Source organism: Saimiri boliviensis, chromosome 3, assembly GCF_048565385.1.
Source record: "Saimiri boliviensis isolate mSaiBol1 chromosome 3, mSaiBol1.pri, whole genome shotgun sequence".
Classification (NCBI taxonomy): Eukaryota; Metazoa; Chordata; class Mammalia; order Primates; family Cebidae; genus Saimiri; species Saimiri boliviensis.
The window spans coordinates 65,438,292-65,510,380 of record NC_133451.1 but is presented as its reverse complement, the minus strand read 5'-3'; the positions used below and the strand labels follow the sequence as shown (position 1 = coordinate 65,510,380).

The 72,089-nt window shown below is 36.6% G+C and overlaps 1 protein-coding gene across 1 annotated transcript; it reads left to right on the top strand.

Annotated features, from left to right (window-relative positions):
• The first annotated feature begins 16,133 nt into the window (after window positions 1–16,133).
• Window positions 16,134–55,285, top strand: GC (GC vitamin D binding protein). Its single transcript, XM_010342581.3, has 13 exons — window positions 16,134–16,285; window positions 25,342–25,411; window positions 26,317–26,449; window positions 30,006–30,217; window positions 31,681–31,813; window positions 32,114–32,208; window positions 38,580–38,709; window positions 39,809–40,011; window positions 41,872–42,001; window positions 42,463–42,560; window positions 44,340–44,472; window positions 51,077–51,131; window positions 55,106–55,285. The coding sequence occupies exons 1-12, from the start codon at window positions 16,225–16,227 to the stop codon at window positions 51,104–51,106; spliced, it is 1,428 nt and encodes a 475-aa protein (XP_010340883.1). The 5' UTR covers window positions 16,134–16,224; the 3' UTR covers window positions 51,107–51,131; window positions 55,106–55,285.
• Window positions 55,286–72,089: the final 16,804 nt, after the last annotated feature.

The following is a 72,089-nucleotide window of genomic DNA, read 5'->3' as shown; positions in this document are numbered from 1 at the left end:
TCCAAGTATACATATTCTTCTTTGCTATGAAAAAATTTATCATTTTCCTCTCTAATCACTTTTTAACAAAATTCTTTTAATTTTCATTTTATTAATCAGAAGACATTTAAATATAATTTTCACACAGTGGCTTAGAAAACATATTCCATTTATTGTCATTATTTACCTGTTGATAGTAGACTTGTTGGTAGTAGAATACTATCTATCATATTAGGAATGGGCTCTGGATCAAAATGCCCAATTTAAAATTCAGACTACTTACTAGAAAACTTAATAAAACTCAGTTTTCTTATCTGTAAAAAAAAGATGATATATTTTGTTTGCCATAAAGATTAAATTAAAAATTCATGTAAAATTTTTCACATCATGTATAGTATATGTTGAGCTCTCACCATACATTGTTTTTTATTAGTATGCATATGGATCTACTGACCATTTGCAATGACATTGATCCATTTCCCCAAAAAAGGTTGGGAAAAAATCTCTTTAACTAATGAATCTAGCCAGTGCAGGTTACTGAGCAAAGAATATTTAGACCACAATAGTTATAGTGTCAAAATAGAGATATTACTATTAAATTTCTATACAGTCTTAGAAATTATTTGGTTAGTCAATTAAGAAGTTTTTTAAATGCTAGTCAATTTTATTAAAATTTGACAATCTTACAGTCAATTTAAGAATAACTCAAAAGATGAGTTGAAAATTAAAAGAAAAGTCTGGACCAGGCACGGTGGCTCACGCCTGTAATCCCAGCACTTTGGGAGGCTGACGTGGGTCAGTCACCTGAGGTCCGGAGTTTGAGACCAGCCTGGTCAACATGATGAAACCCAGTCTCTACTTAAAAAAAAAAAATAACCAAAAAACATATATATAAATTATCTGGGTGTAGTGGCAGATGCCTGTAATCCCAGCTACCTGGGAGGCTGAGGCAGGAGAATGGCTTGAACCTGGGAGGTGGAGATCACGCCATTGCACTCCAGCCGGGGCGACAGAACAAGAGTTCATCTCAAAAAAAAAAAAGAAAGAAAGAAAGAAAGAAAGAAGGAAAGAAAAGTCTGTTGGAAAAATAATCCTCACCATTTCTCACATTACATTATAAATCATGAATCATCTTAGTAAGAATTATTTGTATATGTAACAACTGTTCTTCTTTAGATAATCATTATTCCTTACAGAAAAGTTTAAATTTTAAACATTGTACACATCCTAGGTAAAACATCATGAAGGCAACATGAGAGATGAAGAAGTAGAGAAAAAAAGTAATAAGGAGAAATGGTCATTGTTATTTTTCCTTTCAGCACACCGCCCTCCAACAAAAAGTTGCCTCATCCAATGTTTATATGGCTTTCCATAGCTATTCTTTGTTTTTCTATAAGTGCTAAATGTAGGATTGGTTTGTTGGTTGTTGCTGTTTGGCTTTTTTGCCCATAGCTGTTCCATTTTTTATTTTTGCAATTAAGTTAGAAATGTTGTTTATTGGCCGGGCGCGGTGGCTCAAGCCTGTAATCCCAGCACTTTGGGAGGCCGAGGCGGGTGGATCACGAGGTCGAGAGATCGAGACCATCCTGGTCAACATGGTGAAACCCCGTCTCTACTAAAAATACAAAAAATTAGCTGGGCATGGTGGCACGTGCCTGTAATCCCAGCTACTCAGGAGGCTGAGGCAGGAGAATTGCCTGAACCCAGGAGGCGGAGGTTGCGGTGAGCCGAGATCGCGCCATTGCACTCCAGCCTGGGTAACAAGAGCGAAACTCCGCCTCAAAAAAAAAAAAAAAAAAAAAGAAATGTTGTTTATTGACTACAAGGGTAAAAATAAATATAGAATAATCACAGATCTAATTCTCTGTGGTACTCAGTGACTTTGTGATAAGAATGGCATAAGACTTTAAAAAACGAATTGTCTTGGTATGGGCTGCTCACTACAAAACAATGTCCTTCAGTCAACAGTGATTCATTTATCCTTAGAATTAAAAAATACTGTATATGTATCTTATAACTTTATGTTGTATGCCTCAAACATATATGATAACATTTATCTTTTTTAAATTTATATGATTATATCTACTAAAAGGATGTGATTACCAGGACAGTTGTGGTACACAAAGTTGAGAGGAAAATAGGCACCTCTGGTTTCTATAGGTGTAATAAAGAGGTTCCACTAAAGCTTTTGAATCAGAAAGCAATAATCAGCTACCTGACACTACTTGTTTATTAAAATATAATTATTACCCATTCTATCCCACTAAAATTGTGCTCCATGAGGTCAAATATTTTTGTCTGTGTCTTCTGTCTTAACCTAAACACTTAGAACAGTGCCTAGATCAATAATAATTTATTTGAATGAATAAATGAATGAATTTGTTATTCATGTTAGTTGTATTACTAGAATTAACAAAATAATAAAGAATATGATATAAGCATTATTACTATGCTTATGCCATATGACTGCAGATTGTAAAGAGTAACATTTGAAAAATAGTGAGGCTTGTTATTTTATCTCTTCCTCTGATTTATGACGTTTGTAGAGTCCAAAGATTTAACTCACTGTTCATAAATCAGTCATGATTGAGGAAACTGATGCATTCAAAAAAATCCACAAGTTATATTATATGTATGTGTTTTGAATTGATTTATTTGTACTTAGCTAGGTGCTTTGAATAAATTAATCATTAATCTGTTATAATTAAATCTATTTTATATATAATTAATGTTATTGGTGGAGCTTGCATACAAATCTTTCCCTAAAACCAAAGTCTCTTTTCACTTTTTTTTCAAAGAGATTGCTTACTCCACCAGGAGAAAGATATCTACCTAATCTCACACTGGTGATGATCTGGATTCGTCCAACTGGTGGGAAATGCTGTGGTCTTGGAGTCAGGTACTATGTTCTAATTCCAAAGAATTTCAAATTACCATTGCTACGGTCTGAGCTTCAGCTTCCTTATAATATGAATTTACAATATTCTGACTATCAATGCATATGATTCCTGTGCAGAGGAAATAAAATAAAAAGTATAGGGAAGTGATTTGTTGATTGTAAAGGAATACTGATGTGTTTGAGAATTGTTGGTGGTATTAGCTCTCATCTATATCCATTCATATTGTCAAATGACAGAGTATGTTGAGAGCAATGACTTTATATCAAATTTTCTGTGGAAATGAAATAGAATCCCAAATCTCTGAAGTAAGATCACAAGAAGTAAATAATACATAGAATAGAAGAAATAGCCAGTATTTTTACTGCGCTATAGCTTTTTATGTTTAGTTTCCCTTTTCTGAGTGCATCATCATATAGAACTAACATGGCAATACCTTGAATAAAAAAGACAAAAGTTTGTAAAGTAATTTATCAACATTGATTATTAACTTTTTGTTTAAAGTTTTCACATTTGAAGTGAAAATCGGGTGTACTTTCTATGAGGGAATCGACAGAGGTTTCACTTTTTAAAGGAAGTAACGGAATTAGAAATAATGAGAATAAAAACAATTTTTCTGTTACTAGAAAACAACTTCCCTTTACTTGTTCTTTTTATGCTCAGCCAAATCAGAATACAGGAATGGCATCACACAGTTTGTTAAATCTTTGGATTCTACAAATGTTGACTGATATAAGTCAGAGGAAAAAGTAAAATAACAAGCCTTGCTCTTTTTGAACATAATTCTCCCTAATCCCAGGCATGTGGTAGAAACATAGCAGCACATTATTCATAACACATTCTTTATTGTCAGACTGTAAGTTCACCAGATCCCTTTCTCTCTATCTCCTTCACACATTTGAATACAGATGGTCCCTGACTTATTATACAATGGTTTGACTTACAATTTTTTTGACTGTAATGATGTGAAAGCTATACATACTCAGTATGCTCTTCAGCATAAGACAGGGTTGTAGCTATATTAAACTCATCATAAATTGAAGATATCATTAAGTCAAAAACACACTTTTGACTTAACAGTGTTTTCAACTTTTGATGGGGTTATTGGGACATAGCCCCATTGTAAGTTAAAGAGCATCTGTGTTTCAGATGATTGTTTGACTGAACAGGGTAGCCATTTGACAGCTATCCAATCAATTCAATTTAAAAAAAGCCTTAATGACACAAATTAAACTCTGAGATATCAAGAATGAGAAAATAAATGAGGAAAAAAAAAAAAACTTGATAGTACCAGTGGTTCCTAACTTGCAATGGTTCGACTTAATGACTTTTGAAGTCTAGGAAGGGCTTATCAGAGTGTTAAATGCATTTTCAACTAATGATGTTTTCAACTTATGATGGGTTTATAGGCATACAACCCTACTGTAAATCTAGCAACATCTGTATTGTATAGTTTAATTTTTTAAAATTCCCTTTTAATGTTGCAAGTGCTAATTAGGCTATCTGAAAGATCTTGTTTTTCTCTAACAGACTGTATTGAACTAATCTATTCAGTTCAGACATTCTCTGTGCAGACTACAAATTTCATTTTGCATGTGAATAATCCTAGAAGGTAAATGTGAATCCAGAAAAAGAAAAGGATACACAAAAATAATATGAAGCTTAAACCCCAAATAAGCCCTAATCGCATTGACTAAAAGCACTAAAAAACCTAAGACTATTAAAATAGTGAAATGTCAACTGAAATAGATAAAAAACTAAATAATTTAAATGATAAACTGATGATGTTATTCACATAATGGTTTATATCTGATGTTCAGAGGCAAGATAAATAAAATCTACTGTCCAAACAAGGCAAGAAATAATGAGATTTTAAAGGCTATTGTAAAGTCAATTACTTCAAATAATTCAATATTTTGTTCATTTCCATAAAATTACAGAACAATTAAGCTGGCATTTTCAAACACCTAATCTTTCCAATACTAATTTGTAATCTAAGCATTGTGATTGACTTCCAGGGCAAAAGAAAAAGAAAAAAAGGAAAAAATAGGAAGAAAGGAAATAAAGAAAAATTACTGTAATGCTTAGGGTTTAGTGGAAATGTTTAAAAATTGGAGTCCAGTTATTTTTAAATTTTAGAATAAAATATGCTTGTTAAATTTATTCTTAGATAATTGCCTCTTCACTATTCTTCATTTTTATAGGCAAACTTTAGACATATTTTAGGCATTTTTTAATTGTGTATATGTAGGGTATTTCCTCTTTTAAGCGTGTGCCATACTGGAGCTTCTTCCACAAGAAACCATTAAGGAGGTACCTGCTTTCATGTTTTGGACAGCAGATGATGTAAGTTTGAAATTTCTGTGCAGAAGGAATTTCATAAAGTGAGCCCTGAAGTTGCCCTGGCTATTTGTCAAAAATGTCTGGACCTCAGTTTACCAAGCTGGAATCCAAGCATAGCACAATGGTCTCACTGAGCTGAGGAGGCAGAGGAGTTTAGGGCAGCTAAAATGAATGGAATTTGCAGGACAGAGTACCAAAGGAGAAGAATCTGCATGGGAGCAGGAAATGTGCTCAGAAGACTTTGGAGGACTTAATACATGACTGTGAGATTGTAGTCATTCTAGCAGGTGTAAAGCAGCACCTCATTTTGGTTTTGCTTTGCATTTCTTTACCTCTGATGAGGACAAAGTCTTCCATGTGCCTATTGGATCTGTGTATCTTCCACAGAAAAATGTCTATTCATTTCCTTTGCCTATTTAAAAAATTTGATTATTTGCCTTTTTTATTGCTGAGTTATAGGAGTTCTCTCTTCTGGATATGAGGCATTTATCATATATACGACTTGCAAATATTTTCTCTTATTCATGGGTTGTCGTTTCACTTTCTTGATAGTATCCATGAAACACAAAGTTTTAATTTTGATGAAGGCCATTATTCTATTTTATTTTGATGTTCATTCTTTTGGTATTATATCTAAAAATCCATTGCCATATTTGAGGTTATGAAGATTACCTCTAATATTCTAGAATTTAGATTTCTTAGTTTGTTCTAAAAAATTTAATCATAAAATAGGAAGTGCAAAGTTTCTGATCATTAGAGAAATGCAAATCAAAACCACAATGAGTTATCATCTCACACCAGTCAGATGGCAATTATTAAATGGTCAAGAAACAACAGATGCTGGCAAGGCTGTGGAGAAATAGGAACACTTTTACACTGACGGTAAAAATGTAAATCAGTTCAAACACTGTGAAAGACAGTGTGGAGATTCCTCAAGAATCTAGAACCAGACATACCATTTGACTCAGCAATTCCATTACTATATACCCAAAGAAATATAAATCATTCTATTATAAACATATATGCCCACATATGTTTATGGCAGCATTATTAACAATAGCAAAGACATGGAACCAACCCAAATACCCATCAGTGATAGACTGGATAAAGAAAAGGTAGTACATTTGCCCATGGAATACTACACAGCCATAAAAAAGAATCAGATCATGTCTTTTGCAGGGTCATGGATAATACTGGAAGCCATCATCCTCAGCAAACTAACACAGGAACAGAAAACCATATACCACATGTTCTCACTCATAAGTGGGATCTGAACAATGAGAACACATGTACACAGGGAGGGGAACAACACACACTGGGGCCTTCCATGGAGGGCAAGGATAAAGAACATCAGGACAAATGGGTAATACATTCAGGGCTTAACACCTAGATGACAGGTTGATAGGTGCAGCAAACCACCATGGCACACGTTTACCTATGTAACAAAACCTGCGTGTTCTGCACATGTATCCTGGAAATTAAAATTAAAAAAAAAAAAATGAAGTGTCAGCTATAAATCTCTACTAATTGTGTGTTGATTGTTCTATTGTTTTCATCAATGTCCTGTGACATAAATTGCTTCACACACTCATATCATCAAATTTGACCTCCTTGGAAGTGATAGCCCTTGAGGTCAGTGTTGGAGATTTGTTCTGACCCCAGGGGGGCTCCTCACAGCTTTATCTATCCCTATTCCTTCCTAGTAATCTAGCCCCACTACAGCTTAGATTGTATCTCCAATGAATCCATCAGCCCCCTTCCCCCATTGCCTTTCACTACACTACTTTTTTGTTGTAAATGAAGTAAGTTTTTTGTGGGAGAGGTTCAGAGCTCTCTATGCTAGAGCATGCTTCTCCTGCCTGGTAAAGTCTTTGAGATGTTGGTGTAGTGCTGTCTGCCGGTGGGCACAATGTCGCTTCTCTCTAGGAGACCCCCTCACTTTAGACATAAGTACTCAGTGGAGGGGGAAAGCATTAGCCCCAGGACCCCTTGGCTTACCTTTCTTGACCTAGAAACCCTGCCCGCAAGCCAATGCAAGAGTAATCAGGATTTAAATATTCTCAGCAGTGCCATGCCCAAGGTTGAACCTACATCCTATTATCCAGGGACGGACAAAATAGGGCACTGACTTCTTGGCCACACTTACCAGGAACTTAGCCTCAGCAAAGGTAGGTGAGGAGGAGAAAGGCTGTCATGCTGCCCATCTTGGGAAGACAGCCCTCTATTGAGAGATGGGGGTGAGCAGAGCCCTGTTCTCTCCATTATATCTGTCTTGCTGAGCTGGGAGGCAAGAAATAAATGAGCAGATCTTGGTTCAAATATCACAGATTTCCTTTTCTTACCAAGTATGGCAGATTTCCTTAAGTAAATGCTTCTTCATTTTCTATATGACCCTAAAACCATTTCCAGAGAATGGAAATGATTCTTTTAAAGATAGTTTTCACCCTTTTCACTAGAGAATAAGTCCATGAAGCTCCTCACACTATCATGCCAAAAGGGGGAACTATGGGATTTCTTTTTGGGGGTAATGAAAATGTTCTAAAATTAACATAGCAATGATTCCCAAATCTGCAAATACACTAAAACTCATTGAATTTTGTACTTTAAACAGGTGAATGTTATCATATTTAAATTATATCTCAATAATTCTGCTTCTTAAAATATATATATTTAAAAATATATTTTATATATATAGTGAGAGAGAGAGAGAGAGAGGTATATGAGGCTTGCCTAAAAGTGGCTACTAAGTTGTTGAGAATAAAAAATAGAGACTAGAAGTCAGATGGTGCTAAAAGATATTGGCACTCCCATCCGTCTAGAGTGGAAAGACCTCATCACGAGCTTTTTTACACCCAAGTATCCAGCTAAGACTCCAGAAATACTACATCTTGGAAGACTACATTTTAATACACTAATAGAGAAAGGCCTTTTGTAGCTTCACCCTTACAGTGTCTAAAATCCAAGTCCTTGCAAGAGCTATAGGAGATTGAGTTTGGAGGTTGACTCCTCCAAAAGTTAGAGGGCCTTAGGAACCACTCTGTGCCTTACACACAATCGCCCTAAGAAAAGACAAATCTAGCTCACACAGGTTCAAGCTGATTAACCAGTAACCGAAGTGTCAATAGAAACAAAAGTAAAATTTTTACAGTAAAATAACAGAATACAGTCTTTGTAATATATCTTTAAAAATGTCTATTGTACAGTAAACAAAATTTCTGCACTTGTAAAGAAACAAAGTCATTCATGGTTCAGAGAATAATCAGTCAACAGAAACCAACTCTGAGATGGGACAAACACAATATGTACTAGACAAAGATTAAAAGCAGCTTTTATTTATAAAGTGAAAAGTTTAAAAGATAATCTGTTGGAAGAATTAAAAGTATAGTCTTAAGTGAATAGACAGGGAACATCAGCAGCAAAATAGAAAATGTAAATTAAAATAAAATGGAAATTCTGAAATGAAAAATGCTAAAGTCACTGAATAAAATTGGAGGTATCAGAAGAGCAATGAACTTGAGACTAACGAATAAGAACTATTCCAACTGAAGAACAGAGACAACAAAGGTTGAAGAAACTGAGCAGGCACCTGTGAGATATCAAGTGGTCTAACACAACATTGGGCATATGTGTAATTAAAGTCTTAAAGAAAAGATAGTAAGAATAGAGAAGGAAAGAAATAATCGCTGGACATTTCACAAATTTGATTTTTTTAAAACTGACTTATGAGAAGCTCAATAAACCCTTATCAAGACAGATATAAAGAGAGTCATACAATGCATGTCCTAGGATAATCACTGAAAACCAAAGACAAACTAATCATCTTAAAAGCAACCAGAGGGAAAAAAAATACTGCATTCAGGACAGCAATGAAAAGATTGACTGCCAACCCCTTAACGGAAGATAATAAAAAAACATGTTTATAGTGCTAAAAAAACTTTAAGCAAAAAGAATCGCTTTGAAAGAAAAGTTTATAAAGCTGGAATAAACACAAAGTATTTTAAAAATAGTACAAAGAATAAGACTGGTAAATGATATTATACTGTTGTAAGCTTTTTAAATGTAGGAAATGTGATATAAAAATATGACATATGAGATGTGAAAATGTGAAGAAAAAACTTTCAGGTATTAAATAGAAAGTGAAACATGTAGGACAAAAAACAAATAAACTCTGGAATACTGAAGATGAATATTATTCGCCCTAGGGAAACTATTACATTTTCACAAAATAGCTTAAAAATCACAAATGCTAAAATAAAACAATAAAAATATTCAACTGGGACAAGAGAGTCAGGAAATGAGCAAAAAAGGAACAAAATACAGAAGAAAAAAGTGGAAAGCAAATATATTAAAAAATAGTAAGAATGTACATCCGAAACCAATCATATCAATAAGAACATTAAACATAAATGAACTAAACACTCCAAGATGATGTCTTGATAAAACCAGCAAGTTTGAATGCTTTTTTCAAGAGATTCACTTTAAACACAAAGACACAACCAGATTGAAAGTAAAAATATGTAAAAAGATGCACCATTACATTAAGTATGAGAAAGTTGTCATGGCTATACTATAAGATTAGTGCAAAAGTTTTTTTGGTTGGTGCAAAATGGTTTTTACCATTAAAAGTAATGACAAAACTAATAAATAAAATGGCAAAAACCACAATTACTTTTGCAATAGACTAATAGCATTAGACAAATAGATTTCTAGAGAAAGTATTATCATAGATAAGGGAGGACATACTGATAAAAGGAATAACTTATCAGAAAGAAATTATTACAAATCTCTATGTGTATAATAACAGAACTTCAAATCTCAAGAAGGAAAAACACAATAGATTAAAAACTATAAGGGAAAATGCTAAAATCCTCAATGGGAGTTGGAGATTTTAACACTCCTTTTCATTTTCAGCTTCTAGGAGGTGCCTGCATTTCTTGGCTCACAGAGCCCTTCCATCTTCAAAGTCAGCAATCCTCTCACTCCAAGCTCTGCCTTCCTTCTCACATCTCTTACTCTCACTCTGACTTTCTGCCCGATTCTTCTGAACTTAAAGGAACTTTGTGTTAACATTGAGACCACCCTAATAAGCCAAGAACATCCCTAAAAGGAAACTGATTAACTTTATCTGCAACCTCAATTCCCCCTTGCTAGGTTACATAACAAGTACAGGTTGCAGGGATTAGGGTGTGGACCTCTTTGGTCAGCCATTATTCTGCATTTTCCTGACTTTCTAGAGGTTCTAAAAAGAAATTCCTGAAAACAGGAAAATTCATTTCCCTTTCAGTAAAGATAATCTCTTAGATCATCTAATATTTTAACTTATTTTGCAATGTGATCCCGAAAACTTTTTAAAACTTGCTCATATAACTCAATTTGTCACCTTTATTTATTCAAATTGTCAGTCCTTCCTCTTTAGAGTCCTGTTCATTAGAGAATGTACAGAAAACAGCATTTTTAGAAGCTCTTAACAAAGATTAGCCAGGCTATGAAAATTAACATTGGTTCTATTTTTGAGGACTCCATTCTATTACTGGAAAACATACATTTAAAATCTAAATGTATATATGTACATTTGGAGACATCTATCAGGGTTGTTCACATATGGATGTTTTAGTATATATTGGCTTATTTTCTCATTCTCTCCGTATTTTATCTTTTATTCTCTTTTTTCTCCATTCTCTCATTTTCTCTTTATCATCTTCTGCTTCTCTTTCCATAAATAATTCAAAAATATACTATTATTGTTAATACTTGTAAAAGTAATTACATAGTGTTAGTATTCAGACCTGTTTCTACGAATGACCTGGCTCCAGTGTTGGAAATAGTTTAGTAAAAAATCACTGTCAAGCAATTTCTTTTCAATTAACTGAACCTAACTATTTTTACTTAAGAATACTAAAAATACTTAGCTGACAGTTTAATAATTATGACTATATATTTAACAGTGAATATTATGGTATTCCTCATACCATTGAATAATAGAGGTAAAAAGAGATGTAGCTTCCTGCCTAAGATTACCAGCCAAGTCTCATATGAACCTTGTTCCTGTACTTTTTTAAATTCTGTTCTTTCTTGTTTTTTCTCTCTCCTTTCTTTCTTTCTTTCTGTCTCTCTCTCTACATCTCTCTCTTTCTGGTTTGGTTTTGTTTTTGTTTTTGTTTTTGTTTTTCAAGCAGAAGATAAAATTATTTGTATCTAGTCTGAACCATCATTTCTCCTAAAGACCTCTGGTTCTCTTCAGTGATGCATATTTCTTTATGAAACTGTTTTGGGAATAGTTATGATTATGTGCCAGTTTGTTATATAAGACCTCATAAACTACTATAGCCTTAGTAAAGAGAGTCACAGCAGAAGTCAATTCATCTCTAATTGTAGCTCAATTTTTTATTTTAAAATAAAGGAATACGTCTTGCTTAATAAATACATTTATATTTGTCAGCATTTTCTGAACTCCTGTACTCTGTTGAATATATTTATATAACAGCTCCTTTTGTTTTAAAATACAAATAATCATCTGCAGATTTGCATGAAAATTCAAGCAAACTTAAAAATGAATTGGCTTGTTCATGAAAACCATGATTACTCAAATTATACCTGGATCTCAATGAGCAGAAACAAATTGCATAATTCTAGCACAGCCTTTCATTTCTAAATCCAGGGTTAACAAATTTCTCTAGACATTTAAATTTCTTCATTAAACTGATTATGACTGAGGATTTACCGCATTCAGTTTCTATCTGTGCTAGCTGTTGGAATACAAAAATCAAGGTGTTTTAGCCATAATAGGAGCACCGTGGGAGAGCAAAACACAGAGGAGGACTCAGCACAACCTGGAAATTGTGGGTGTCCTCCAAGCTCCAGAGCCATGGACCCAGCTGCTTGCTCATAATACCACGTGAACACATCTTCCTTTAAACTGTGTGTCTTTTTTGGTGTCTTCTATTTCAGAGATTGGCATTAACATCCATGCACTTGCACAAGCTAGAAACCTGGGCATAACTTCTCACTCTTCCCCACTCAGCCAAAATCTGCCTCCAAAACCATGTGATGATTCTGTCTCCAAAACTGTCTTGCCCCTCTGCGAGCACCACCAGCCACACTTCTGTCATCCCTTGCTTGGACTTCTAAAGCAGTCTTCAAACTGCTCTCACTGTATCTACTCTTACCCCCTCTATTATCTGCACCCTCACAACTCAGCACACTCGGCATTTTGTCTTCAACATCTATCTTCTTAGCTAGACTAGAAGGTCCGTGAGGAGAAGAACCATGCAGATCTTTTGACACAGTAGTACCAATAGCTTGCATGTTACTTGGTACAAAGTGGTATGAATTAAATATATGTTTAATGAATAAATGAAAGGCTGACAGACAAGGGAAAACAAACACATAAAACAGAGTAAGAGGAAAGAGAAGAATCTCAACAAAGACTGTGGAAAGCTCAATAGTACAATGTGTTCCGTGAACCACAACTAGTTCAGCTGTACTTAATTTTGATATACATACACAGCAAAGAATCCCTTTTAGAGGGAGGTAGCATGGATTCATGAACTTGAAGCACAGGCGTTGGCCTAAATTGTTTTAAATAGGGAAGCAGTAACACAGTCTTATTTGCATTTTTGATAAATAATGACAGCAACAGAGGGGAGAATGTTTAAAGGCAGGTTAGTTAGAATGCTTTTAATTGCAAATTCAGCAAGAAGAAGCTTAAGTAAAAAGAGATTTACTATAAGGATATTGGAATTTCTCATGGAAGTCAATCATAGATAAATGGCTGGGCTATAAGAATATCCTGAAACCTGGATTGTACTCTATTCCTCTCTGTACACCAACTTTAAGGGTATTACTTCAAGCTACTAATATCAATTTCATCAGGTCTTTTATCAGGAAAAGATACTAGCAGTGCATAATAGTATAAAGACAACTTGAATGAAGAGAATATTCTCACAAAATCATTCTGAAAAGGGTCATTTCTGCAGGAGTACTGTAAGAGTTTTTAAGAAATCTATAGCAACATTAAAATGTTAAAGATACGGTTTTGGGTGTGTGCAGTGACTCATGCCTGTAATCCTGATGCTTTGGGAGGCTGAGGTGGGCAGATCACAAGATCAGGAGTTAAAGACCCGTGATCATCATGGTGAAACCCCCATCTCTACTAAAAATGCAAAAATTAGCTGGGCGTGGTGGCGCATGCCTGTAATCACAGCTACTCAGGAGGCTGAGGCAGGAGAACTGCCTGAAGCTGGGAGGTGGAGGTTGTACTGAACCAAGATCACACCACTGCACTCCAGTCTGGGCGACAGAGCGAAACTCTGTCTCAAAAAAAAAAAAAAAAAAAAAGATACTGTTTTGAGAAAGAGCAGTTATCAGTGTTACCTTTTAGTAACTAAGCCTTGCTAAAAGAAGAGACATGGGACAGAGAAAAGAACTAAAGGTAGGCTGGGTCTGTCTCACAATTTTGCCTGGAACTAACCCTAGTCAGGGAGAAATATGCGTTTCCTCTGAAGCCAATGGCAAGATAGAAAAGAGGAAAGAGGCGACTTCAAATCAGTGTCATACAGGAAAAACAGCTCCTGCAAAATTCTGCTTGCATATTTGATAAATAATTATTGTTAAATACATACTTCAGTGATAAATTTCTGAGTTACTGTAACTGCTGCTGTCATAGGCAATGTCAGAAGGTTTGATCTGGTCTTTTTCACCCATTTTTCCCCCATCTGACTTACTAGAGTAATCATTGTCACATGAGGCCTCTCACTTGGGCCAAATATGATTATTTCTTCCCAGTTTTAGAATCACAGTAAGCAATCAAATTTGAAAGATTAAGGAAATCTACATAAATGAGACTGAAAAAAAGCTTATATATTTAGCTACTAGCCTGTTTTGCTGATTTTCAGTTAGAAAAATGTTGGCTGTTTGTGTAGAGATTTCTCAAGAGGACACATAAATGAGATGTTGCAATTCTTGCTACATGTAGTTTATCATTAAACGAACGTGGCAAATGTTATTGCAAAAGCAGAGATAAAGTTTAATCTTTAAAACAATGAAAGAATGAGTTGGTCTTAAACTCTGTATTAAAATTTGTGGGAAATAATCTGAGTGTGTCTTTTTGAATGAACTAATCATCAGAAGATAACTGAAATATGGTTAAATATAAGAGATACAGGAGTATAAATACATTATATTATTTTAAATAAAAATGAAAACTGTAGCAATACACTAATGTGTTAGTTATTTCTCTGAGTTCTGGGGGTCTGAGTACTTTTTAAATTTTTCCACACTCATTTGGAGTTTCATTTCCAAATAATTTGCCATAGAACTAAAATACATTTTTTTAATTAACTTGCACAGTAAACTAAGAATTGGGCCAAAGGGAACAGAAAATTTAGATTTATATTAGTCAGGAAGTGGATCATTGAACAGGAAAGGGTTAGCTCTTGGACAGAAAAGCTATCTCCTTGACCATATGGATTTCCACTGGCCTTACAGAATACTTGTCCTTTGATCTGACATAGGTATATTTGTCCAACTAGCTGGACTTCTTTTCTGAAACTAACACCCAGGAATTTTCAACATAGATAAGAATCTGACTAAACATGTAACTGCTTAAATTGGTTTACTGAGATTTTGATGGACTCTGCTCTTGTAGATAATCCTTGGCTACTGAATTAATAATGAAGTTTTAAATCATGTATCTGTGAGACACTGGACACAGGGCTGGCTTTAACATCTTCTGCTGAGTTTCAATGGCCTCATTAGTTCCATCAACCTTCCCAGATCTTATAAATTTGGAAAGCCAGTGGGAGAAAGTGGCAATAATTAGAATAATAGTAATAGATGACATTAATCCATGTTACTATGTGATGGATGTTACCATGAGCCCTGCACCTGGATTATCTTAACCTCATAGCCATGCTGTGTCCAATGTACCGAGTCATCACCACGTTCCATATGAGGAAAATGAAACTTAGAGGGATAAATTTCCCAAGGTTACACAGCTACGAAAGCTGAGTAAGGATTTGATTTTAGAGTCTGTTTAACAACTTGTAACTGACCATTTCCTGAAAAGAGGACTACTGAAAAAACCAGGAGTGGAACTCATCTAATTCCAATGAATGATCTACCTGTGACTCTCCGGATAAGTCACAGAATTTACGCACTGCTAAGTTCCCTCTTCGGTAAAATGAAGATGTTGGATTCCATGTCCTGCAAGACCTCTCTGAGCTCTCAAATTACATGTCCATAAAATATAGTAGATGTGAACTATTAGTAGAAGGAGCTTTAAAATTGCTGTAGGAAGTCCAAGATTTGCCACTAACTTTTTATCATTGGCAGTGAGTGAGCCATTTAACCTCTCTGGTTATTTGTCTCTCTTCAAAGTTTATTTTTAATATATATGTCAGTGCTTCACAAAGTGTAACATAGCACGCAAATACAGAGTCCTATGCTATCACCGCAAAGAAAATTATAGTATCAGGATTATGGATTCTAGAAACTGTGCTGAATGGGCTTCTCCCCTTATTACTTAGAACATCTGGTTTGCAATGTTTTAAGGTAATGCTTATTTGTAGTAGATTTAAACAAAGAGAGGAAGAGAGGTAAAGAGATAGTTTCCAATTTTCCACTTGCATATGAGAAAGGTGGAGTCCAAACAAGACACATAGCCCTATACAGGGGGAGAAGGTGTCCCTTTCAAATGTATTAAATAAACTTTAGTGAGGAACAGCAGTGATAAATAACCTAATACCTTGGCTCTTTTGCAGTTTGACAAAGTTAATGATTAAAATCTCCTAGATTTTCCACTACAGTATCCCTGGGGTGTCTATTTACCTTGATTTTATCTCTTTGGGGCCAAGGATAATAGCCTCTTGCTTCTGTGTAGAGATTAATAATTGATTAATTCATAGTCAGGAATCTTCGTAAAAGGAAACTAGTTACTTTTGGCTACCACCTTTTACATGATCACCTGCAGGAGCCAGGAGGTGCCGCAAGACTCCCTGGTAGAAAAATGAAGAAGGTCCTGGTACTACTCCTGCTTGCTGTGGCATTCGGACATGCTTTAGAGAGAGGTAAGATTTATTTGTTGTCACCATTTACAGGAACTCTTACTAGTTTAATTCTATATTACCACTTAAAAATGAAATAAAAGGTAAGAAACAGAAGAATTGGTGAATATGTTGGGGAGAGGGGTAAGGACTAGAGAGGCATTAATCAGAGCTCCACTATGCCATTTTATGTTGAATTGGTATAGACAAAAAAATCAAGACAAGCATCTTGTTAAAGAAAGAAAACGGAATTATACAATTTGTCAATTATCCCTCCCCTCTTTTTTGATAAGCAAGACCTAAAGAGAATGATTTAAAATTAGACATTTGCTAATTGTGACAAGATGATGCAAATAAAGACCACGATCCATCATTAAGCATTCATTCAGACTTCAAATATTCATTGCCATCAAGAGTATAAGATGCCATGTGAATGATGCATGATGTCAACTTACAGATTTCTCTGACTCCTTTAGAGGAATCCTATACATGCAATATTTGAAAATGTACTGTTTTTAAAAAACCTCTCACATAAAATTTTTCTATAGCTAGGAAACACAACCACAAATAAGATAATTGAGTTATATTTTTTATTAAAATTATTCTTCAGAGGGTGTCTTCATCTTTGGGCAATGTTTCAAAACTTTTTTATATGATACAAACTGAGCTAATGTGAAGTATACAACTTTATGAATTCTACAGCTGGGAAACTTTTCATCATTAGTTTCAATTTATTTTTCTGACTGATTATTTAATGTTCACAAGGAAATCTGCATTTACCCTGCTTTGAAAAATTAAGGTTTTCATTTAGTGCTATCAGTTAACAGCCTCACCTAACTCATACACTATTATTCATATTAGTAATATATTTAACCAGTGGAATAAAATGTATGTTCCCAGAAATTATCAGTTATTTACTGTGACATGAATAACCTTACTCCAGACTTTTTATTCTTCTTCTTACATTTACTTTTCCTTGATCTTACTTTCATCATTCAAATTATTTTAAATCTTGTCTTACCCATCAATTCTTAAGTAAGCCGTGTGTCCTTAGATAAGACTAAAAAGTCTTTCCAAGATAGTTGTAGGGTATAAAAAAGCAACATAAATTGTATCCCTTATAAGACCTCTGAATAGGCCATGTTCCAAGAAATCCCCAAGTCTTATTCTTTTGGCCAAGGCTTTGCTGGGGCAGATATGATCCTGAAAAATCCTACTGAAGCAGGTTCAGATCAGGATCTTTAAACATAGATGGTCCAATAATGGTTAGGAATTTGAATTATATGTAGAGGTCATAACCAGGAGCATGAATCACCATTTTAGACTGCTGACTGAATAGGTGTGCAGTGGCTTCACCTCAAAGAATGACAGTGTCCTTTGGAGAGTAACAGAGCTTTCTGCATTCTCTATTTCAACATTCTCAGTAGATAGTCTATGTGTCTGTGTCTGTGTGTGTTTGTAGATAGATATGTACACATATGTATTCATATGTATAACACTGGTCACGAACTAACTGGATTTAGCTAATAATAATAACTGCCAGGTAGATTCTGCTTCCTAAGGATATAATCGTCTTCACTTTGCAAATGAGAAAACTGAGGAAGAACAGAGAGGATAAGCAACTTCCCAGGGCAGCAGGGATTCAAATCCAGGTGGTCTGCATCCAAAGCCTCTCTCTTAAATCATGATAAAATACAGCCTCCTATGGATGTTTTATTTGGTCCTCATGGTTTGGGCCAACAAAATTTCTTTAAGGTTGTCTTTAAAGTCTCATTTCACTTGTCAACATTTTAAAACCTGGACGTGCCACATAAAAATCAGATTTCCAGCTTCTCTGGAAGCACAGGAAGGTGTGGTAATAAGGGCCAAATTTTCACATGGCAATGATGAACTGGAGCTGAATTGTGACTCCTCCTTTTGGACTCAAACCCCAGTTCTCACCATTGGACATTTAATCGTTTCTTCCCTTGGATCAAATGTAAGTTGTGTGGTTCCTAGATCCTATGAGCATTTGTGTTTTCTAACCTGGGTGTCATGGTAAAATAGTAACTTGAGGTTTAACACTAACTAAAGAAAAGAATATTAACCAACCGAGTGTGGTGGCTCATGCCTGTAATCCCGGTGCTTTGGGAGGCTGAGGCAGGTGGGTCACAAGGTCAGGAGTTCGAGACCAGCCTCACCAACATGGTGAAACCCTGTCTCTAATAAAAATACAAAAAATAGCCAGGTGTTGTGGTGTGCACCTATAATCCCAGCTACTTGGGAGGCTGAGGCAGGAGAATCATTTGAACCCAGGAGCCGAGATCACATCACTGCACTCCAGCCTGGGTGACAGAGGCAAACTCTGTCTAAAAACAGAAAAGAATATTAATCAGGGATTTTATCTTTGCATTTAAAATAGGCAAAATAATTAGTTACCAGCCATACCTTTCAATGAAATTACATGTGAATTATTTAAATATGTTTACATTTTACAAATTGTATTTTTATCCTACAGAAGAAAAACTTAAGTAACATTTTTAAATGTAAATAACTGTGATTTTGTTATCTGTTTAAAAATATAATAGCAAGAGCACAGTCATAGAATAACACATTTCAGTCTTCAAATTTTACCACATATCAAAGTAAATTTGTTATTTTGATATTTATCAGTTCTGCTCCAAACGTTAGGTAACAATTGGTTTTAAAATGAAATGTATTCATTTGACAAATACATACTAGATTTTTAAAAATATAAATAACAAAATACATGGTTGGATTGTTAACTAGGCTAACATTGAAGTGGGTGTTCCTTAATAGTTTTCTTAGAAAATATGTGTCTAGGGACTCCATGTTGGGGTCCCCTTCCATGAACACTCTCATGGAAGCCATCTTTCTCTTTCCCGTATTTCCCCTCTGGGGTCCCCTTCCGCAGTCTCTCATGGAAGCTTGCCTTCCCCTCCTAAATTCCATCTCTCTCTATTCCCTTCCACTCAGTGTGGAAACTGCTTTCCTCTCCTGGATTCCATCTTCCTGGATTCTCTTACTCAGCGTGAGACTTAGCTGTTCTCTCTCTCTCTCCAACAATTATTGAATCATTTTGACCTCATTAAAAAAAAAAGAAAAAGAAAATATGTGTTAAGGAATTATAACCTGGTGACAATTGGGATGTCACATCCTTTAGAAAATAATGGCATTCTATTTTCTTTCCTTCTTTCTTTTTCTTTTTTTCTTTTTTCTTTTTTTTTTTTTTTTTTTTTTTTTTCTTTTTTGAGATGGAGTCTCACTGCTCTGTCACCAGGCTGGAGTGCAGTAGTGCAATCTCTGCTCACTGCAACCTCTGCTTCCTGGTTCAACTGATTCTTCCGCCTCAGCCTCCCAAGTAGCTGGGACTACAAGTGCACCATCACGCCCGGCTAGTTTTTTGTATTTTTTAGTAGAGACGGAGTTTCACCATGTTGATTGGGATGGTCTCAATCTCTTGACCTCATGATCCACCCACCTTGGCCTCCCAAAGTGCTGGGATTACAGGAGTGAGCCAATGCGCCAGGCCTCTGTTTTCCATCTACATGGCAGTGCAAAGTTCATTATTATTTGTTTAAAAGGCTCTCTTTAGCCTTACTAAGACAAATGAAGTGCTATAAAAGCACTTAAAGCAATATATATCATGATGGTTAACACAAAATAGCATTGAGTACTTGACAGTAAAATTTCCCATTTAAATCACAGTTCTCACAAGTGTCCAATAATAAGCCTTCAGTTTCTCACTGAGATTTAAAAAGAAAAATTAGAAAATTACATTTCATTTATGAAAAATATATTGCTGATATATCACTATAGGAGATAAGCACTATGAAACTGTTTTGGCCATACTAAAAATTAATATACACAAATCTACTCTTTATCATTTTTAAAAGATAAATTACTAATCTTTGAAATGAAATTTTTCCTATCAAGATACTGAAATCTGTTGGACTTAAAATGCATTTAAATGGCTCAGGAGAGCTGTTTGACAAAACCACATGTGATGACAGAAACATAAATAATGATACATGTACAATATATTTTTGCCATTAGATTGCACAGTTTTTTTTTTTCAGTTTATACAGTAATAAAACTTCAGTAGTCATTGAGATGTGTATATTGATAGGAAACAGTGAAAGGAAATCACCCATGTTCAGTGTTTTCTGGTTTAAAAGGTATTGTTTTTTAATTGGCAAATCATAATGATATACATTTATGGGACACAATGGAGTAGTTTGATATCTGTATATAATGGGGAATGATAGAATCATCAGTGAACTCCTCTACCATCTCACGACTTATCATGCCAAAGGAATGAAATTGTGAAAATACAAAATACCCAACAGAGCTGTTAAAGCCCATGACTCTCCAGAATACAACAGGAAAATAGCAACTTGAGATAATTCCTAGCATCCTGTATGAACATTTATTTACATCAATGTTATTTAGCATCCATTAATGCTCCTGGTATACAAATAACAGTTCTAAGGAACCAAATTAGATTTGAGTGAAAGACTAATAATAGTGAAAGTATCCAAATACTTACTTGAATAAACTTGGTAACAAGATAGTATCTTATGACTTATTATGAAAATTCCACGAGGGCAAGGATGAGTCTATTTTGGGCTCCACTGTATGTTCAAATTCGATATTAAACCCAATGCCTGGCACAGAGTAGGTCTCAAAAAATATTTGTTGCATGTATGAATGAATATTTTCAACTTTGTAGGCAAAGGTAAGGTGCCTGAAGCAGCAAAGATGTCCTGAAAATAAATTAAACCGGCTTTCAAAAGTTCAAAATTAAACAATACTTACCAGAATGTTTCACAATATAGATAAAAAAATGGAACATGCTGTTCCAAAAAGCAAAAATTCTGTTAATAAAATTTGTAAACACTTAGTACTGTGGGGGGTCACTTGATGTGAAAATGATTTCACCAGAGTCACTAAGATTATGCCAATATTTACTAGGGATATATCAAAGTCCATTTCTTTATCACTAAATGGTACATTTAAAAACAGAGCATATCATTTACAATTCATTTGAGACAGGTTTCAACTATATGAATTGTAGTGAGCTCAACTGGTGCAAGAAAAAAAAGCACACTTATTAGCAGTGTTCCATGGAATGGGGAATCAATTCGTAATAATCACATTGCAAATTAACTTTAGTATTTATTTGCTGTATTTGCAAATTGAGACAATGATTACCATACATTGGCTTAGTCTTGTAAGCTAGATCTCTTCTCCTTAGATAAATTTTAAAAATTATTTTATCAGAAGTATGTTTTGGGTAGTTCACCTGAAAGATCAAGGTGCAACAGCTTCCTCTACATGTTATTTTTATATTTTAATTGAGCTTTCTCAATATCCAACTTGAGATTCCTCCCTTGCTTCCTGTCACACCCAAGGATGATTGTTCCAGCAAAAATAGTTTCAAAACCACTTTAAGCTTTATACAGTCCATCTAGTTTCCCACTTCTCTCTCATCAGTTTGCATTCTAACTAAAGTAGTGTAGAATGCTCGTGAATTCTAAAGTGCTGTGTGCAAACTCGAATAGTTAATTCAATTCAAACTATTTAATGGGACAATCTGCAGGGCCCATTTATACTACCTTCACATGCACATTCACATTCTCATACTATATGAAAAAAAACTTTACATTTTTCTGGTGAAATGAAAAATCAGAACCTGGAAGGTTAGAAGCAAAATATTTCTCAAAATGTTCATCAGAGGTACCTCATTTGAATACAGATTTCACTTTGCATGTTATTGAATAATGGTCACGATAGAAGTACCAACAAAAATAACCTCTTCCATTTTATGGGGGGGGGGGAGGGTAAACAAAGCTCCTATTTATTAAAAGGAAAAGGAGTTCTTATTAGAGCTATTTTGTGTGTGTCTTAAAATACAGTAAGCCTTGAAAAAAAAATTCCTTATAATCTCTATTTTTTTTTTTTTTTTTTTGAGACGGAGTTTCACTCTTGTTACCCAGGCTGGAGTGCAATGGCGCGATCTTGGCTCACCGCAACCTCCGCCTCCGGGGTTCAGGCAATTCTCCTGCCTCAGCCTCCTGAGTAGCTGGGATTACAAGCACGTGCTACCATGCCCAGCTAACTTTTTGTATTTTTAGTAGAGACGGGGCTTCACCGTGTTGACCAGGATGGTCTCGATCTCTTGACCTTGTGATCCACCCACCTCGGCCTCCCAAAGTGCTGGGATTACAGGCTTGAGCCACCGCGTCCGGCCTATAATCTCTATTTTTAAAAGACTAGTTTATAATCCTCAGCAAGTGATCTTATACATCATGAGGATACATTGTACTAAATTCAAGGATCTTTACAATATATGGTTATTTAAATCTATTTCGATATTTACAATGACAAAACAAACTCACCTTTTTAAAATGCTGCTTTCATTTCAGTCATAAAATAGCCACAGTTGGAATAAAGGTATCTTACACTGAACTAAAATCTACTGCTATATAACTCCCAGCCATTTTTTCTAGCTCACTTTAATAAACCAAATCTACTTTAGAAACAAACTAAGACAACTCTTGACATCCTAAGTACAGCTTATCACCACATGACAACAGTTTAGCCTCAATTTTTTTTCTCCCTATTCTAGTCTTCAACTCCATAGAATACCATTAATGATTAATGGAAGTTTTCTGCCTTGTTTAACCTTTTGAAGGTGTCACAATAGCCAACCTTGTAAACTAATCAATAAGTTTCAGAAAATGTACAAGATTTGAAGGTTCCCAGACATAACAGAAGTTTGCTGCAAGTGGCTTTTTTGGTTCCACTGACAATTAGCTTTATCAACCCTACTGCCTTGTCCTAGTTGCCAGAATAACATCAGATTCAGGCATGTGGGTTCTTTTCCACATTCTCTGTGGTTTTGAGGGTGTTTTGAGTAGGTCTCTTGTTAAAAAGTGCTGCTGAAGAATGTCTTTTTCTCACAATTATCAAATTTGACTTTTCTCACCTCAAAAATATTTTGGAGGGTGTCCATCTAAAAAAATACATGCTGTGACTGCTTCCTCTATAGGCAAACTGACATTAAACAGGTGACATTAATCTGATGACTCCTAAAGAGAATCTTCAGTGAAAAAAATACAACCCTTTCAAGTCTGTATCCAATCACCATCACTTCCACTGCAAGCCATCAAATAGAAATTTTCACCCAGGCATATGTTTACACAGTCTTTCATAGAACTGTAACTATTAGAGGAGAGGACTCTCTAGGATTAATGCCTGACAGCAGTTACCATCATATCACCTGAGATGACTTTCCCAACATTTAAAGTGAGAAGGATAAACCTCTAAAAGTTAAAGCCACTTAAAAACAGAGAGTAGGGCATTTATATACTTCCTACATTTTTTCTGAAGATATAACATCACAGGAGGGAAATTTCCTGGGCTTATTTGCATAAATGATGAGTCAGATTAGGAGGACACTGACTGACTTTGATGTGTCTGCCCTATTACATATGTGATGGGCACGTTGAACAAGAGGGTCTCATGATTAGTAAAGAACTCTTCTCTCTCTGCAGGAACTAGCTCTCCCTGTAGTGTGAATGAACTCAAGAGCATGTCCTGTGATTTTTCTGTTCCCTCTCAAATACCAATCTCATTTCATCATGAGAATGTCTAGTTGTATTTAATAATCAAAATGTTTTAATGCATTGAAAGTTGAAGCTACTCCCCAGTTCAGGCCTGTTTCAGTCCTGTTGCCTATGGTGGGAAAGGGGAGCACAGATACCTGCCTCTCTTCTTCTTTGCCTCTTCTCCTTCCTCCGTACCCTCTATGCTGCTTCTAGCTCCTCCAGGGATAACACAGGGAAAGGAGAAGCTAGTAAAAGAGATAGCAGCAGAAAAAATTCAATTCAATGGACAAAAAAAAATTCAGTGGGCAGCATGGTGAGCCAAGGTTGTCTCCTCTGGTTATGAAGACATGCAAAGCTGCCGTTTTCTCTTATTGGGTCCTTTGATAATCTCTTTCCCTCATTGTTCCTGGATATGTCTCATATGCAGCTGGCACCTTAAGACTCTCCTTTGGGCCCTTGATTTTCAAATTGTCTGCCTCCACATAGACACCCAACTATTGACAGTCCACTGCCCTGTAGATAGCACTTTTTTGGTGGTGGAGCTGGGACTGGGGAAAATATATTTAAGACAACTCTTGGCCAGTTCACACTCCTGCTTGAGCTACGTCAGGTCTGCAAGCCACACCATTGCTTCCCACCCAGTCCTCTGCTTTGCTCTCTTTGTTCTCAACTAGCAAGCCCATCACCCTCTAGATTTCTCCAGCCTGAATCAGACACCTGTCTATTACACCCCAAACTCCAAGAGTCCCCTTTTGAGCACTGAGTGGTTTCTTGAAGCCCTTGTCACTACATGAAAGTGAAAGGGAACACTCCCCACCATCCCCCAGACTCACCACACTAACTTTGTCTGAAATAGTCTTTGCCTGATTTCCACCTTGTCCCCAGTTGAATTCCTAGCCTCCCCTTAGACCGCAGGAGGTGAGTAACAGAGCACAAGTGGCAGCACTAACTCTTCTGCATCTCCTTTAAAGTCCTGCATTAGTGGTGCTGCCCCTCACCTTGGAATTGAGACACTCTCTACTTGTTTGTTGTTCTTTTTCCTTTTCAGGCCTTAGGTGAAACTGAGACAATAAAAGAAGGAAGGGAGGAAGAGGGTGGGAAGCAGGGAGAAAAGGAGAAAATTTCTCATTTTGGCATCGTTACAAAGATAGGACCTAAGAGTTGCCACATCAGTACCTTCTGACTCCCTAGTTGACATGTATCATTTGACTCGCCTACTTTCAGTATTAGTTTACTTTCTCCTTTTGTTCTGCTGGTGACTAAAATATAACAGAATGCCATAAAATTGTGGCCTATTGTGAGAGAAGAGCTAGAAAGCCACTCAAAATATGAAATTTTATATAAACATTGAGAAAATGCTACTTTCACCATAGACCACATGAAAGATCACTTTATACATGCACATGTAACATAATATTGATCAAAGGGGGAAACAAACATTTTTTTTTCTATTTTCTGCCTCCTTAGGCCGAGATTATGAAAAGGATAAAGTCTGCAAGGAATTCTCCGATCTGGGAAAGGAGGACTTCACGTCTTTGTAAGTGTGCCGTAGCCACTCACTCTCTTGGTGATTTGATCTTGAACAAAAATGAGTGTTAGGAACTGACTCAGCATGGAGGCGAATCCTTAATCCTTGCCAAAATTAAGAGAGCAGAGCCCCGGGGCCAATGTAGGCACAGGAGTCAAGCAAATGAAGGACATCCAGAGACTCCAGCTGACCCTTGGTTACTACAGTCTAAGGATTTGTCACCAGTAAGTTTATGAATGAGTTAAAAGAGAATACATACAGCATAGCTTTCTAAGGTCAATCAAAATGCAACAATACATTCTAGGAATCCAGCAAACCAAGGCAATGAGGTACAGAGCAAGTACATTTGGGAAAGCTCAAGAAGGACCACACCAGACTGGTTTGACAGAAGCCCTAAGGTTCAACGTCTACTGCTTTCCAAGATAAATTTGCCTAGAACAAAAATTGCTTTTTAAATTCTCATTTTTTTCATTAGCCAAATAAAGTAAATGTGTACAATATTTCATTGAAACATTGAACATGTTTTAATGTGCACATTCATACTTTAACGTGCCAAAATGTGAAAAGGAAGTTTCAGTTCTGGCTGGGCATGGTGGCCTGTAATCCCAGAACTTTGAGAGGCTAAGGAGGGCAAATCACAGGTCAGGTGTTCAAGACCAGCCTGGCCAAATGGCGAAACTTCATCTGTACCAAAAATGCAAAAACTAGCCAGGCATGGTGACAGGCTCCTGTAGTCCCAGCTACTCAGGATGCTGAGGCAGGAGAATCACTTGAACCCAGGAGGCAGAGGTTACAGTGAGCCAAGATTGCGCCCCTGCACTCCAGCCTAGCCAACAGAGCAAGGACTCCATCTCAAAAAAAAAAAAAAAAAAAAATTCCATTCTAATTGATACATTGTCTTATTTTCCCCTCAGGTCACTAGTTCTGTACAGTAGAAAATTTCCCAGTGGCACCTTTGAACAGATCACCAAGCTTGTGGAGGAAGTTGTCTCCTTGACTGAAACCTGCTGTGCCGAAGGGGCTGACCCTGACTGCTATGACACCAGGGTAGGTTTCTGTGGCTAGCCGTCTCTATGGCAGCCCAGAGAAGGAAACCAAAATAGCCCTTTATGCTATGTGTTGAGAAAATTTTAGACAGCAACTCCACTTATTCTAGTTTGGGGGAAATATGAAGCCTAATATCTTTAGAGCCCAATTTATTCTAACATAATGAATCAATATTACCCATTATTCCTACAAGATTCAAATGAGAAAACTGGGTCGTAGAGTAATTTAGTGATTTTATTAACTATACATTGCTAGCAAGAAGCAGTTAGAGGATATAAATCCAGATATAACTCTAAAATGTAAGTTTTTATCACCATATTGATTTCCTCAAATATCAGCTCATGGACATTATTCTAAGGAAAGTAACTCAGGAATGAAAACCCAAATACCATACGTTCTCATTTATAACTGAGAGCTAAGCTATGAGGAGGCAAAGGCATAAGAATGATACAATGGACTTTGGGGCCTTAGAGGGAAGGTGAAGGGGGCAAAGAATAAAAACTACACATTGGGTACAGTGTGCACTGCTCAGTTGATGGGTGCACAAAATCTCAGAAATCGCATCTAAAGAACTTAGCCGTGTTACCAAAAACAAAATAGTTTTGTTGAAATTAAATATACACATGAAATTAAATATATATATGTGTGTGTGTGTGTGTGCATATATATGTAAATAAATAATCAGCTCATGAACCTCTTGAAATACTCCTAAGATATCCTGTATGGCTTAAAACCTAACCATAGCTTTATCCTCTTTTATCATCATGCCAGGACTGGTGCCAACTGCTCCAGAATAATTTCATGTTGGGTTCAAATTGAGGAGGAGGATTCAAAAGTTGCCCTGTATGCACATAGCTAAATTCTAGGTCTTCTCCCCTATAGCACTTATGGAGAAATTAAAATGCTGAAGTTATAGTGTTCTAACCGTATCTGAAAAGGGTGAAATCTAACGAGTTTCAGCAATTTATTAATGCAGGCCTGATGCAAATGACATTTAGATGCATTTTGATAAAGGCCTTTACAGACAGATTCATTTTCACTGTTCAAGCCTTCAGCAGGTATCCTATAGAAACAATGCTCCAAAGATCTGATTAGAATAGATTCTACACAATGAATATTCTTACCCATTAATTGTTTAATCTGTTCTAGCTTTTCAGAATTTTTTTTCTTTTCTTTTTTTCTTTCTTTTCTTTTTTTTTTTTTTGAGATGGAGTTTTGCTCTTGTTACCCAGGCTGGAGTGCAATGGCACTATCTCGGCTCACCGCAACCTCCGCCTCCTGGGTTCAGGCAATTCTCCTGCCTCGGCCTCCTAATCCCTGCCTAGCTGGGATTACAGGCACGCACCACCATGCCCAGCTAATTTTTTGTATTTTTAGTAGAGACAGGGTTTCACCATGTTGACCAGGATGGTCTCGATCTCTTGACCTCGTGATCTACCTGCCTCGGCCTCCCAAAGTGCTGGGATTACAGGCTTGAGCCACTGCGCCCAGCCGCTTTTCAGAATTTTATAATCCTTTTCTTCCACTGGCAAGGTCATATATATTTTTCATTTCAACCTGAACTTCTGTACCACCTGAAACTATAAAAGCATCAAGCTTTAACCACAGTCAACATAACAAGCACATTTTTATTTTATTTCACATATTTGCTAATACATCCCTTGACCAGAGAAATAACCTGTCTCTATAATCCTGGAGCATAAGAGAACAGATATGGCATTGATATTTTTTTCATATTTCTCTTTCTCCTGATTGTTCAAAACATTTTGAAAAGTGTTTTGATATTTTGTCCACCTTTTTTTTTTATTTGAAAGAAGGTAACTTTAAAAAGGCAGGAAAAAAAATGTTGCCAGAGAAATTAATGGAAAGGAAAAAGATGGACTGAAAAGAGAGATAAGTGAAAAAAAGAGAAAGAATCTAATTTTTAACTTCTCCAAATCTGATGAATGGATGACATGGGAGAGGGTGAGAAGTTAGTTTACATAACTGATTTATCTCATTGCCATCCTTCACTGATAGAAAAGATTTTCAGAAACTTTACCTTAAAAAGATGACTAACTTATAAATTAAGAATGTCAAAGTACTTTTTCCCATATAAATCCCAAGGTAATTTTTTCCATGATGACAATTTCTAATCTTTTTTCCTCTATGCTATTTCTATTCTAGATTTTAATTTCAAATATCAAATTGTTTCTAAAAGAACATTTTGATGCTACGATTGCCTTGATGGTGCTTAGTCTGCTTGCAGGTATCAGTGTATCATTGTTGAAGCCGTAAATGACGGTGCATCCGTGGTTTTCAACCTACACTGCACTTGCACATAAATCTTGGAGCTTTGAGAAAAACATTTTCAGGCCCTATCTTTCACCCACTGAAACATAATTCCTGCGTTGTGCAACCAAAGCATTTTTTATTTTATGTGTAAGTAATTCCGACGCAAAAGCAGGCTCAAGAATCATTAGGTAAGAGAATGTAAATAATGTAGAATGAGACATCAGTCACCACCTGCCGAGTCTGACCTGCAGACCCTGACTCAACCACGGATGGACGAATGAATGCACTCTCACACCATTACAGCATTTCAAGTGGGCTGGGGATGGCTGTTGACTGCTTTCAGAGGGCGAAATGGAACCAATCGACCCAGACTCCCTGTACATCAACACCTTTATTCCCTCAAGATTTTACAGCAGAGGTTCTAAGTTAACACACTTGTGGATAATTAACATGGTTAAAAGAGTAGTTATATGAATGATAAAAGCTTTAGGTTCTGGGGCCCAGAGTAAACACTATTAACAGGCAATTCCCCTTTAATCACCCCCGGAGTGGGCCATCCAGCACAAAGTTTACTTGAGTAAACAGAGTAGAGACAAAGGGATGTGGGGTAAACAGACTTAAACTGGAAAAAGAATCTTATTGCCCTATCTTCCCCCTAACTTAATGGACCTGTCACCTTCGGCCTGCCCCAGTATCTTTCAGCCTTCCAAAAGGTTTCAGACTAATCTATTACTTCTCCCAACATATCTTTAATATTTTGCCAGCGACCCAAACAGAAGATTAAAAGAGCCAGCAATCAAGAGTCTGCTCATTTCATAAAGAGAGGGGAGGAGCACTCATTTCATAAACAGAGGGAGGTCCTCCTCACTCTTACTGGGGCATTTGCAGCAGAAAGCAGGTGGGAGGTGATGACAGAATCACCAGTGGAAGTTTTTCAAATGACCCTTTCATCCTCAGAGATGTTAATGTCCCCATGGAGGAACACTGGGCTAGAGAATGCAATGCTAATGGCTCTCATCAGATAAACACTGTCCATTTATTATTCAAAGTTGTATTTTTGTTCTACTCTGAGGAGTAATTTATTAACATAAATAAGATTCTATACTTGCCGACAATCATACAACTTGTCATGTTGAAAAATCACCTCATGGCGCCCTTGGCATGAATACACAGTTACGAATGCGGATTTTCTAATTATAGGCTAAGATACTATATTGAATGAAGATCTAAGAGCCTGGAAATTTACATATATAGATGAGTTTCCTTTTTTCCTCTCTTCCAGACCTCAGCACTGTCTGCCAAGTCCTGTGAAAGTAACTCTCCATTCCCGGTTCACCCAGGCACTGCCGAGTGCTGCACCAAAGAAGGACTGGAACGGAAGCTCTGCATGGCGGCTCTGAAGCACCCGCCACAAGAATTCCCTACCTATGTGGAACCCACAAATGATGAAATCTGTGAGGCGTTCAGGAAAGATCCAAAGGAATTTGCTAATCAGTGAGCGTTTTCATCATAAACAGAACTTAGGGTCTAAGATGTCAGAAATGACTCTAATCTAACCTCCTACTCCGTGCAAACACTTCCTCTACAGCAACCTGAACAAATTCTGAGAACTCGACTCATCCAAAACTCAGCTTCCGTTTGGTGCTGAGTTTTGTGTATGTCTTTCTCAGAGATGAAATCAATTTTCCCAAACTCTTAGCAACCCTAATCCTATTATCTGAATCAGAATCACTTGAGTCCCCTGTCCACATGATATATTTTCAAATATTTGACAGCCCCTGTGGTGATTTCTCTGATGCTAAAGATCATTGCATATGTCATATGATAGAAGCATTTTATTGTGTACACATATTAAGTACTTAATTTCTAGTAAACCATAAAAAATGAACAGCTTTTCTCTTCACTCCTATACATCCCAGAAACATGACATGTATATGTGAATATGAGCATCTACTACATCAAGTAAACATGGAACCTTGATATTTTCATTGCTTAACTTGCATAAGGGGCCGGATTACACACTGATTCTTTATGTTAGTCTGGAAGGTCACAAAAATGAATAAAAATGGGTGGAAATACATTTATTAAAGTAAGAAATATATGTGTATATTCAAAAATCAAAAACGATGTCATTTGAAGTGGTAAAAAATTGTAAAAATTAGTAAGATTGCTCAATCAATTTTCAAGGAGGATTTTGCTGAGAATTTCAGTCCCTTTTAGATTCACAAGGACATCTATTCCCAAAAATCGAAATTATTTCCAGAAAATAAGTAATGTATACATAACAATTATCTAAAGTAAACTGAGATACATAAGGAAAAGCAAATCTAGTAATTACATTTATTTCAATTAATTCAATCAGCAGCTTAATTAACAAACAGCTACCATGGGTGATGCACCTATCTAGATATGAAGTGAACAAAGGAACTAATGGCCCCTCCTCTCAAGCAAAAAACACAGAAATTTAGAAATCTATTTTTAATGAATATATTAATAGTGATCAGTATTATGATCTTTTCTCTAAATTCTTAGTGTTTTTAGATATTAAACTATAAATGTAACATATATCCTTTCTCCATCAACATACTTACTAAAAAGTAGGTTTTGGGGGGATGAGCATGGTGGCTCACACCTGTAATCCCAGCACTTTGGGAGGCTTACATGGGAGGATCACTTGAAACCAGGAGTTCAACACCAACTTGTGTCAATTAGCAAGACCTAATTTCTATAAGAAATTAAAAAATTAGATGAACATGGTGGCATATACCTGTAATTCCAGCTACTCAGGAAGCTGAAGCAGAAGGATCACTTGAGCCCAGGAGGTTGAGACTTCCACAAGCTATGATTGTGCCAATGTACTCCAGCCTGGGTGACAGGACAAGATACTGGCTCAAAAAAGAAGAGTAGGTTTTGTTTATTCACAAATTTTTTGACTAATTCTATTTTTTCCTCCACAGCTTTATGTGGGAATATTCCACTAATTATGGACAAGCTCCTCTGTCACTTTTAGTCAGTTACACCAAGAGTTATCTCTCCATGGTAGGGTCCTGCTGTATCTCTGCAAACCCAACTGCATGCTTTTTGAATGAGGTATGTCCCATTTTACTTATTACATGTTTGTTTGTTTGTTTTCTAATAGCATTCCTGTTAGACAATGGCAGAAATTGAGATTTTGCAATCGGTAAAAGTTTCTAAAATGCCTCCCTTGCATCTTGTTAGCTGGAAAATAAATGTAATACTTCTGGAAAAGAAGTATCAATAAATTCCTTTCATCAGTGTTCAGTTTCCTCTTCATAGAAAAAAAATTATGAAATCATCCCTATTTTTGCCATTTATATGGTTTCCAAGGAACCTTGACCATCTAATGGGATTCTTTCACTTATTTTCTAGAGACTCCAGATTAAACATTTATCACTTCTCACCACTATGTCAAATAGAGTCTGTTCACAATATGCTGCTTATGGGGAGAAGAAATCAAGGCTCAGGTAAACATTAAGCACCATCCTTATATTTAGAAGTTTGGTTCTGCATTGTCTATCCATAATATTATGATTCTTTAAGAAGATGTCTGCATTGGAAGATTTAAAATAGAGTTTTATGCTTCAATAATCTTTAAAAATATGGCCAAATTGTTTTCTTCTCTCTCTATAGACTATGAAGAATAAGGAACAAGGTTATGTCATAAACCATGAGATTTGCTTTTAATCAATCTTTTCCATATAGTTGACCAGTAGAAAATATTTTTCCAGTGTTCATATTAGCATATGTTACAAACAAAAAAGCAAAAAACAAAACAAAAAACTTTTTTTGTTTATTACCTATTATTTGCCTTGCCCAATTTTTCTTGGGATAAGACATCTGAATTCTTACTTATTGTATGAAGACTTGTGCTATACAGTATATATCTCTTGCCCTTCGTTAATTTATTCTCACTAGTTATCTGCCTTTGTATTAATCTGTTTTTACGCTGTTGATAAAGATATAACCGAGACTGGGCAATTTACACAAGAAAGAGGTTTCATTGGACTAACAGTTCTACGTGGATGGGGAGGCCTCACAATCATGGTGGAAGGCAAAGAGGAGCAATCACATCTTACATAGATGGGTAGGCAAAGAGAGAGCTTGTGTAGAGAAACTTCTGTTTTTAAAACCATCAGATCTCATGAGACTAATTCACTTTCACAAGAACAGCACCGGAAAGACCCACCCCCATAATTCAATCACCTCTCACTGGGTTCCTCCAACATGTGGAAATTGTGGGAGTTATAATTCAAGATGAGATTTGTGTGGGGACACAATCAAACCATATCATTCTACCTCTGGCCCCTCTGAAATCTCATGTCCTCACATTTCAAAGTCAATTATACCTTCCCAACAATCCCCCAAAGTCTTAACTCACTTCAGCATTAACTCAAAAGTCCACAGTTCACTGTCTCATTTAATACAAGGCAAGTCCCTCTGCCTTTGATCCTTTAAAATCAAAAGCAAGCTAGTTACTTCCTAGATACAATGGGGGTAAAGGCATTGGGTAAATGCTGCCATTACAAATGAGAGAAATTGGCCAAAACAAAGGGGCTACAGGCCCCATGCAACTTTAAAATCCAGTGGGGCAGTCAAATCTTAAAGCTCCAAAATGATCTCCCTTGACTTTATGTCTCATATCCACGTCACACTGATACAAGAGGTGGATTCTCATGGTCTTGGGCAGCTCCACCCCTGTTGCTTTGCAAGGTACTGTTTCACAGGCTGGCATTGAGCATCTGTGGCTTTTCCAGGAGCATAGCGCAAGCTGTCAGTAGATCTAGCATTCTGGGATCTGGAGAATGGTGGCCCTCTTCTCACAGCTCCACTAGCCAGTGGCCCAGTAGGCATTCTATTTTGGGAATCCAACCCCACATTTCCCTGTAGCAGTGCCCTACCAGAGGTTCTCAATGAGATCCCTGCCACTGCAGCAAACTTCTGCCTGGACATACAAATGTTTCCATACATCCTCTGAAATCTAAGCAGAAGTTCCTAAACCCCAATTCTTGACTTCTGTGCACCCACAGGCTCAACACCATGTGGAAGTTGCCAAGGCTTGAGGCCTGCACCTTCTGAAGCCATGGTCTGAGCTCTACATTGTCCACTTTTAGCCATGGCTGGAGCAGCTGCAATGCAGGGCACCAAATCCCTAGGCTGCACACAGCACAAGGACCCTGGGCCTAGTCTATGAAACAACTTTTTCCTCCTCGTCCTCCAGGCCTGTGATGAGATGGGCTGCTGTGAAGACCTCTGACATGCCTTGGATACATTTTCCCCCACTGCCTTGGGGATTAACATTCAGCTCATTTTTGCTAATGCAAATTTCTGCAGCCAGCTTGAATTTTTCCTCAGAAGATGGGCTTTTCTTTTCTATTGTATTGTCTGGCTGTGAATCTTCTAAACTTCTATGCTCTGCTTCCCTATGAAACTGAATGCCTTAACAGCACCCAAGTCATCTCTTAATTGCTTTACTGCTTAGAAATTTATCCTGCCAGAATGCTTTGCTGCTTAGAAATTTATCCTGCCAGATACTCTAAATCATTTTCCTCAAGTTCAAAGTTCCACAAATCTCTAGGCCAGGGGCAAAATGTCACCAGTCTCTTTGCTAATATGTAACAAGAGCCACCTTTGCTCCAGTTCCCAACAAGTTCCTCATTTCCAACTGAGACCACCTCAGCCTGGACCTTATTGTCCAAATGCTATCAGCATTTTAGGCAAAACCATTCAACAAGTCTCTAGAAAGTTTCAAAATTTCCCACATTTTCCTGTCTTCTAAGCCTCAAACTGTTCCAACCTCTGTCTGTTACCCATTTCCAAAGTTGCTTCCACATTTTGGGGTATCTTTTTAGTAGCCCCCACTCCTGGTACCAATTTACTGTATTACTCTGTTTTCATTCTGCTGATACAGACATTCCTGAGACTGGGCAATTTATCAAAGAAAGAGGATGAATTAGCCTTAGAGTTCCACATGGCTGGAGAGGCCTCACAATCATGGTGGAAGGCAAGGAGGAGCAAACCACATCTTACATGGATGGCAGCAGGCAAAGAGAGAGCTTATGCAGAGAAACTCCTGCCTTTTTTTTTTTTTTTTTTTTTTTTTTTTTGGAGACGGAGTTTCGCCCTTGTTACCCAGGCTGGAGTGCAATGGCACGATCTCGGCTCACCGCAACCTCCGCCTCCTGGGCTCAGGCAATTCTCCTGCCTCAGCCTCCTGAGTAGCTGGGATTACAGGCACGTGCCACCATGCCCAGCTAATTTTTTTGCACTTTTAGTAGAGACGGGGTTTCACCATGTTGACCAGGATGGTCTCGATCTCTCGACCTTGTGATCCACCCGCCTCGGCCTCCCAAAGTGCTGGGATTACAGGCTTGAGCCACCGCGCCCGGCCGAAACTCCTGCTTTTAAAACCATCAGATCTTGTGAGACTCATTCACTATCACAAGAACAGTTCAGGAAAGACCCACTCCCATACATCAATCACCTCCCACCGGGTTTCTCCCACAATATGTGGGAATTGTGTGAGCTAAAATTCAAGCTGAGATTTGTGTGAGGACATAGCCAAACCACATCAACCTTATATTTGCAAACTTCCCTTTGACTTTTGTATTACTACTGTTAACCTGTATTTTAATTTTCGTAGTTTCTAGGTTGCATGTCTCTTGTACCTTCTCAAACATCTAGATTTGCCAACTTTTCTTCCCTCAGTATTTACAGTCACTTTAATTCCTTCTAATATACCCCACAAGCTTTCTTCCTCTAATAGTAATGAAAGAACTTCTCACCAGCAATGAATAATAATAAGCTTCTGTAATAAAAATAGAAACTACTTAAGTTCTTTAAATATAACATTCCCTCAGAACTACTTGAGTACTCAATGGCAGTTTCTCTAGTTCTTTTCATAGCTTTCTTTTTACATAGAGATAGTGTATTTGGTGGGTAAAGCAGAAGGATTTATAATATAAAGCCACCATATATACTACTGTCTAGAAATGTACTTCAAGGAAATGGCATTTGCTATGAACAAATATTTAGCCATAAAATGTTGCTACCACTTTTTAAATTTAAAAAATTAGAGTTTTTTCTAAGTGTTCCAAGTTAATTATGACATATACATATTATTTAAGGCTACATAATATTCCACTCTGTGTGTGTGTGTGTGTGTGTGTGTATGTGTATGTGTATGTGTATACACCATGTTTTCTTTATTCATCTGCTGATAGACAAATGGATTGCTTCTGCCTCTTGGTTATTACATTATATTGTTAAAATTATATAATAAAGGAATATTTAATGAAAACTATAAAACATTGCCAAAAGAAATTTTAAAAGATCCAAATAAATGGAAATACAGGACATGCTTGTGGTTTGGAAGACCTAACGCTGTTTAAATGAGAGCAATTTAGAGACTTGATGCAATCTCTATCAAAATCCTACTGGTGTTTGTTTCAGAAATAGAAAACAACATATTCTAAAATACTCAAGAGATCCCTAGTAGCCAAAATAATCTTGAAAAAGAGTAAAATTGGAGGTCTAACATTTTTTATTTTAAAACATACTACAAAGCAACTGTAATTAAGATAATGTGATGCTAGCATGAAGATAGATATATAGACCAATGGAACAGAATAGAGAGTCCAGAAATAAACTTTTGGATATATGGCCAAATGATTTTCAACAAGGGTGCCAAGATTAAACCATGAGATTAAAAGATAGTCTCCTCAACAAATGATCTTGGGAAACCACATATCTACATGCAAAAGAATGAGGTTGGAACTTTATATAATATACACAAATTAATTCAAACATAAATCGAAGATCAAATGTTAACATCTAAAACTATAAAACTCCTAGACGAAAACATAGGAGAAAAGCTGTCAGGATATTTGATTTGGCAATGATTTCTTGCATATGACACCAAAGTACAGGCAAGAAAAGCATAAATAAACAAATAAAACTACAACGAACTTTAAAACTTCTGGCCAGCTGTTGTGGCTCATGCCTGTAATCCTAGATCTTAGGGAGGAAGAGGAGGAAGGATATCTTGAGCCCAGGAGTTTGAGACCTGACTGGGCAATATAGCAAGACCCCATTCTCCGCAAAAAGGAAAAAACAAACAAACAAAAACCTTCTACATATCAAATGACACAATTAACAGAGTAAAAAGGCAACCTACCACATGGGAAAAAATATTGCAAATCATATATCAGATAAGAGGTTAATATTCAGAATATATAAGGAACTTCTATAATTCAACAACAAAAACCAAGTAACTTAATTAAAATAGGGTTAAAAGACTTGAATAAACAATTATTGAAATAAACTACACTAATGGCCAGTAAACATGAAAAGATGCTCAAAGTCACTAACCTTAAGAGATAGGTAAATCAAGTCTACCGCCATACCACTCTGAACATGCCCAATCTCATCTGATCTCAGGAGCTAAGCAGAGTCAGTCCTGGTTAGTATAATACTTGGATGGGAGAAATGCAAACCAAAACCACAGTGAGGTATCCCATTAGGATAATCACTATCAAAAGAACAGAAACTAGCAAATGTTAGCAAAGATGCATAGAAATTGGAATGCTTGTATACTGCTGGTAGGAATGTAAAATGGTGCAATCATTATGGAAAACAGTATGGAAGTCCTTCAAAAGATTAAAAGTAGAAATAACATGCAATCTATCAGTTCTACTTTTAGGTATATATTTGAAAAATTCAAAGCAGGATCTCAAAGAGATTTGCACTTCCATGTTCATTGCAGAATTATTCACAATAACCAAGAGGTGGAAGCAACCCATATGTCCATCAACAGATGAATGGATAAAGACAATGTGGTATATACATACAATGGAATATTATGTAGCCTGAAAAAAGAAGAAAATCTTGTCACATGCTACAAGGATGAACCTTGAGGACTTTCATTATGCTAAGTGAAATAAGCCAGTCTCAAAAGGACAAATACTATATAATCCCACTCATATGAAATATTTAAAGTAATCAGAATCATAAAGACAAAAAATAGAAAGGTGGTTGCCAAGGGATGGGAGGGTGAGGGAGGAGAAGTGGGGAGCAAATCAGTGTTTAATGAGTATAGAGTTTTAGTTTTGTACAAGAAAAATTTCTAGATATCTGTTGCAAAGCAATTGAAATATACTTAAATACTAAACGTACACCTTAAACATGGTTAAGATAGTAAATTTAATGTCATTTTATCACAATTTTTTAAAATAATATTTAATCATATTCATGATATATTAGGAATATTAATATTTAAAAAAACCTAATGATACTCCTGGTATATTAAGTGAAGAAGGCAAATATGAGAATAGTATAGCATACCATTCACATATAAAATACTTTAAGTTTACACACCCAAAATGTGAACATTTATTAACTCCTAGGTAAAGCTAAAAGTTCTTTTAATACTTCTTTTATCTATAGTTTCTAATAAAATTTATAAAAAATACTTTTTACAATTTATGAGAGGCCACAAAAATACATCATTGGCCTTATGAATAGAGAGAGAGACATTTGTGATTGCTTCACTAATGCTTTATATCTAACATTTTAAAGGTGTGCTTTAACTATACAGAGCTTGGAAGAAGAGAAGCTGCATTTGAGTACTGAACATTTGAAAAGATTCATTAGGGATCTTTCAATCTTGAGTCTTTGGCTTTGGTACATAAGATCTATCACACAGCAGATGTGCTCCCATGTAGCTCTTGAGGCCAAAGAGTTGAAACTGTGGTATTATTTCTCCCAATAGTGTGTTCATCTTGAAACCAAGAAAACTGAGAATGTTGATAAGCTGACAAATTTATTTTTAACTGTTTAGCAATCTCATAAAGTTAAGCCAAAAAGTGCCTACTGCTGATCTGGAGGATGTTTTGCCAGTAGCTGAAGATATTACTAATGTCCTCTCCAAATGCTGTGAGTCTATCTCTGATGATTGCATGGCCAAAGAGGTAAGACAGTCTTTCTTATCATTGCCATGTACCAGGTATTGAACACCAACTGCTGAGTGGCAGGCACTCTTCTAAGCCCGAGTTCATGTGCATTATCCTCATGGATGCTCACATGTATTCTATAAGACATAAATAATTCTTAGCACCAACTGTACAGATGAGGAAACAGAAGCTTAGCAAGGGTCACAAATTTGAGACCACACAACTAGTAAGTGGCAAAGTCCATATGCAAGAATGAAATTATCTGACTCCCAAGATCTTATGCTACTTGCACTGTGTGGTATTCATCACCACATGTGGTCATTTAAATTTAATTTTAAAGTTAAACATAGTGATAATTGAATATGATTTAAAATTCAGTTCTTCAGTTACACTAACCACATTTCAAATGCACAGTAGTATTGGACAGTGCAAATACAGATAATTTTTATTATTGCATAAAGTTCCATTAGGTAGCACTTCCACCATTATACTAGTAGAAACTACTACTGTTTTTATTATACTTTTTATAATTTGATGCCCATCTCAAATTTTTTTTTACCATTTTTTGTTTTCATAATCCTTTAAAACTATGCAAATAATTGCTTTAGCTAAAGGGTCAGTCTCCAAGGTCTTGTCAATCTCTGTAGTAATAGATACATTGTGTTGTCTCATCCTTTTCCATTAAAAATGCATGTCTGTGTTAATAGATATTTTTCTATAAGGATTTATAATGGCAAAATAGGAGTCCATTGCATATATCTATGTCATGTATTGCATCGGTCTACCTAAACACAGCATATTTTTATTTTACTAATCCTCTGTTGTTGTATTTAGGTTGTGTTGGTTTTTTAATATTTTAAGCAATGATGCACTTAATAGCCTTATCGTGGTTGTCCTTTTATCCATAATTATTTTCTGACCATAAATTTTTAAAAAATAGAATTGTACATTTTTAAGACTTTTAGTACATATTGACAAATTGCCTTTCCAAATATTTTACCAATTTTCTGAGAGTATTCACACTGACTTTCATAAATATGATGCCAAAGCCTATGTAATTTTTATTTTAAATTAGACCATCAGAAAACTGACAATGCACAAACCATTTGTTTTGTAGCTGCCTTTACACACAGTAAAAATCTGTGAACATTTATCCACAAAGAATTCTAAGTTTGAAGACTGTTGTCAAGAAAAAACACCCATGGATGTTTTTGTGTGCGTTTACTTCATGCCAGCTGCCCAAGCCCCTGAGCTTCCAGATGTGGAGTTGCCGGCAAACAAAGATGTGTGTGATTCAGGAAACACCAAAGCTCTGGATAAGTAAGTAGTGGTCATGTGAAAATGTGTTCCCATTTTAAGTTCTCTGGATAAAAAGCGGGGACCAGCCAAATGTAGGGAAGGTTTGCTGTCATCCATTTCAAACATAGGTAAAGTACTATTTTTATGCTTTTCACGGACTTTAAGTATCTGTTAATCGATTAGAAATGACTAGAATTTTTAAAACATCACAATTCATTGAGTTTGACAGAAAGATTTTGGATAGTGAGAAAGAAGCTTAGAGTTCTAATTCTACCTTCTTTGATTCCTGTGCATGGCCAAAAGAAGTGACTTGACATTTTTGAACTTCGGCCTATCATTAATTAATTTGAAAATGTTAATACTTGCGTTACTTAGCACACAGATTGCTAATGAGAAATACATGTAAGAATGTAAGTGAAAGTAAATGTGAAAACATAGCTTTGTATACAATGCTGAACCCATGTAAAATACATCATACAACCAGAAATGTTTATCATATTATTTACTAGTTTTATCATAATACTTCTGGTTTAAAGTCATAAATCAAAAGCCTAAAGTATACTAAACTTTTGGACAAGAAGCATTTGATGCAAATAAAAGAGACGGCAAAAGCAGAATATCTTTTCTTAACAATTATCAATATTCATTTTCATTAAATTTAAAAAGAGATTAAACCAAAGAAATGGTAAGTTTTTATCTTGTTTCATCCAACTAAAAAAAGAAATAAAATAAATATACCATGGGTTGAATAGATGTGTATGCATACTCATGGCATAAGAATATTTCAGTAATAGACCAGGCATGATGGCTCACACCTATAATCCCAGCACTTTGGGAGGCCGAGGCAGGTGGATCACGAGGTCAAGAGATCAAGCCCATCCTGGCCAACATGGTGAAACCCCATCTCTACTAAAAATACAAAAATTAGCTGGGCATGGTGGCACATGCCTGTAGTCTCAGCTACTTGGGAGGCTGAGACAGGAGAATTGCTTGAACCCAGGAGGCAGATGTTGTGGTGAGCCAAGATTATGCCATTGTACTCCAGCCTGGGTAATAAGAGCAAAACTCTGTCTCAAAAAAAAAAAAAAAAAAAAAAAAAATTCACATATAGTTTGAAGCAGCAATTAGCAATATCAGATGGCAGAAGTTAGATAGGACTGAAACTTTAATTTACATTTTAATAAATGTTTATTGTTTTTATAAGTGTATAGATGGCAGTGGGATAAGACAAAATGAAGGAATTTACACAAACCTATTTTCACAGAAAAGCCTTTTAAAGTACCCACATGATGCTTTATATGAGGTCAAATGTATTACGTTTGCACACAGTTCCACATGCATTTGAAATAGATATGTTTATATATAATATAAATGTATATTACAAAGCTTTAATTCAGTATTGACTAGTCACAATAGCAAGTATTAATAACTTGTATCTCAAAGAAAGTATTTTATAATCCAAAACATGTTAATTTAGAGTCAGTCTGAGCTAAATCTCTTCTTTTAATTAAGAGACAGAAACCATGGCTCTGCCTTTATAACAGATGTTTCACATTTCAAAATGTAGGCCAGGTGCAGTGGCTTATGCCTATAATCCCAGCACTTTGAGAGGCTGAGGCAAGCAGATCACTTGAGGTCAGAAGTTCCAGACCACCCTGGCCAACATGATAAAACCCCAACTCTACTAAAAATACGAAAATTAGCTGGGCGGGTGCCTGTAATCCCAGCTACTCAGGAGGCTGAGGCATGAGAATCACTTGAATTCAGGAGGCAGAGATTGCAGTGAGCCAAGGTGGAGCCACTACACTTCAGCCTGAGTGACAGAGGGAGACTCCATCACACACAAAAGAAGTAAATATCCCCTTTTCTCCCTCATGCTAGATATACATATGAACTAAGCAGAAGGACTCATCTTCCAGAAGTATTCCTCAGTAAAGTACTTGACCCAACCCTAAAAAGACTTGGTGAATGCTGTGATGCTAAAGACTCAACTGCCTGTTTTAATGTTAAGGTATATTTACTAGATTTTCTTTATTAAGCACCTACATCAAGGGTTGGCAAATTATAGATCATGGGCCAAAACTTGCTCACTGCCTACTTTTGTATGGCTTACAAACCAAAAATAGAAAAATGGTTTTACAGTTTTACATTGTTGGGGGGGAGGACAATAGAACATCAGTATCTCATGACCCATGAAAATCATACAAAATTCACACTTCAGTGTTTATACATTAACTTCCACTGGAACAGTCATCTTCATTGTTTCTGCAAAGCTTACAACTGCTTCTGTACAGAATTGAGTAGTTTCAACAAAGACCATATATGCCCTGCAAACCCTAAAGTATTTATTATCCAGCCTTCTGTAGAAGATATTTGCCAGTGCTTAATGTAGGCAACATTTTGATTTGACTGCCTGATGGGACAATGTTTCAAGACAAATAATTTTGTTATGCAATTATTGTTTTCTTACAGGGCCCTCTACTAAAGAAGGAACTGGCTTCTTTCATTGACAAGGGACAAGAACTATGTGCAGATTATTCAGAAAATACATTTACTGAGTACAAGAAAAAGTAAGAAACTTGTTCTGGCTGTATCCTCCAAATTTATCAATAATATTTTCTTAGTACTATGAATTGAAAGCATAGTTGAAAATGTAAGATTGTCTTCAGTGAACAATAAAAAGAGGAGGCACAATTAGGAGTTTTTTTAAATAGTCAGAATCTCATAGAGTAGAATAATAGACATTGGAGACCTCAAAGGGTGGGAGGGTGGAGAAGGGTGAAGGATAAGGAAGTCCCTCTTGGGTACAGTGTACACTATTTGGGTGATGGTTGCACTAAAAGCCTAGACTTCACCACTGTGCAATACATCTATGTAACAAAAATGCACTTGTACCCCCTAAGTCATTTTATTTTTAAAAAGTAGTTCAAAATCTATCTGTATAAGAAGAAGCTAAGTGTTTTTCTGGGGGAAAATTGTCATGTGTATCAAGTGGGTGGGCAATTGAAACACAGCCACAAAAGTATAGATTACAAAATCTATCTGCAGGAACTTGATTCAAAATGGCAAAATGAGTACATAGCTTGTCACCATTTTTATCCCAGAATTTTCTGTAGATATTGCTATATAAAATTGAGGACCTATAAAACTGCTGAGAAACATTATAACTTCATGGCATATTGCCTGGCAAGAAGACCCACACTTTCAATCAAGCATAGTGTCAGCCATCAACTGCATATATTCCCTATAAATTAGAAATAGAAATCTTAACCACCAATAATATTATTGGTGGTTTTGTTTTCTCAAGTCATTTTTCTCAGTGAGGAGGAGGAAAAGCATTTCTCTATTAATAGGCATTAACTGTAGAATAATAGGCCATAGTAAGGAAAGAAGTGGTACTGGGTTCTTGAGGAAAGTCTCCATTGAGAAAACTATGTCATTTTCCCAAACTACATTTAGTAAATTTCTCAGATCCTAATCCCTACCCACCTCCCCCCTACTTCTTTTTTGCATGAGTCTCTTCTTGCTTCATTTGAGCACCCCCTCCCCACTACCTTGGGGTTCAACAATGCTTTTATGAACTAACTGATCCCCTTTACCCTTTTGTGCCCTCCCAGCACCCACCCTTGCCAAGCCCAAGTCTACATTAATATGGGTCTTCTTACCTCCCATTGCCCAGTGCTGGGCTGGCAAGCATTTCCTGAGTAAAGTCATAAAACCAGGCTGGGTTGTTTATCATGAGTGTGAAGAGACACTGAGATCATTGATTGTTCAAATTGAAAGAATCAGGAGACATCAAGTCCCATCACTATCCTGAAAGAGAGATGAAGAGTTCGTTTTTAGTAGAGCTAAATACAAAAGCCAGTTTTCTGACTCTCATATCAGTGTTTTCCAACATAGTGAGTTGAGAAGTAGGTAAACTGAAGGTGAAAGTATATAAATTATGAGAGAAAAAAAAAGGCATTAAGTTTGCCAACTTAATGAGGTCCTGTAGAGGAAATATTTTTTAAGGAATTTGAAATCTAAAACTGAAGAGAAGATGAAAGGTTAGGAAAAAAATAGAAGTATTCTTCCATGTTGAAGTAATGAGCAAATGAAAGAATAAAGACTGGAATTCCAGTTCAGCAGTTATTTGTATGTTTACGTTCATGATCTCGAAGAGGCATAGGTTTCACTTTCTGACCTCAAACTGACGTTTCTATACCACAGGTGTAGAATTTTCTTGAGACTGGCAAGTATTTCTATTTTCATTTTTATTGTAAAAGATCTGAAATGGCTATTATTTTGCATTAGACATTTTTATAAAATAAATACATCTAGTAAGATCTTACATTTAAATGTTTTTTCAGACTGTCAGAGCGACTAAGAGCAAAATTGCCCGACGTCACACCCAAGGAACTGGCAGGGCTGGTTGACAAGCGCTCAGACTTTGCCTCCCACTGCTGTTCCGTAAACTCACCTCCTCTCTACTGTGATTCAGAGGTAGGAGAATGTAACCCTCTACTTAACACAGCAGAATAACTTAAGAACTTATGCACTCGGATCTATTCATTTCTTTCCTGTTATTGAGACACCATTATGTGACAGGCTTTTCCTGGTGCTATTATAACTTGGCTGTCTTTGCAATGAAAGTAAGAAACATAATTGTTTTCATGTTATACTCATTTAAAAGCAAGTTGCGGCAGTTGTGAAACATGAAATTTTATACTTTTTTAAGAAACAAAAAAGTTTGTGAATACAGGCAACAAAGAACACATAGTGTTTTACAAATTGTGGGTTGTAACCTAGTAACAGCCTTTTTAAATGAAAAGGAGAAGAATAAGAATACAGTGAAAACATCCAAGTTCATTACCTTCACATAGTGAAGGTAAATTGTATTTCATGTATCTGTGTCTGTGATTATGTAGATACATACATATGCATGTTTAGGTAGGTAGATTGATAAAAGGAAATACTTTTAGAAAAATGGGGTTATATCATAGTTTCTATTAATATGTTAATTATAGAAATATTACATTTGTTTTAACATGACATAAGAAAAAGAAATGCAACTGAAGAATTTCTAAAGGTCACATAAATGTTTCTTTAAGAGTTATTTTCTAAAAGCTAAAAAATGATTTTAAAGAATATTAAAATGTTAGTCTTCTTTATTACAAATTTCTTTTTAGACACTATCTATTGGTTCCAAACTCTGAAAGATAAAGATACTAGAACTCCTATATCTTCCAACTTCCCTCTCTACTTCCTTCAATTTTGGATAGTTCCTGGGTTCATCTTTCTTTAAATGTTCCTTCCCCTCATCCCTGTCTCTTCTTTTTCTTTTTTCCCCTCCCGCTTCCTGGTTCAGGTCCAATAATGTTAACAGTAAAATAACCCCTTCCCCTATTCCCCTTCTCCTTTCTCTCTTTCCCCTTCTCTCCCATAAATGTATTTGCATAGTTGCCAGATCATTTATTTTTTAACTTGTGCAAAACACGGGCAGTTCTGGCCAGACCTTTCTGTTTTCTCTGATGGTATTAATAGATGAATTATTGTTTATCTAATCACTGCATCTGAATCGTATTGGTTTTCTCCTATGAACCACAGTGTTAGGTTGGGATCTTGTATTCTGCCATCTTTATATAGACTGAAGGTGTGAGAGAGGGGAGGAGACTTCAAGTAGGCTGTGTGAGCCCACTGTTAGTGGACCTGAGCTATGCTCCAATTTCTGAGACTTCAAGCATCTTATTCTAAGATTTCTTTCACTAAGTAAGCATCTGCCTTGTTCTCATGGTGAGGGGTGTGTTTTGATGGCTTTTTCGGAAAATGTCAGCCCATATGTTCACATCCTCCATTTTACCTGTTACTCTCCAGCAAGCATTTCATTTTTTTAGAAGAGCCAAAAGGTAAAAACACTTCATTTCACTTAACTGCTTATTTGGAGACATTAGTAATAACTCCAAGAATTTTGTTGTCTTGTCCATTCTATTTCTGAAATATAGAGGCAGGGTAAGGAATAATTCTATGCCATACCAAATGATACTTAGATTAAATGATTTAATGCCAATTAGAAGCCCTTAAGCCCCCTTTTTTTTTTTTTTTTTGGAGATGGAGTCTCATTCTGTCACCCAGGCTGGAGTGCAATGGTAAGATCTTGGTTCATTACAACCTCTAACTCCTGGGCTCAAGTGATTCTCCTGCCTTAGCCTTCCAAGTAGCTGGGATTACAGGTGTGTGCCACCACACCTAGGACATTTTTGTGTTTTTAGTAGAGATGGGGTTTCACCATATTGGCCATGCTGGTCTGGAACTCCTGACCTCAAGTGATCCACCCGCCTCGGCCTTCCAAAGTGCTGAGATTACAGGTGTGAGCCACCACGCCTGGCCAGAAGCCCCTTTCTATAAGTAAAATAATTTAAGAATTTACATGAAGTTTTATTCATTTATTAGCCACGAAAGCAACAAAGCCCAATTTCTATTAGAGCACATTTAAAAATATTCAAGAACTTAATTTTTAAAAAAGCAAGTCAAAATTTATATTTTTTAAAAAAGTATAAATGTTCAAAGAAAACTATAAAGATCATCTAGTGTAATTTCTCACTCAGTTAATTCCTTCCAGAGGTGCATTCAGCCTTCACTTAAGTTTTTTTGTTTTTTGTGGGTTTTTTTGAGGTGGAGTCTTGCCCTGTCGCCAGGCTGGAGTGCAGTTGCACGATCTTGGCTCGGCTCACTGCAATCTCTGCCTCCTGGGTTCAAGCGATTCTCCTGCCTCAGCCTCCCGAGTAGCTGGGACTACAGGTGCACACCACCATACCCAGCTAATTTTTGTATTTTTAGTAGAGATGGGGTTTCACCATGTTGGCCAGGATGGTCTCAATTGCCTGACTTTGTGATCCACCCATCTTGGCCTCCCAAAGTGCTGGGATTACAGGCATGAGCCACCGAGTCCAGCCATTTAAATTTCCATAGTCAATTTATCTACTCCTAGGAGTAGAAATGGAAATGGCCTATTTCATTACCAGGTAGCTGCATTGAATGTTCTCTTATTCAATGAGAACTATAAATTAAGCTGTGATATTCCCGGTGTAATTTCTCCTGAGATCACCCTGGCTTTTGCTAGCAACTAGAAAATGTCTCTGTTAGCAATAGCAGCTGTCTTATACTTAAAGTGGCTTTTAAAAAATTAGGCTGTGTAAATTATTTTTTTAAAGTCTTGGGCTATGCATACCAAATTTCTTAATATTCATATTTTAGTAAAGTTTTATTTGTTTTGTTTTGATTTCCTTTACTATATGGTAACTAAGAAATAAGTCTTAGTTTGACAAATGGAATTACATATTTTTCCAATGTCTTCCTTATAACTTTAGGGATTCTGGTTTCTTTTCTAATTTCCATATTTACACTCTGGTCCCAAATCTATTTGCTAATCTTGTTTGTAACAATTTATAAAGTCAGAATTCCAAATGAAAAGAGTACGGTAGAATAAAAGCCCTTTTTTTAAGTTCTACTGCCAAATATGCCATCTTTATTGTTCATTAAAATCCAAACTACTTAAGATTTTCAACATAAAAACAGAAGAAGCTGGATTGTCAGAATATTTTGTGGGCATTAAAACATTTTTCACATAAAATAATTAAATTGAACAGTTCTTTCCTTTCATACCAACTTGCTTTTTGAGTTTCAATTTAGGTGGCCTTAACCCAGAAAAATAAAATCACCTTACATATAAGTTGTTTCCTACCAGAAAATTTTCTCTGAGAGTCTATTACAAAAGAAGAAAAAAAAAACCAGTCTAAATGTTCTTTTAGAGTCTATAAGAAATATCACTCCTGAAATCCTTCCCTACCCCTTTGTCTATGCAGATAAGCACTGTCCTGCCTAATACTGTACAAGACAAATTGAGCTTTAAGCATAAGTTCATGCTCACTTCTAGCCCCTTGTTTTTTATTTACTTGAGTTGGTTTTCAATATATTTTTCATTATAACATATTGCCATTCAAATCACCACAATGATGAGAAGGCAAGTTTGTAGCTATCCCTCTTCTTGCGTTATCACCAATAAATTTATAGCAGCTGAGTAGCTTACCTTTCAGTAATTGCTAAAGTAGAGTGAGATGGAGTTATTGAGATGAATGCAGTTATTGAGTTACTTGTGCATATTTGATTATTCAGAGCACTCAGAGATTAAACCTTCTGCTGTTTCAATTAGCCTTCTGATTGCCTTTCTACACTGACCATATAGCTAGGCAGGCAAGTTCATCCCTCCTTTCTGATTTTAGTACAACATCTGTTTGCACAGCATTCTCTTTAATTTCCAATGCTCAACGTGAATGTCCCACTTTCTCTATAATATTTGGATCATAATTTGTGAGATGTCTTTGTCATATATTTGCTTGACAAAATTTTTCCTTAAAAGTGATATCCATCTACTCCTTTCCCTCCCATCACTTATATCCAGGGATCAGTCTCTACTTGTCATTCCAAATACACTTGGCACAAGTACTGGAAGATTGGCAAAAGGGGCCTCTGAACCACATTAATTTAGTGTTTCATTACATGGGTATCTACCCCTATCCTCACCCTTATCGTGAAATGAGCAGGAAATAGAACAACCATGTCATTTTCTTTTGGTTTTACCATGGCATTCTCAGAACTGATTCATTTGCTTATGCCAAAAAGGCCCATTTGCCTGCAGAAAAACATACAGTTACAAAATTAGACTTGAAATATTTTTTTCTCTTTCTACCATCATTCAGGCAGGGCATCCCCTTGTGCTCTTCTGAGAACTCATTACTATGCTTCCTTTAAAATGTTTCAGCTAGTGAGCATCAGATATGATTTCCCAAAGTATTCTGAAAGTCACTGTAATATGCTGGAATTGATCACAAAAGTCTTAAAAACATAGAGACAGATACAAATAGCCAAGTGGAAGGCAGGCAAAGACGATACTGACAAGCAGAGTGATATACTGTCTATCCCCTCCCCTTTGCCTTTCTTATATTAGGAAAAACTAGTATATTCACTGTAGTTTGTTTTATTTCTCGGTATAAGTAGATTTTATAATCCTCAGTGTCGTAGCTATCATTGATTAAGCTATTGCTATATGTTAAGCAGAACTATTCATAGCCTGACACATATGTATTTATAGAATAACCCAAAACATTTCTAGATGTTATTATTTTAATTCCCATTTTACAGATGTGTTGCATCAAATTTGTAGAGGCTACATGATATTAAGAAAATCTAACTTTATTCTATATTAGTCTGTTACTCTCCCTCAATGTCCTTGTCTTAGACTTTAGCCCTAATTTAGCTAATCGTGACAAAAGCAAAGTATTGCTACCAGAAGACTATTGACTGAAAATCCAAAATTATTGTTAAGTAGCAAAAAATGATACTATGTTGGTAGTATCACTCTGAATTCTACTCGCCTCACTTCCTTGGACTCTTCCTCCATTAGATATTCTCTCTTCTTTTACATCAACATTTTTTACCAGCTCTGTCTAATTTGTATTAAAGTTATTCTTCTTATCTGAAAAAAATAATAAATAAGTCACTTTAGACACTTCCCTAGCTATATTTCTTTCACCTCCCCTTACAGCCAAGATTCTTATAAGAATACCATATACACCAACTCCTCACACCTTCTATTAATTTCTCAACCCTTTGGAGTCTGGCTTTTGATGGTACTGTATGATTATCAACAAAGGCATGCCAACAATATTCTTATTGCTAAATCTCATAAACATTTTTTAGTTCTTACCAACTGTCTCTGCAAAGCACTTGATACCCGTAAGTATTCCTTCCTTCTTGAAACAATTTCTTTAGCATCTGCATTATTATTTTCTACTTTTTGTCTTTCTATGATTCTTCGCTTCTTCTTCTATTTCACATTGTCCTCTTCCTTTACCTATCCCTTAAATTTGTTTTCCAGGGTTTTTTCCTTGGTCTCCACTTCCATGACGCTACATTTTCCCAACTTTTTTCATCAATGCATATGCCTTGAATCTCCAAATCTCTACCTCCAACCATGATCTCTCCTTCAGCATCAAGCTTTTTATCTAACTGTCTATGGGACTTTCTTTTCCCCCAGTAGCTTGTCCCATAAGAAATCTTAAATCAACATGGCCAAAATATAGGCCAACTTCTATAACCTTCTCTTGAGTTTTTTAAGTTTATGATTATTATCATCATTTACCCATTGCCCACGATAAAAATTTAGTGACTCTTTTTATTTATCCTTCTCTTATTCCTTATGCAGCAAATAAAATTGCAAATCCCATCAATTCTAACTCTGTAATGTCTCTCAATCTCCCACCCACATTCTTCTACATTCCTAATATTTAGTTTCAGGCAATCTTTCGCCTAGATTACAGCCTGTCCTTTGGTCTCCCACCTCCAGTCTGCCCACATTGCCTCACTTCTAATCCCATCTCTATGCTGAGGTCAAATCAACCTTTTTAAAACACAAAAATGGTTAATACACTACCCTAATACTTTTCATTGCTTCCAAATTAAAAAGTACACTTTTTTTTTTTTTTTACCAAATAGAGATATTTTGGACCTTGATTTCTTCTCCAAGCAGTAATTTGCTATCACCCCTTGTCGTGCCTCCTGCTTGGGTTCTCCTGAACTACTTGCCATTTTCCAAATGCGTTGAACTTGCTCTTACCTCAAAACCTTTGCACATAATAACTCCACTCAATTGCCCTATTTCGCATCAGGCTTGCTTTGGCTGAATCATTTATCAGGCTTTAGAGTTCAAGTTAGAAGACAAGACCTCCTCTGAGAACTCTTCCCTGACACTCAAACTTCTCTGTTGTCCCATACATTCCATGTGCACCCAATAATTAGCACTTATTAAACCCTACTGCCATTTTTTCTTGTTTACATTTCCCAGCAGACTGTAAGCCCTTCAAGGGCAGGGATGACGTAAAGCTAAATAAATGTGAAGGGTGGCTAATAAAAACTGCAATGTAACATTGCATTCTGGCAAGAATCCTCTGCTCTAACCAAGGTTTCAAGATTTTGTATACTTTCTGCATAATCTAGTAGTCTACAAATGAAATACTTCATAAATGATGTAACATTCCTTTTTCATTATCAGATTGATACTGAATTGAAGAATATCCTGTAGTCCTGAAGCATGTGTATTAACTTTGGTAAGTGTATTTTTAAAATCCAGGACCAAAGAATTCAGCACTGTACAGTGTATTTTAAATATCAAAGAATGGGAAGGAGATTTTAATAAATTTATCTACTCAAACTCGTTTTACAGATAAGAATATTAAGCAATGAGAAAAGTTAAAGAGCTTACACTTACACAAGAGCACACAGCCAACTTCTGATATATTTAAGACTAGAATCCAGGTTTACTGGCCCCCTGTCTTGTGCTTCATCCATCATAATCTCACATGTAACATAATGACAGTATAAAGAACATTTAAAGGATTCTCATGCACTTCAGTAGGAAGAACTCTGAGTGTAAAGACAGGGTTCATCAAGTCTTACAAATAACACAGCAGGGACCTTAGGAAGAAAGGGACTTTCTTATTCAAATTAAAACAACACTGTTAAAATATTATTACTTGCTTTTTTCAGTTACTATATTTTCACCTATTAAAAAATGCCAGATGAAGATATTAAGAACCTAAAATAGTTTATTCTGACATAACTTCACATCTTAAACTGAAGGTGACCTGAACTCTGCACATTTCAACAAAAACATTTTTTCTCCAGATTCAATTGTATTTATTCGAAAGAAATTATACATGAGACTTTAAAAGATGCAAACTGGTTTAGATCTCAGTTCTTAGCTGAACTGAGGCTTTTCAATAATGTCAATTATTTTGCTGACAACCGTGCCCAAAATAATGTAGACACAAAAGCCTTCTAATCCGTTGACTAATAACATTAAATTATTTCACCATGTTCATATTTTCAATTATTAATTATTTAAATCTTGTGAGGCAGTAAAAAAGAAAATTAACACTCTGAGAACCAGTACTAGGGGGATTGTCAAGAAAACTCATTTTTGGAATCACTCAACCTGGATTAGAATCCCCACTCTAAGCATCTGGCTTTGTGAATTTGAGCAAGTTATCTATTCTGTCAAAAGATGAGTTTCCTTTTATCTAAAATGAAAATTTCAGTATCTACCTCAATATAAAATTTCAATTTTTATGACTGAGATGATGTATATAAAATGTCTAAAAAAACTAAAAATGAATATTAGCAGTAATACTAGCAAAGTTGTTGCACTGATTATCCTACTAGTACTGAAATGAATCTAAAACGTTTTTCTGCCCATATATATGCCAAAGCACAAAATGTGCCACTGTCCTAAAGATAAAGTAAGTTTTCTCAATAACTTCCAAGGAAAATACTTTCTGATCTCACTAACTGCTAAATTATTACTCTTCCCCCCATTTGAATGAGTCTACTTTTCCTTTATCTCAATCCACATGTAATAATCTGCAAAAAGTTAAAATCCCAATACAAAACATTTACTTCACCTCTCATCCTTCAAGATTTCTTAAGTTTTAATTAAGAGTCAGGGTTATTTGGAAAGCTGTATGATAACTTTGATTTCAAATATGTTTTTCACTGGACTATTATTCTTCAGAACTCAGAGTGTATTTCCTTAATGTTATATGTTTTCAGGCTTTGGGAAAACTAAAATAGGAGAAGATATTCTAAGATAAGTAAAGGAGAAAGTAATATTCTGATGGATTTCAAAAGACTTCTTTTCAGAACAAATTTCACAAGTATTTTTAATGCTAATTAAATCAAGAGATAAATTTAGTTTGTCAATGACATATTAATGAAGATTCTAATATACTGATTCTTCTGGTTCAGGTCATTATTTTCATCTTCTGTAGACATTTCTTATCATTTCTCCTCTGTTAGTCTACATTTTTCTCTGACCTTTAATTAATTCTTTGATTTCTATACCACTCAATTTTTTGGCTTCCCAAATACATTGTGATCATCTGAATGGATTATTCACATTTCACTTATTCCTTCTTAAGATTGTTCACATATTCCTTCCATGGATATTGGCAACATTCATTCACTCTTCTGAGCTCAATTTTATCCACTGCCTATTTATCACTATTGCATTCTGCAATGATGAAGGCCTACCAACACTCAATTATTTTGGGAATAGTTACATGACTTTGAAAAGGAAAATTTTACCTCGTTCACAAGGTTATGAACCTCTGTGACCAGCCTTAGCTACTTGATATCCAGAAATAATGAGACCACAACTTTACCACTTGTCTTAGCTTTCCAGAACATAACCAACTGATTGCAGTTCCTGGGTTCCAGGGGGAGTTTTGTAGCTGTATTGGACAACTGTGAAGTCATTCAACTATCAGCAGCATTGCCTCAAAAATAACACAATCCTCGTCATGAGCTGCTCTAAATCTGAGTCTTAATGATTTCAGAGTAAATGCCGAGGACTTTCCCTCAGATAGATCAGTCTTTTCAATATATATTAAATTATTCGAGTAGAAAATATTAATTTTCTTCAATGATTTTTCCCTTGCTGTAGCAGGTAATCTCTTCAGCCACAGAAGTGGCACATAGTTTAGAGTGAAGCAGTTGCTAAAACCATTAAGCCAACTTGGTTGGCTGTGTATTTCATTTCCATTTAAGCCTACCCATCTCTAGTTAGGGACCTGAATCCCTCATTTAGAAGCTGAAGCCTTTTATCTCAAGGTATTCCAATCCCTAGTACTATCTACAATTCAACAGTTTCACGTTATTTCACTCTCAACTAGAGTCTTATTAAAAACTTCAGTTCTTATCTTGACAGTTATTGGTCTCCTTGATCAATCTTTTACTTCAAGCCTTCAAGTTCTAAATTGATGGTGGCCATACTTGCACGCACTTTTGGAGAGAGAATCGCTGTCTCTTAATAAATCTCACAAAGCCAGAAATATTTTGCCATTAGCTATAGAAGAAGTAGTGGTCCCTTCAGGTTGCCAAAACAATAAACGAGTTGGCTCACAATGTAGAATCAGGCTGGGTAAAAAATATTTTCGATACCAGAATCACAATCAACACAGAGAGTTGCTCACACTATGAGAGAAACATAGGAAGTCAGGCTGTGAGAAGATTCAAGTCTCTCATCCTATCCTCACTCCAAAGCATAAACTCACTGAAGACAATGAAACATGGAGTTTTTTATACTGTGCAAATAGAACTACGACATAACTATATTATATTGTCTTGGAAGAGGGGAAAAAAACTTAAAGGTAGACAAATTGGTCCTAATACAATGTAGAAGATGATTTGATAAAAATTCATACTCAGTGTTTTGCTAAAATAAAAACTACTAAACTATTGTCTCAATTCCATGATCAAGTGGACTCATTATGCCACTGGTTGACAGTTTTGCCCTGGCCATAATTGTTATTATCATAAAGCAGAAAGTCACATTCATCACTAGTTTAAAAAATATTTTAAAAACACTGCACAACGTACAATATACCCTGGGGTATCAATGGTAATGGCTTTATATGCCATATATATATATATATATATATACATATATATATGTATATATATGTATGTATTAATTATATAAATCCATCACTATTGGTATTGGAAATGTCCTACATTTTTTTTTTTTTTTTTTTTTTTTTTTTTTTTTTTTTTTTTGAGACGGAGTTTCGCCCTTGTTACCCAGGCTGGAGTGCAATGGCGCGATCTCGGCCCACCGCAACCTCCGCCTCCTGGGCTCAGGCAATTCTCCTGCCTCAGCCTCCTGAGTAGCTGGGATTACAGGCACGTGCCACCATGCCCAGCTAATTTTTTTGCACTTTTTAGTAGAGACGGGGTTTCACCATGTTGACCAGGATGGTCTCGATCTCTCGACCTCGTGATCCACCCGCCTTGGCCTCCCAAAGTGCTGGGATTACAGGCTTGAGCCACCGCGCCCGGCACATTTTTTTCTTAATCTGGACTTATGAGATAAGCCATAGTGGATATATGGGTCATCCTAGACAGACTAATTTTTGGCATAAATATTAAAATAGCATGAGGTTATATGCATCTATTGAGCAATGTTATGATTGTTGCCAATTAGCTCTGTTTTTCTAACATAAAATTCATTTCACTATTCTCATAGACCTAGAGCCAGAGCCACCCTGGGAAAATGACCTCTGATGACTTAACCTAAGCAAAACCACTGAGCTTCTGGGGAGACAACTAGGATACTTTCTACTTTTTCTAGCTACAGTGTCTTCATACAATGATAAGTATCATGATTTGCTATCAAAATAAATTGAAATACAATGCAAACCATAAATATGACTGAGAATTATGTGGATCTTTACAGTGTTGATCTTGAGAACTGTTCCTGTGTCTTTCACAAAAATGCCACAGTAGGCAATCTCATAAGGCCTGTTTTTGTCTAGATCTCTGCTGTTTCCTTCTAAAAGACTCAACATTAAGCATCCACTTTACAATTCCCAATATACTAAACTCCATTCCCTGATTGATTCTCAGGCTTAGCAGGTACCATTAAGAAAATGTTGAGCCAGTCACAGTGGCTCACACCTGTAATCCCAGTATTTTGGAAGGTCGAGGTGGGTGGATCACAAGGTCAAGAGTTTGAGACTAGCCTGGCCAACATAGTGAAACCCCATCTCTAATGAAAATACAAAAATCAGCCAGGCATTGTGGCATGTGCCTGTAATCTCAGCTACTCACGATGCTGAGGCAAGAGAATTGCTTAAACCTGGGAGGTGGAGGTTGTGCTGTGATCGCACCACTGCACTCCAGTCTGGGTGACAGTGCAAGTCTCCATCCCCCCAAAAAAGAAAAGAAAAAGCTGGACAGACTTCCCCCATAAAGCCTAGAATATCTCACTTTTTAAAAACTAACAGTAAAAACACAACAACAGCAACAAAAAAACTCCTGAAACTACCTTCTTGCCTCCAGCTACAAGTTGCTTGGAATTAACTAGGTAGCATCTGCATTGCAAAAAGAAAATCTTTGTAACTTGAACAAATTTATTCTTGCAAAAAATGCCTGAGAGAAATTTATAAAGTTCTAAAAACATGATTTTTCTACTTAACTCAGTGTACCACTTATAAAAAAATATATAATATTCTATATGTCTTCTTTGCTCAGGGGAAAGGAAAGTGTTCTCTCTATTCTACTTTAAAGGAAAGTTCAAATATTCAGAATAAATACCTCTCTGAAACTATGGCAAATCATGCAACCTTCCACATGTAGAGTTAATTGTGTCAGGGAATTTGAATTCAACTCATGTTAGATGTACAGTTATACAATAGATGAAGCAATTTTTATGGCAAATATAATTGGAGTTAAATTAACTAACATACCTGTCACTTCTCAAAATTCTATGTCCCATGAAGAAGCATTTCCTTAACTGAACCAAGGTCAAGTCACTTTCTGTCATCCAAAGAACTTCTCTGTTTGAGGTTTATTTCTCATTTTGAAATCTTAGTGAAAGGTAGGGCTGTACTTTCTATGTAGAAGCTTCAAGGAGCAGGTATTTTATTTCCCAGTTCCTGGAAAAGGCACCTTTGCTTCAGTTCCCAAAAAGTTCCTCATCTCCATGTGAGACCATCTCAGCCTGGACCTTATTGTACATATGGCTGTCAGTTTTCTGGTCAAAGCTATTCAACAATCTCTAGGAAGTTTCAAACTTTCCCACATTTTCCTGTCTTCTTCTGAGCCCTCCAAACTGCCCCAACCCCTGCCTTTTACCCAGTTCCAAAGTTGCTTCCACATTTTCAAGTATCTTTTCAGCAGCGCCCCATTCTACTGGTACCAATTTTACTGTATTAGTCTGATCTCATGCTGCTGATTAATATAATATGCAAGACTGGGCAATTTACAAAGGAAAGAGGTTTAATGGAGAATTCACAGTTCCATGTGGCTGGAGAATCCTCACAATAATGACCGAAGGAAAGGAGGAACGAGTCACAGCTTACGTGAATGGCAGCAGGCAAAGAGAGCTTGTGCAGGAAAAGTCTCACTTATAACGATCAGATCTCATGAGACTTACCCACTATCATGAGAATAGCATTGGAAAGACCTGGCCCCATGATTCAATTACCTCCCACAACTCATGGGAATTCAAGATGAGGTTTGGGTGGGGACACAGCCAAACCATATCAAATTTGTTTCTAAGAATGATGTTTACAAGTTATATCAGTGAGGATTCTCTGAGGAAACAGAAACAACAGGAGATAAATAGATTTATTTTAAGAAATTGCTTATGCATTTGTGAAGCCTGAAATAGCCTAGAAACACAGGCAGGATTTCTATGTTACAGTGTTGAACTTGAGTTCTTCTTTCCTGGATAAACCTGTTTTTGCTCTTAAAGCCTTCAACTGGATGACATTCACTCACATTATCAGTGGTTACATGTGCAAGATCTCTTTTCAGCAATGTCTAGGCTAATGTTTCACAAACGATTAGCATAGCCTAGACAAACTGGCACACAAAAATTAACTATCACACAAACCTTCTCTTGTCATCTATAAGGCCTAAAATCTTTCAACTTGCAGTATTGACTTCCTGTGTTTCTCTGGATTCCTAGGTCATCCCACGGGTGGTTCTTATTTTTTTTTTTTTTTTGAGACAGAGTCTTGCTCTTTCATCAGGCACCAGGCTGGAGTGCAATGGCACAATCTCGGCTCACTGCAACCTCTGCTTCCTGGCTTCAAGCAATTCTCCTGCCTCAGCCTCCCAAGTAGCTGGGACTACACGCATATGCCACCACGCACGCCTAGCTAATTTTTGTATTTCAATAGAGACAGGATTTCACTATGTTGGGCAGGATGGTCTCGATCTCTTGACCTCATGATCCACCTGACTCAGCCTCCCAAAGTGCTGGGATTACAGATGTGAGCCACCACGCCTGGCCCCATGGGTGGTTCTTAAACATCACCTGGGATCCATTACCTTAAACAGCCTTCACAGAATTAGAGTATTAATACCTCACCTGGAAATTCTAAAGAAACAAAGCTTTTTAAGAAGATTTTAATTTAAAAACAACAAGCGAAAGACCTTTCTAATGTGTCATTTCATTCAATAGCAGTGGGTCCTAATGAAGCAAGAATTTAATCAGCTTGAGAGTTTACCCAGTTTCCATTTGGAGATAAATAGCTAAAAATAAATAAGAAGACTTAGAACGTTGTTTCTACATCTCTGCTCTCCCTTTGGTGCACTTTTCCCCACCGCAGAGGCCTCACCCTCCCCCAACCTATGCATGTGATTCCCAATCATAGCTGCATCTTAGAATTACATGGAGAATTTTGGAAAAAATACCAGTGCCCAGGCACCCCCTCAGAGATTCAGATTTAAGCAATCTTGAATGAAACCTGCCCTGCAACCAAACCTGCCAATCACTGCTTTAGAAGCTTGGTCCCTTCACCCAAATCAGAAAAATATCTTGGATTAACCGATTAAAGATGTTGGCTAAATGACTAATGAAACTGTAGGAAGTGTGAATTTCTAACACTGCCTTATCTCAGTCTGGCATTGCATTTTGAGTATTTTTTCCTTAATTATAAAATAAACTCTTATCTCCCACTAAAGAAATCCCAGTCATAGATAATCAGGTCAAACAATTCTCTTTCCCAGGGTCTATTTTAATCCTTGTCCATTTCTTCAAGGATCTGAAATATTATTTTCTCCATTGGGCCAAGAAAGCGTCTAATTGTTTCTTCCACGACGCCCACCACCACTAAGCTACTAGTTTCATAATGAATGCATTCTGGCAAGTTCTAGTTTGCAGTTAACAATAGTAGTACATTATTGCTCATCCATGGATAAGGCACTGGAGATTCATATATTACTTCTACCCAAGTAAGAAAGTTTCTAATAATGGATTGACTATCTATGTCTATTCTCTTCAATAGCAAAAGTACAAATCTTTTCATCTGTTGTATGCTGCACCATGAAACCCCTCTAAAGAAATGCCTATTTCAGATAAAAACCTTTGCCTCCACCTTGTGGATGACATGTCAAAATGCAGATGACGGTGCAAAATTGGTTGCTTCTCTGCTCACCACTCAGCTGCTTGTATCCTCAACACTCAGCCACTTGTGTTGCTCTGCCAGCTGAAATCTTTTTATGGGCAGAGGATAGGGGAAGTGGCAGGCCAAAAAAGGCAATATTCGGGTAGGAAAAAAAAAGTGTCCGCTGTTTTCACTTAGGGCCTTGATTCCAGGCTTAAGGATGGGGTTTACCCAGGAACACAGCCCTCTGTATCAATAGGGTCTCACTCTGTCGCCCAGGATGGAGTGCAGTGAAGTGATCATGGTTCACTGCAGCCTTGACCTTCTGGGCTTAAGTGATCTTCCCAACTCAGTCTCCTTAATAGCTGGGATTACAGGTACACCCCACCTCACCCAGCTAATTTTTTCTATCTTGCAGAGGCAGGGTCCCACTATGTTATCCAGGGTATTCTCAAACTCCTTGACTCAAGCAATCCTCTCACCTCACCTCCCAAAGTGCTGGGATTACAAGCATCAGCCACTGCACCTGGCCCACTATATCTCCTTAACCTCTAAGCATACTCTCGACATTGAAATCGGTAGCTGGATATATACTAACAATTCTGAAGGGTATTTTGCTATCAATCACAATTATCAGGTAAAAAAAATTAAAAAGGCTTTATATCTATTTCCTTTTATCCTAGTTTCATAAGAAAATTATATCTAGCCAGGCTATGTTTTGTGGAATATATCTTTTAAGCAAACATTTATTGATCATGTAGTCAGCATTTACAAAGCACTATGCCTATCATCGAAGGAACTTCTGTTCTAATAGGGAAGACAGACACATGAACTAATAAAGTTAGGAACTGAATGACCCAGGTAGAGAGAAGGGTATTGCTGAGGATGAGCTGAGAGGAAAACTGGTCGGTGGCAGGTCTACAGCTTGAATATTGGCACAGGCTCTTTGACATGAAATGGTGTTCTCTGCTATTAAGTCAGCTCCAGGGCAGATGACCTTGTAAGGCTTCTTGTCCTGTGCAGGGAGCTGCCGTCTGTCATTTCTCCTCCTTCAACTCATCAGCTAACACAGCTTTCCTGAAATTCCATCTGGGAGTTGAAGCTTAGAAGGACAATGAGAACAATATATCATTTATTGACTTCTCATTGAAAAGTCACTATATGTTGTTGAGGTCCTTTTTTTTTTTTTTTTTTTTTTTTGGCTTAACTTTGGTGATAGGTGGAGAGTTGATATATCAAATAATAGGTAAAATAAATCATGCTGCCACCTCTACACCACCAGGTCCTGGACAAACAGAGAAGAAGCAGGATATATCTTCCAAGGCCCACAGTAACCAGCTCTGGACTTCCTTTTGTACTTTTAGGAATTCTTTTTTCTTCAATCTCTCCTCAAGGTTTCCAGTGTTCTGATAACAATGATAATTCCTTTTTTTATTTTAATGCATTTTTCATTTTGTTATTGGATTTGATATGATTATTTGATCCCCAAATGAGGCTAATACCCAAAAGTGATTTAATTTCTTTTCAAGAAATATTTACTTTTTAAAAAAACATATTGGCTGAAAGTGGAAACCAAGGAACTCAATATGTTACAAGTATTAGAGAAAGGTGTAAGGCAAATAGATTTTAAACAGCTGACTCTCCAGGAAACAACATGTGGAAGTGTCCTCTCAGACTCTTTGTGGAGTCAGTCAACCCTCTAAGTGACCTTATCCGCTACTTAGTTCCCCCAGCCTTAAACAAAACCACCTCACTATCCTCTAATGCAGTGCTCTTAAAAATGTAAAACATTGGCACAAATTTACAGACATATGTTAAAATGAGATCACTAATCACGTTCTTAAAAGCCAAATATTTAGGGCAAAAAAGTGAGACCAAAGACCATTTTTAGGGGTGAGATTCAAAATACAGTACTTAACAATTGCCATGCATAGGGCCTGAATAGGATGCTGGTCAATAGGACATGGCCATGAACAACTGGCAACTAGCTGAGACATATGGAGGGGGTTGCATCTGAATATTTTCTGGCCATTATGGAATATGGTCCCTGACGAAGTCAGGAAAAGTCTTGGAGAAGAAGGGGCACTGAAAAAACCGAGTAAGAGGATCAAATATAAATTTTATTCATTTGGATGCCAGAATCGCATGCAAACTTTCAGCAACTGAACAGATCTCTTCTCTAAGCAGACCAGACTTAGGCACGAGGGTTGGTCAAGAGGCAGTTGTTTGTGGAGGACGTAGTATTTAGACATATGGCCCAAGGTCTGCACATGCATATGTAAGTGATCGCGCAGAGTTCGGGCTGGGAAGGAAGAGGGACAGGCGTGGACTGAAAGCTGGTTCTCCTTATTCTGCCAGTTTCTATTTTAGAACTCAAAAGAAATAGGAATTTTAAAGCTAAACCTTAATTTTCAGGTTATTTAAAGGTATATTTGCCAACTTAAGAGGGTAGAACATGTTTTATTTATTTAACAGCTTGTCAGCTAGATTTCAAAGGTTTAAATATTTAGACACATGCTATGTGGGCCTCCATTTGTACTCTTATGCATAGGCCTGCAGTTTCAGGGTCAGGTATTTATTTTACAGGTACTGAAATGGATCAAGTAAGTGACTTCTCTCTCCTACACAACAGCAATACACAGCCTTATCGAAACAGGTTTAACAACTAACTGTAGCCAGGTGTATTAGTCCCTTCTCATGCTGCTAACAAAGACATTCCTGAGACTGGGTAGTTTATAAAGGAAAGAGGTTTAATGGACTCACAATTCCACATGGCTGGCGAGACCTCATAATCATGGGGGAAGGTGAAGAAAGAGAAAATTCACGTCTCACATGGTGGCAGGCAAGAGAGTTTGTACAGAAACACCTCCTATTTGTAAAACCATCAAATCTCATCAGACTTATTCACTACCACGAGAACAGTATGGGAGAAGCTTCCCCCATGATTCAATTATCTCCACCTGACCCCACCCTTGACACCAGAGGACTATTACAATTCAAGGCACAAGTGAACTCACATGAATTCAATTCATGTGAGAGGTGGGTGGGGTCACACCCAAACCATATCCCCAGGTGTTTCTCCAGGATGGTGATTTAAAACCAACTACTGGCTCTTACCTCCAAAGTCAAGTCTGGAAAAACTGTAAATATGAGAGGAAACTAGCAATAATGTAAGAAACTAATAACCATAACAACAGTAAATATGAGAGCCCTTGAGGTGTCTGAAGGTGGAAGCATTCCTTAAAGGCTGCCTTGAACTTGAGAACACTGTGAGGGAAGAAGATTGAATTGTAGTAGATTCATCCTGGAGCAGAGAAAGCTGAAGAAAATCTTCTACAATCTGCTCTTGCTTTTGGAAAAGTTTAAAATTCTAAAGAAGTCATAACAGATAGTCTGAGTAAGTGAAAAGACAGTCAGTCCATGCTCTTGTACTGAATGACTGGCTATCATAAAAGTATTGATTCTAAATTAAATGTAATTTTCATTAAAATTCCAGATGAATTTTTTAGTCATTCAACATTCTTATTAAAAATTTTATGCAGAAACATAAAAGTCTACAATAAAATCCACCTAAAAAATTAGTAATGTGTGGTAATGTGTTTAACCAAATATTAAGACATAATACAGAGCCATACAAACAACAAGTAGCATATAATATAGCAGTAAATAAACAGAATAAAATAGAAATCCAGGAATGTAGAGGAATTTAAAACACAATAGTGATAGTGTTTGAAAAAAACATGAAAAGGTTGTATTCTTTTAGAGGTGGTATTGAGTTTGCCTACCATGTGTAAAAAAATTAAAGTGGAACCCATATCTAACAGCACATGCAAAGGCAGGCTACAAATAAAGACTTAAAAATATATCTCTGGAGTTAATTTTAAAAATGCACATAAATGTATTTGGAACATGAAGGTAGGAATAGCCTAACTAAAAAAAAAAAAAATTCAAAAAGGACAAATCATAAGGCAAAATTTTGATGAATTTTATTATCAAGATTAGAAGTTCTGTTCAACAAAAGACATCATGAATAAAGTTCACAAACATGTACAGGTAGGTATAAAATATTTACAATTCCAAAACTAGCAAGACATTAAAATTGAGAAAATATTTTAAAAATCCAAAACAAAAAAAGAGAATGTAAAAATGAGTGAGGCACAGGAGATTTTGGAGATGGTAAAACTATTCTGTATGATACTGTAATGGTGGACAAATGACATTATGCATTTGTCAAAACTTATAAAACTGTACAACACAAAAAGTAAACCTTAATCTATACAATTTTAAAAACATTGTTTAGGAGGTCAAGAATTCCAGGAAAGAATGCAAACTGTGACAAGAAAATCTAACTTTATTACATATGTATGAAACAAGTTGATTGAAAGAGAAGAAAAGGCTTTTATCTACATACCCTTAGAAATCAGTGAAGTCTGTAAGACTAGAGCCAAAAGAACTGCACATAGGTACAGTACTCCAGTTGATAAAGATATTTCCCAAGGAAATATGTGTTAACAATTCTCATACTGCCTATACATGTATACTAGGATTCAACATTTAAGTGAGTGAGTAGAGGGCAGATAGTGGGAGCCAGGTTTCTCACCATGGGAGTAGGAATTTACAAATAAACAAGGGGAGGAGGCTAGAATGCTCCATGTTATAATGAATTTGAGTTAGGAACATCAGTAAGAACTCATGTCTAATTTGAGATAAATTAAGGTGGTTACATAGAAAAATATTTACAGATATGTGTACATACACATATACTTGTTTGTTCTGTCAGCTGAGTGGGCCAAAGACACAATACCCAAAAAGTAATGAGTACCCCTGGCACCACACCCAGATCATTGTTTCTAATAGTACGTGACAATAGCAAGAACCAGGGATCTGTGGAGAGTTTAGGACTACAGGAGGAAATACACATAATAAGTCTACACCTTCTTGTAGCACTAGAACCAATGCAAGTACTCAGAAAGCACACACACACACACACACACACACACATACACACAACTGGGGTATATCAAAAGGACACAAAAGCCAACTGAAAGAGCTCCAATGACCAAAGCTAGAATAGCCTGACTGTAAAATAGATAAAGCAGTATTGGATTATAATCCAACATATAAAATAAATGCCCATAAAGCAGTCCATACTAATAGAAATAAGTGATTGCATATATTTATAAATGGAAGACAAGAGACAAAACTTCCCTGCAGAAGAATTATAAATGAATTATACAGATACTCCCACTTAAAAAGGAACATAACTCCCCACTCATTAAGTGTGGAATTGTATAGTGACTTTCTTCTAAAGAGTAAAGCATAGAAAGAGACAAATAAAGAGAAACTTTACAGTGGAAAAACCTGGAAAACACTAGTTCAGTCAGGTGATCAAGGCTGACATCAAGAGCCATACATCATGTAGATAGTACATATCCCCTTGATATGATAATTAAAATGGTGCTTCGCTACTGTGGTGTTCTTCCCCAAAATCAATACGCTCAGTTTAGTGATAAGAGAAACATCAGAAAAATCTCAATAGAGGGACATTTTACAAGATATCTGACCAGTACTCTTCAAAACTGTCAAGGTCACCAAAAACAAGGGAAGTCTGAAAAACAATCACATTCAAGAGGAGCTTGAGGAGCTATAACAACCAAATGTAATATGGTCTGTGTGGTCTCCTGGAACAGGAACATGAATTTGGGTAAAACTAAGAAAATCTGAATATACCATGGTTCAGTAATTATAATAAATGTACCCTCCTAACATAAGATGTTAATAATAGTAGAGATTATATGGAGGGGATGGAGAATATGAAAAATCTCTGAACAATCTGCTCAATTTTTCTATAAATCTATTACTGTTCTAAAAAATAATATCTACTAATAAAATATTACAATTTATAAATGAGGAAATCTGCTGTGGTCTGAATGTTTGTGTTAGCTCAAATTTCATGTTAAAACTAATGTAATATTGGGCAGTGGGGCCTTTGGAACGTGATTAAGTCATGAGGACAGAGCTCTCATGAATGGGATTAGTGCCGTTACAGAAAAAGCTCCAAAGAACCATCTTGTATCTTCTGCCTTGTGAAGACACATTAGGAAGATGCCATCTATGAACCAGGAAATAAGCCCTTGCCAGACACTGAATCTGCCAGCATCTCGATCCTGGACTTATTAGCCTCTAGAGCTGTGAGAAATATATTTCTTTTGCTCATAAGCTACCTCATTTACGGTATTTTGTTACGGCAAAATGCAAAGGCTTATTAGCATGTAAAGAGATAAACTAATGATCAGAGAAATACTAATTGAAACAAAAATGAGTTACCACTTTACCTCTAGGAGACTGAATAAACATGGAAATCTGGGAAATGCCAAGTGTTGGTGAAGATATGGAGACAAAGGAACCCTTACTCACTACCGGTTAGAGTCGAACCTTAAGTATGTATGTGCTTTGGAGAGGAATCTAGAGGCCTTCAGTTGATTACGTACATACATAACTCTCACCCCACAATTCTGCACCTGGGTATGTATATCCATAGGAAAACCTCACAAGGGTTCACAAGAAAACATGTAGGAAAATGTTACTGTAGTATTGTTTGTAAAGACAGAGTCAAACATAAACTGTGTTTCCAGCCCTGGAATAATATATATCCAGAATGTGATAGATGCAGACCATTAAATGTACACATTGGTTAAAAACAGTAGATGTACATAAAGAAACATGGTTCAATTTTAAAATCATAGTGTTGACAAAAAGATTTAAGAAATACAATGATTTGTTACATAATATCATGTATGTATATTAAAAATACATACATACAAAATTTATATTTAAAAAGAACACATACAATGAACTTATACACAAGAACATATAGCATGGTTACTTATGGGTAGAGGAAAGTGGAGAATGGGTAATGGGAATATATTAAAAAAAAAGAAGAGCCTTACATGGACCAAAGATGATAAAATGCACAAACTAAAGAGTATTATAAATGTCAGTAAACTAACCTTCTGCACTTGATCCAACAAGAAAATAATATTCTAACTCAGACATAGAAATAAGCTCTGAAACCTCAAAATGCTATGCTGGAATTTTATGACTTCATTCCTATATGAGGAGCCTGAGCTCTACGCTTCCCATGTCGTTTTCGAAGAACTCCCATGGTCTGAGCTAACAGTTGAGCAAGGTGAAGAGGATCTTATGTGGCTCCAAGGAATCTCCAGTGTATACCCTGCAGGGTTCCTGGTGCCCAGGAACCAGAAACCTGAGGACAAGGCCAGAACTTAGCATTGTCTTTATGCTATTGAAAAGTAGCCTATTTCGTTATTTACTCTTTGGATGTCAACAAATTCTAACCATTTTTTGAGGAGGAAAAGGGATAATAGCTCCACCTACATTAGACTAATTTGGGTCCCGCTATTTTACAATAGCCCCCACCTAGGACAGAGCAGAGGCATATTTGATGCTTTTGGAGGAATTCCTGTTCTTTCCAAGATGTTAAAGAACTACTTTATAAGGAACTGAATTAGTTCCAAATGGTTAGAATAAAGATTGGTTCAAGAGGGATGTTATTTGATTCATGGTATCACAGAGCTAAGCCTAGACTTAGATAACTTCCAATCTCCAACTAACAAACAAGATCACTATAAAATGATAAAGGGGTGAATTCAGCAAGAGGATATAACAATTTTAAATATATGTGCACCAAACACTGGAGCACCCAGATATATAAAGCAAATATTTTTAGAGCTAAAAAATGAGATAGGCCTCAATACAATAATAGTCAGATCTCCCATACAGATCAAAGAAATATTGGACTTAATCTGCACTGCATACCAAATGAATCTAATAGCTATTTACAGACTGTTTTATCAAATGGCTGCAGAATACACCTGCTTTTGCTTAGCACACAGATTATTCTCAAAGATAAATCATACATAGGTTAAAAAAAAAACAAGTTTTAAAACACTTTAAAAATGAAATATTATAAAGCACCTTCTGTGATTACAATGGAATACAAACTAGAATTAATAACAGGAATTTTAGGAATCATGTATTTTAGGAAATATGTAGAAAAGTAACAATATGCTCCTGAAAGACCAGTGGGTCAATGAAAAAATTAAGAAGACAATTGAAGAATTTCTTGAAATAAATGATAACGGAAACACAATGTACCAAAATCTATGGGATACAGCAAAAGCAGTACTATGAAGGAAGTTTATATTAGTGCCTACATCAAAAAAAGAAAAAATTTCAAATAATCTAACAATGTGTCTTGAAGACCTAGAAAAACGAGAGCAAAGCAAATCCAAAATTAGTAGAAGAAAAAAGTAAAGATCAGAACAGCAAGAAATAAAATTGAAATAAAAAAATACAAAAGATGAATGAAACAGGGTCCTGGGTTTCAAGAACAAAACTGGGCAGCTGTTTGGGCAGGCAGTGAGCTGCAGGAGTTTTTTCACACTCCAGCAGTGCCTGGAACAGAAAAATCATCCACTTCCCTGGAAAAAAAGGGCTGAAGCCAGGGAGTCATGAGGTCTCGCTCAGCAGGTCCCACTCCCATGGACTCCAAAAAGCTATGAACCACTGGCTTAAAATTTTCACTGCTGGCACAGCAGTCTGAAGTCAGCCTTGGATGACTGAGTTTGGTGCCAGGAGGAACGACCTCCATTACTGTGTCTTTAGTAGGCGGTTTTCCCCTGACAATGCTAAAGAGACTAGGAGGTTTGTACTGGATAGAATTTACCATGATGCAGCAAAGCGGCTGTGGCCAGGCTGCTTCTCTAGATTCCTCCTCACTGTACAGGGCATCTCTGCAGGAAATCCAACAGCCCCAGTTAAGGGCTTACGGATAAAACTCTCATATCGCTGGGAAAGGGCAGCTACAGTTTCAAGTTCGTCAGACTTAATCTTTCCTACCTGCCTGCTCTGAAAAGAGAAGCTTATCCTGACAAGAGGGATTATCCCAGCATAGTACACAAGCTCTGCTGAGGGGCAGACTGCCTCCTCAAGCAGGTCCCTGAACTTCCGGGGATCCTGACTAGGAGAGACTACCCAACAGGGATCAAGGGACATCTCATACAGGAGAGCTGACTGGCATCAGGCTGGTGACCCTCTGGAACAAAACTTCCAGAGGAAGGAGCAGGCAGCAATCTTTGCAGTTCTGCAGTCTCCACTGGTGATACCCAGGTGAACAGGGTCTGGAGTGTATCTCCAGCAAACTAAAACAAACCTGCAGAAGAGGGAGCTGACTGTTAGAAAAAAAATAACAAACAGAAAGCAAGACCAACGGGAAAAAAAAAAAAAAATCCCCTCCCCTCCCCCGCACACAAACCTATCCAGAGGTCATCAGCCTCAAAGGTCAAAGGTAGACAAAACCACTAAAGATAAGGAAAAACCAGCACAAAAATGCTGAAAATTTCAAAATCCAGAATGCTCTTCTCTTTCAAAAGATGGCAATGACTTTCCTACAAGGGTGCAGAACTAGACAGAGGATGAGATGGATGAATTGACAGAAGTAGGCTTCAGAAGGTAGGTGATAACAGATCTTCCAGCTAAACCAGCATGTTCTAACCCAATGCAAAGAAAGTAGGAAACTTCATAAAAGGTTACAGGAGCTGATAACTAGAATAACCAGTTTAAAGAGGAACATAAACGACCTGATGGAGCTGAAAAACACAGAACTAGAACCTTGTGAAACATATACAAATATTAATAGCCAAATCGATAAAGGAGAAGAAAGGATATCAGAGTTTGAAGACTACCTTTCTGAAATAAGGCCTGCAGACAAGTTTAGAGAAAAAAAGAATAAAAAGCAATGATCAAAGCCTCTAAGAATTATGGGACTATGTAAAAAGACTGAACTTATGACTGATTGAACCTAAAAGAGATGGGGAGAATGGAACCAAGTCGGAAAACACACTTCAGGATATTATCCATGAAAACCTCCCCAAACTAGCAAGACTGGCCAACATTCAACTTCAGGGACTACAGAGAACACCACTAGATACTCCACAAGAAGATCAACTCCAAGACCATAATCATCCAATTCTCCAAGGTTGAAATGAAGGAAAATATGTTAAAGGCAGTCAGAGACAAAGATCAGGTCACATACAAAGAGAAGCCCATCAGACTAACAGCAGATCCCTCAGCGGAAACCCTGTAATACAGAAGAAAGTGGGGGCCGATATTAAACATTCTTAAAGGAAAGAATTTTTAACCCAGAATTTCATATCCAGCCAAACTAAGCTTCACAAGTGAAGGAGATATAAAATCCTTTCCAGACAAGAAAATGCTAAGAGATTTCATCACCACCAGGCCTGTCTTGCAAGAGCTCCTGAAGAAAGCATTAAATATGAAAAGAAAACACTGGTACCAGGCACTGCAAAAACACGCCAAAATATACACACTAATGACAATGTGAAGAAACCACATCAACTAGTGTGTAAAATAACCAGCTAGCATCAACATGACAGGATCAAATTCACACATAACAATATTAACCTTCAGTGTATATGGGCTGAATGCCTCAATTAAAAGACACAGACTGGCAAATTAGATAAAGAGTCATGACCCATCAGTGTGCTGTATTCAGGAGATCCATCTCACATGCAAAGATTCAAGTAGGCTTAAATAAAGGAATGGAGGAAAATTTACTAAGCAAATGGAAAGTAAAAATAAAAAATTAAAAAAATAAAGGAGAAGTTGCAATCTTAGTCTCTAAAAAACAGACTTTTTTTTTTTTTTTTTTTTTTAGACAGAGTCTCACTCTGTCACCCAGGGTGTAGTGTAGTGGCACAATCTCAGCTCACTGCAACCTCTGCCTCCCAAGTTCAAGTGATTCTTCTGCCTTAGCCTCCCAAGTAGCTGGAATTATAGGCACCTGCCACCATGCCTGGCTAATTTTTGTATTTTTAGTAGAGACTGGGTTTCACTTTGTTGGCTAGGCTGGTGTCAAACTCCCGATCAAGTGATACACCTGCCGAGGCCTCCCAAAGTGCTGGGATTACAGGTGTGAGTTACCATGTCCTGCCTAAAACAGACTTTAAACCAACAGAGATCAAAAAAGACAAAGAAGGGAATTACATAATGGTAAATGCATCAGTGCAACAAGAACTCAATATATATGCACTCAATACAGAAGCACCCAGATTCATAAAGCAAGTTTTTTTTTCTTTTTTTAATTGCATTTTAGGTTTGGGGGTACATTTGAAGAACATACAAGATAGTTGCATAGGTACACACATGGCAGTGTGATTTGCTGCCTTCCTCCCCTTCACCTATATCTGGCACTTCTCTCCATGCTATCTCTCCCCAACTCCCCACCCCTGCTATCCCTACCCTATTTCCCCGCAACAGACCCCAGTGTGTAGTGCTCCCCTCTCTGTGTCTATGTGTTCTCATTGTTCCACACCCGTCTATGAGTGAGAACATGCAGTGTTTGATTTTTTGCTCTTGTGTCAGTTTGCTGAGAATGATGGTTTCCAGGTTCATCCATGTCCCTACAAAGGACACGAACTCATCGTTTTTGGTGGCTGCATAATATTCCATGGTGTATATGTACCACATTTTCTCTGTCCAGTCAATCATTGATGGGCATTTGGGTTGGTTCCAGGTCTTTGCTATTGTAAACAGTGCTGCAATGAACATTCGTGTGCATGTGTCCTTATAGTAGAATGATTTATAATCCTTTGGATATATACCCAGTAATGGGATTGCTGGGTCAAATGGGATTTCTATTTTTAGGTCACTGAGGAATCACCACACTGTCTTCCACAATGGTTGAACTAATTTACACTCCCACCAACAGAGTAAAAGTGTTCCTATTTCTCCACATCCTCTCCAGCATCTCTTGTCTCCAGATTTTTTAATGATTGTCATTCTAAATGGCATGAGATGGTATCTCAATGTAGTTTTGATTTGCATTTCTCTGACAACCAGTGATGATGAGCATTTTTTCATATGTTTGTTGGTCTCATATATGTCTTCTTAAGACCTAACACCATAAAAACCCTAGAAGAAAATCTAGGCAAAACCATTCAAGACGTAGGCATAGTCAAGGACTTCATGACCAAAACACCAAAAGCATTGGCAACAAAAGCCAAAATAGACAAATGGGACCTAATCAAACTCCACAGCTTCTGCACGGCAAAAGAAACAGTAATTAGAGTGAATTGGCAACCAACAGAATGGGAAAAAAATTTTGCAGTCTACCCATCTGACAAAGGGCTGATATCCAGAATTTACAACGAACTAAAGCAGATTTACAAGAAAAAAAACAAGCCCATTCAAAAGTGGGTGAAGGATATGAAAACCAAGTTCTTAGAGACCTATAGAGAGACTTAGACTCCCATGCAATAATAGTGGGAGACTTTAACACCCCACTCTCAATGTTAGACAGATCAACAAGTCAGAAAATTAACAAGGATATTCAGGACTTGAATTCAGCTCTGGATCAAGTGGGCCTAACAGACAACTACAGAACTTTCCAACCCAAATCAACAGAATCTACATTTTTTCTCAGTGCCGCATGGCACTTGTTCTAAAATTGACCACATAATTGGAAGTAAAACACTCCTCAGCAAATGCAAAAGAACTGAAATAATAACAAACACTCTCTCAGACCACAGTACAATCAAATTAGAACTCAGGATTAAGAAACTCACTCAAAACCAAATGACTACATGGCAATTGAACAACCTGTTCCCGAATGATTCCTGGTAAAAGATGAAATTGAGGCAGAAATTTAAAAACTTCTTCGAAAACAGGGAGAACAAAGAGACAATATAGCAGAATTCCTGGGACACAGCTAAAGCAGTGTTAAGAGGAAAATTTATAGTACTAAATGCCCACATCAGAAATGTAGAAAAATGTCAAATCAACACCCTAATATAACAATTAAAACAGCTAGAGAACCAAGAGGAAACAAATCCAAAAGCTAGCAGTAGGCAAGAAATAACTAAGATCAGAGCAGAACTGAAAGAGATAGAGACACACAAAAAAACCTTCAAAAAAATCAATGAATTCAGGAGCTGTTTTTTTTTTTTAAAAAAGATTGACAAAATAGATAGATTACTATCTAGACTAATAAAGAAGAAAAGAGAGAAGAAT

Coding starts and splice junctions, on each gene's coding strand:
- GC (XM_010342581.3), top strand. CDS start 16,225: ATGAAGAAGGTCCTGGTACTACTCCTGCTTGCTGTGGCATTCGGACAT. Junction 31,814..32,113: donor CTGCATGCTTTTTGAATGAG/GTATGTCCCATT, acceptor CTTATTTTCTAG/AGACTCCAGATTAAACATTT. Junction 40,012..41,871: donor AACACCAAAGCTCTGGATAA/GTAAGTAGTGGT, acceptor CCCTCATGCTAG/ATATACATATGAACTAAGCA.